This window comes from Miscanthus floridulus, chromosome 12 (genome assembly GCF_019320115.1).
Source record: "Miscanthus floridulus cultivar M001 chromosome 12, ASM1932011v1, whole genome shotgun sequence".
NCBI lineage: Eukaryota > Viridiplantae > Streptophyta > Magnoliopsida > Poales > Poaceae > Miscanthus > Miscanthus floridulus.
The window spans coordinates 68,168,933-68,239,849 of NC_089591.1; the positions used below are offsets into that span (position 1 = coordinate 68,168,933).

The following is a 70,917-nucleotide window of genomic DNA, read 5'->3' on the forward strand; positions in this document are numbered from 1 at the left end:
ATTCTTTAATCATCATATATCTCCGGATATTATCCATATACCTCCGTGGCTCTACTACAATTGCATCCCCGACTACTAAAGTCTTCCCTTAACGGTTGTTAATTTACCTGGGCCGCTGAGGCCTTAATCCGTGAAGCTTACTCGTCAGAAAGGTGCAAGAGGTATTTAAACGTAACAGGCTACCTACCTAGAGAAATTACATAGCCTAGTAAGAGCAAGACACGAAAAAATTTAATATGCATTTTATAATACCTTCTCTTAACGGTTGTTAATTTACCCGGGTTGCTGAGGCCTTAATCCGTGAAGCCTACTCGCCGGAAAGGTGCGAGAGGTGTTTAAACGTAACAGGCTACCTACCTAGAGAAATTACATAGCCTAGTAAGAGCAAGACACGAAAAAATTTAATATGCATTTTATAATACCTTCTCTTAACAGTTGTTAATTTACCCGGGTTGCTGAGGCCTTAATCCGTGAAGCCTACTCGCCGGAAAGGTGCGAGAGGTGTTTAAACGTAACAGGCTACCTACCTAGGGAAATTACATAGCCTAATAAGAGCAAGACGCGAAAAAATTTAATATGCATTTTATAATACTGGAACATACTTCCAACTTAATATCTTGTATATCAATTATTACATACTTTCGTATGATTACTTTGCAGGGAACCATTTTTCTGGACCACGTCATCAAATAAGGAGCTCGCCCACCGTTGGCTACCTTACTTGGCAAGATCCTACATATCCTCAGAAGAGGTTTTCAGTTCTTTGAACAACTCAGATTCAAGACCCTCCAACTTTTTGTTTCAAATAGCAAGAGGCTCGGAGGCTACACTCAGTGAGTGCACTATTTTTTTTTTCAAAAAAGCGCATATCACTCTCAAAAAAGCACATACCACCCGAAGATCCCAAGAAACGCTACATGGTTTCACTCAAGAAAGCACTCGGGCGACGCTTGTTCCTGCTCGGCAAGACTTGGAGGAACAAGACAAGGCTTCCGGAGTTCAACCATGAAGTGCTCGGAGGCTTGTCGATGTGGGACCCACGAGATACACCACAAGGAAGAGAGAAGATCTAGTTTGATTAGGATTCCTCCCATGTAATCCTAGTAGTAATACTACCCTGTAATCCTATTAGGACTCTACATTGTAAACCAACTAGGACTCTGGTCTCCTAACTATATAAAGGAGGACGGAGTTCCTAGACATAGAGGGCAGAAGAGAGTTAGATAACACAATACTTTACAATCAATCCAACGCAAAGGCTAACGCCGAACTCGACGTAGGGCTATTACTCGATCACGGTCGAGGGCCCGAACCAGGATAAATCCAACCGTGACGATGAGGCACGCTCTATGCACTGAACTGTGATGAAATAGAAACAAGATAAAGTAAGTAAGCTAAATTTAAGTCATAAGGTGAGATCGAGGAGGAGAATGTTAGGTGATCTCCATCAATTGTCCCAATTGGGCCCTTGGATCCGCGCCCTGATTGGGGACGCCCAACCCTACATGGTTGGTGGCCCCCGTCATACTGTGCTATAAAAGAAAGGTGAGGGCCGGCGGCTCAGATCACGAGGTTCACCTGAGCTACAATCGTCCCACCGACACAACCCTAATCCGATCTAAGAGAGGGTGCGCAGCCAGTGACGGAAAGTACCGCCACCGGCGAACGCCGCCATTGCACCGCCGCCCTTCGACACAGCGCCTTCACCTGGTCTTCATCGAGCGCCGCCATGGCCAGCCCGTCTTCCTCGAAGGCAGCCGATGGTTTGCACTTTTTCCACCCCTCTCACTCTCACTCTATCTATTGATCTTGTACCGGTAGATGTTCTAGGATTCACTGTTTATTCCAAAAGTAAGTAAACATGCTAGATCTATGGCCAATAATCCTGTGTTATGTCTATCAAAAACATCGGCAGTGAAGATGGAGATCTTGCAGTTGCAGCTCCGCCACCGTTCTTCTGAAACGCCGGAGGCTGGCTCTGTCAATGCGTGTATTGCTCTTGTCGGCCTCATTTAGGGTCTCTTTGGCACGGCTTATGCCGGCTTCGGCTTTATCTATTTTGCGCAAATCGAGGCATTGTAGCGTGAAGCCGTTTTTTAAGCCGGGGTTAAAATAAACTAGAAGCAGAAAAAAGTCAGTTTTTCTGGCTTCACCGGTGAAACCGTTTTGGATGAGCCGTGCCAAAAGAGGCTTTAGTATGAGGTTGAAGTCCCCTGTTACCGCCCAGGGCCCATGACAGGCGTCCCTGATGGCTTCCAACTCCTCCAAGAAGATGGCTTTCTCAAAGTCCTCTTTGCGGCCCATATACTGCTGTGAGCCACCAGCTTGCCTCGTCGTTGTTTGCTTGCAACTGATGGCGAACCCTCACGGTGACAGAGTAGCAGCCAACATGCACATCGCTGAGGGACACGTCTGGGTGTCGCCCCGCAATCAGAATGCCGCCACGTGTAGATGATGCAGGCAAATACGTGAAATCACAGAAGCTTACACCGATCATTGAGAAGACCAAGCTCTGGGGAATTACATCGAGTTTGGTTTCCTGTAAGGTGACGATCGCGGGCCTAATGTCGCTGACGAGCGTACGTACATTGTCCTGCCGCGCTCTCGCGTTCAGGCTACGAACATTCCACGATAGTATTGGGATGTTATCCATTGAAAATTATACGACCGGTCGTGGCGGCGATCATGGCCTAATTGGCCCTGACCGCAGGCCGGCGAGCTACTCGACCAGTCCTTGTTTTGGCTGCCGGGAATAGCTCGTCCGGGAATAGCGGCTACTTGTGAATCCGTGAGGTTCCCCGAGAAAATGGCATCGTATGCGCGCTGGGCCGGTGATGACACTGGCGCTGTGGCCTGCAAGAGCCCCATCCTCCTCATGAGCAGCGCTTCTCCCCGCTTGGAAGCCGGAATTTGTGCCAGCGGCTGCGCTGCGATCCTGCTGCTTCTCAGCGGCGTGGGCTTCTTTTTTGCCTGCGGCCGCTGCCCAGGTGGGGTTTTGATTAGCGGCGAGCGGGACTTTTGCTGGACCTCGCCCACGAAACATGCCAGCCGTCTAGCGGCTTCATTCGGGGTTGGGGTCCCCTGCGTTCGCGGCCATGACAGTGGGACTCGGGGTCCTGTTGTGGTCCGCCACCAGGGCAGCTTCATGGATGGGAGGTGCGTCTGCAGTGGGTGCTGGGGAGCCACCGTCCCTGCCGGCGTGCATCGGTGATGCCGCGACGGGTGATTCCGTGACGGTTGTATCTGCGATGTTGATGTTTGCCGCTGTGTCCTCGTGCATCCCCAGGGCGGAGTCGAAAGCCGGGGAAGTTCCACCCTCTGGCTCCGTGTTGCTGCTGTGCACGGTGATCGTGGCGCCTGGTGCATGCAGTTCGCGCGCCGCTTCTGTCTTCTGCGACCCCACCTGGCCGGGCGAAAGGACATCCTGGTTGGCGGCCATTTCAGGAAGATGCCCTCGGTGCCTGTGCCTGGGGTCGACTTTGCTTCTTGTCCTGTTGTGGCCATGGTTGTACGCGGCAGCCCCACCTCCAGGATCATAGGATCCGAGGCCGGCTGTCCTCCCGCGCCTCCTCCACGTAACGCATCACATTCGAAAACCAAATTGCAGGGGTCCCAATAATCAGAGGCCGATGGCGAGGTTGTCCTCTTCTCAGTACTGTCAATGGTTCCATCTGACGGCTCGGTGGGCTGGCCAACGATAGGCACCCACTTTTGCTTTTGCTTTTTGCAGGCCGGAATTTGCGCTGGCCGAATCAGCAGATGCTTGCTGACGACACCCCTCTGTTAGTGGCCATGGCTGGAGGATTGCCCCACCGCCGCGCCGGTGGCGCCGGTGGAGCCGGCGTCGCCGTCGACACGGCCGCGGACGCACCTGAATCCCTGCAGGCGTGGCCCGGATCCCCGATGGAAGTGGTGGCGATCTGGGTTGCCATCGTGGCCACTGTCTCCATCGTCAGAATCCGGCGGCGACTGAGGAGGCGACGCTACACGAGGGTCGAAGTCTGCCGTGCTCCTGATGTGGACGATGACACGGTAACGTAGAACTCCCTTACGCCTGAGGTACGGCGGCAGGTTCCCGAAGCGGAACGCAGCCCCATCAATGGCGCGCACTGGCTCGTTCTCGGCGACGAGAAGCCAGACAGTCTTGGGGTTGACGCTGGGGTTGGCAGTCCATGCCGTGAGTTTGAAGGCGGATAGGTCGGACTTCCCCGCGGTCGCCGGTTCAAAGGACTGGATCCAGCAGGAGGAAGCAAGGATCTTGGATGCGGTGTCCTCACTCCAAGCGTGCGCCGGGATACCCTCCAACTCGAGGGCCACATTGCACAGCAGCGCTGCCGAGTCCGCATGTGCCAACCGCGTCCATGGTGGCAGCACCAGGTTAGTCCCCGCCGCCGGCACCGGGGACGCGTCGAGGATCCTGTCCCGGGTAGATTGTGTCGCTAATTCCCGAGCCCGGCTAAGATTTAGCCAAGGCCCAACAAGTTAGATCGCTCCGGGCTGATTTATATGGGTTGTTTCGTTGCTCTCTGGTCTCTGCCCATTTGCTGCGGCCTTGTGGAACCATATTTGGGAGGGTAGTGACAGTGGCCCTGTTTGGATACTCTAGCACAGCTAGAGGTTAGAGTTAGTTTTTAGCTCAGGACTAGCCCTGAACTAACTCTAGTCTAAGAGATGTTTGGATACAAGGGTTAAAATGATAATAAATGTGCTTTCCAAATCATTGGTGCGGGTGAAAGTAGAGAGAAAACAGTGGACCCCACCTCAAATAGCCCCAACTAGCTCAAATAATCACCTCTTTGGGGGGATAGTTTTTTAGGGTGGGCTAGTTGCAAATAACCCACTCTAGCCCTCCTGTTTGGCTACTTTAAGGCTAGTTGAGCTCCAACTAGCCCAAACTAGCTCTAACCCATGGATCCAAACAGGGCCAGTGTCTGGACGTCCGAATGGACATCTGCTGCTACACTCAGTTTCGCGACCTTCACATGGGGTCCGCGCCGCTCCGAACGCCATGGACGTCACCAGTCCTGAACGTCACCTGCGCCTCTGGTTCAGATGCCTAGCCGGCACCGAGAGGAGAAGGAGACAGCGAGGCGAGGTAGCAGAAGGCGAGAAGAGAGATGCAACATTCAATCTACTTTTAAAACATCTAGATATAACACTTACAACATACGTCTGAAGACAGATGAAACACTTGCAGAAACACCTAAAAATACTTAAAACTATTGTAAAACATATGCAACATCCGGATAAAACATTTTGCAACATATGTGTGAAACATATGCAACATCCAAATAAACACACTTGCAATATACGTCTAAAAAACAGAAGAAACATTGGCAACATAAAGCTTGCAACATGTCTCTTAAACACTTGCAACATATGTAACATTCTAATCTATTTTTGCGATATCCATATGAAACACTTTGAAACATAAATATGAAACAACTGAAATACTTGTGTCGGTGTTTCGGACCAAGGGGTCCTCAACCAGCTAGTAAATTTGTACTGCGTGTTCTCAATCCCGGATGGTGATGCAAAGAGACACAAGGCTTATACTGGTTCAGGCGATCGGTGCCCTACATCCAGTCTGAGAGACTGATCTTGTATTCCTTACACCGAGGTGCTTGTAGTAGGGGGTTACAAGCTGGGTGAGAGAGGGAGCTAGTCCCAGGTCTCGGCACGGAGTAATAGGGGCTGCTTGAGACATTGCTCTCAGACAGCGGGTGAGTATGCGTGTTACAGGGTGTTGTATTTGTGTGTGCCCCTTTTAGAAACGGCCCAAGTCATTTCCTTTTATAGTTGAAGGGAGGACCAGGGTAGTACGTGCGCTAACTATACGGCGTCGTGCGAACGGAGGCGGCGTGTCCGAGCTCTGTAGCCTGTTCCTGTGGCGGTATGGTCGTCAGAGTGGTTCGTCCTTGAAGCGCTGGGGCGACGTGCTGGTCACATCCGATCCTGTGCGTCATGGAAGCTCCAGGGCTACCTCGAAGCGGGTGTGGCGGTCAGCGTACAGGTCGCTATGGGTTGACTGCGCGCGAGGCCGAGACTCGGTTGGTGCCGAGGCCGAACCATGGTGGGGATCTCGGCAGACGTGAATCTCGAGATGGCCGAGGCCCTGATGCAGGGTGTCGAGGCTCGGAGGGAGCGGTCGGTCTGGTACGCTGGTTCGGAGGCGATGATGACCCGGGCTGGACCTCCCATGCCGCGTTGTCCTCAGGGCGGGTGTTACAGGGCACAGCGTAGCGCCGGCATTGATCGTGGGCACAACGCCGGAACACAGTGGCCGGTAATCCCCGTCATGCCTTGTCTTAGCCGATATGGTGTTGATGCAACTCCTCGTCCCGTCGGCCACTCCGTGGTGTTGAGCCATCGTCCGGCTGAGATTGCGGTAGTGGTTGACGTATTAATAGGACGTGACATGCTGTTGGGAAGACTGGTCGAGGCGGGAGCGATGGGTTACTGCCAAGCTAGCCTCGGGCGATACATAGAATAGCTGTCTCATCCGAGGCTGTATGCACGGGGCCTCGGGCGAGATGGAAATTGGGCTCCTTGCCAAGGCCTTGTGTGGGAGGCCTCAGGCGAGGCGGAGATTTCGTCACGGTGTCGAGACCTCCCACGCGACGCCTCGGGTGAGGCGGAGAGCCGGTGGGCTCGGACGGGGCTGGTGGTGAACCCATGACTTACCTTCTGTCTTTGTTTGTTGATGAGATTTAAGTGACTCTTTTAGAGTACGCTCGGGGTACCCCGATTTATGGTACCCAACAGTAGCCCCCAAGCCTTAGGGGGAGTGCGTGCACTCTCCCTGAGGGTTTGTCGAGACTTAGCTTGCAGCCGCTCCTGTAGGGATTGCATTTTTTGTACTTCGAGGCCTCGGTGGGTGCGCGCAAGCGCACCCACCGGGTGTAGCCCCCGAGGCCCTGGGGGAGTGGATTCATTCCCTAGGGTCTTTTTTCTCACTTTGAGCGAGAGATTTTGCATTTGCCGAGCCCACAAGTGCGAGTTCGGGTCGCGGGGTTTAGGCAAGGTCGCAGGAAGGGCCCCCAAGCCTCTACATGGAGCGAGAGGGCGATCGGGAGCACCCCTAACTTTTTGTACGACCCTCGCGTTTTCTTTTCGCTCAGAAGGAGGGGTGGGATATGCCAAGCTACCCTCGGTGGGTGCGAGTGGTGACATTCCCGGTGAGTTGTTATCGGGTAGTCCGAGTGGAGGCTCGAGCCCCGTTCGCTAAGGGTCGGCTAGCGGTCCGGAGACGCACTCCAAGAGTACCAGAGGGTTTCTCTAGTGGGTGCCGGGGCCGTTCGCTGGGCCTCGATGGCTCATTGCCTCCCTATGGTGAGATCCCATTCAGAGACCTCCCTGCCGGTCTCGGACACAACTTGGGGCATCCCGAGCGATCGTTCGCTCGGGCCTTGGCCATACTTGGGCTTGCTCCCAGTCGTCCCTGACTCTATTGCCCTAGGGCGGCTATTGAAACCCTAGGGGGCCCAGTCTTCAAACCCCTAGACCGTAACGGGCTTGATGCCCTTTGTCGTGTTTTTAACGAAACTTCTAGCGCGACCCTTTGTCGTTTGTCTTTGTCTTGGGTGCAGGAGAAGCCCCCGAGCCTCCACGCGGAGCGAGAGGGCGATCAGGGGTCCTCCTGACTTTTTTGTTCGACCCTCACATATCCTTTTCGTTCGGACAGAGGGGTTGTTTGCCGAGCCCATTCGGATGCAAGCCTGGGTCGCTGGGTCTCGGCAAGGTTGCAGGAAGAACCCCCTAGCCTCCGCATAGAGCGAGAGGGCCATCAGGAGCTCCCCTAGCTTTTTGTACGCCCCTCGCGCATGAGGGTTTGTTTTGTCGAGGCCCCAGCCTGGGTCGCGGGGTCTCGCCATATCTGTAGGAAGAGCCCCCTAGCCTCTACATAGAGCGAGAGGGCCGTCAGGAGCTCCCCTATCTTTTTGCATGACCCTCACGCTTCCTTTTCGCTCAGAAGGAGGGTTTGTTTTGCTGAGCCCTCTCGAGTGCGAGCCAGGGTCGCTGGGTCTCGGCAAGGTTGCAGGAAGAGCCCCTTAGCATCTGCACAGAGCAAGAAGGTCGTTAGGGGTTCCCCTGGCTTTTTGTATGACTCTCATGCTTTCTTTTCGCTCGGAAGGAGGGGTGGAATGTGCCACGCTACCCTCGATGGGTACGAGCGGTGGCACTTCCGATGAGCTGTTATCGAGTAGTCCGAGTGGAGGCCCATACCCCGTTCGCTAAGGGTCGGCTAGCGGTCTAGAGACGCACTCCAAGAGTACCGGAGGGTTTCTCTAGTGGGTGCCAGGGCCATTCGCTGGGCCCTGGTGGCTCGGTGCCTCCCTACGGTGGGATCCCATTCAGAGACCTCCCTGCCGGTCTCGGACACGACTTTGGGCGTCCCAAGCGTTTCGCTTGCTTGGGTCTCGGCCCCATATGGGCTCGCCCGTGGTCGTCGCTGACTCTGTTGCCCTAGGGCGGCTGTCGAAACCCCTAGGGGCCCAGCCTTTGAACCCCTGGACCGTGATAGGCTCAGTGCCTGGTTCCTTCATCTGAAAGGAATAGGGCAGGGGGAATATCTTCCCCATCGGCTCGGCAACGGCTGGCGCACCTTTTGAGGCGGTTTTCTAGGGAGACAGAACGTCGCCTGCTGCCGCAGTGGTCGGGCGCGACGTGGTGTCAGCGGATGGGACGTAACTGTTCTCACAATTAATGAGAAAAAAGGTGGGCACGCGGGCGGTAAAATTGAATCAAGGTTAACCGCGCTGGATTCGGGGGAAACTTCCCCGATTTCATCGCCCGTCCATTTCGTCTTTACCCTGCATAAATACGCAATGAGCCTCACCCGTCCTCACCTTACCTTGCCTGTGTTAGTTCTGCCCCCATCGAGCCATCGCTAGAGCAGCGGACGCCGGGAAGAAGAAGGGAGGAAGGCGAGCCAGGGAGAGAGAGAGAGAGAGAGACAAACTCACCACCGCATTTGAACCCTCCACCGCACCCATGGCCGGCGACATCGTTGTCATCGAGGCGGACCCCTGGGATTCGTCTGACGTCACCGTGGAGACGCTTCAATCACTCATCGACAGCGGACTCCTTTGTCCGGTGACAGACCCCAACAGGCCGAAGTGGATCGCTCCATTGGGCGAGCCGGAGCCGAGGCCTCATGACGGCTACGTCGTGAGCTTCGTCTCCTTTCACGAGCGTGGCCTCGGTGTTCCGGCAGATCGGTTTATGCGAGCGCTCCCACATTATTATGGCGTGGAGCTCCACAACTTCAACCCCAACTCCATTGTGCAGGCAGCCATCTTCGTCGCTGTCTATGAGGGGTACATGGGGATTGCTCCCCATTGGGAGTTGTGGCTCCATCTCTTCCGGGTGGGGCACACCACTAAGCCGACGGGCATGTCGGGCACGAGGAAAGCGGTGAGGGCCGATGGCTGCACTCTCCAAGTGCGTCAGGATCACCAGCACCTCTACATCCTGGCCCAGCTCACGTCATCCAATCATCGATGGTACACGAGCTGGTTCTATCTTCGCAACGACGATGGAGGACTTCCCCCCTACACTGGGCGGATTGTGGGGAGCTGCCCGGAAAGGTGGAAGTACGACGTCCCAAGGGAGGATCAGCCCAAGTTGAAGCCGCTTCTAGAGGGGCTGGAGAGGCTATGGAGCCGTGGCCTTACTGCGGCCGTGGTCATGGCTGCCTTACACCGCCGAAGGGTGCTACCGCTGATGGCTCGGTGGCAGCGCCTGTTCGAGATGAGGCCGGGTGAGCCAAATGAGGGCATCCAGATGTCCTCCTTCGCCCTTTCCGACGAGGAAATTCTTCGCCGGGTGGGGGAGACAGTGGAGGTGAAGCTGAGAGGCGGCAACCTGACCCCCATCGCGATGCGCCCGTCGCGGGGGTTCCTCTCGCTGGTAAGCCGCGTGCTGCTGCAGCCCTTGAGCCCTCTCTATTTTCCACTATTTCTCGTTCCCTTATGCGCGATCACCATTCCTACAGGGGATGAGAGATGTGCGAGCCTCTCCACCGCCTATTCCCGAGGACGCGAGGCGGCAGGCAGTCAACCGGGCGCACGCCAAGGCGCAGAAGAAGAGGAAGGACGCCAAGGCGGTGAAGCGTACGAAGCAGATTCTCGTGCATGAGAAACTAGATGAGTGTTGCCGGCAGCAAAGAAAGGATGGCCTCCTGTTGGAGGAGTCCCCATCGCCGTCATTATCGACGGACACCTCGGACGAGGATGACGAGGGTGAGATGGGTCGAGGTCCCTTGGACCATCTCCCTGATGTAGGGGAGACGGTGCCCAGGACGTTGGCAAGCAGCCCGCGCGCTCCCAGGAGGAGGAGGAGGAGCTGCCCGGGGGTTGGCGGTTGCCCGCCTCGGGGCTGAGGCCGACATGCCCGAGGAGCGGGCATTGGGCAAATGTGCCGTCAGCCTGGTGGGCTCGGCGGCAGTGGTGGAGCAAGTGGCGGTGGGTGCAACGCCACCGCCCCTGCAGAGGATCGAGGGAGTGCCGGGGCCCATCGGGGACCGGCCGACACCGACGAATGCGGAGGCCACGCCCCTGCCGCCGCCACTGCCCTTATAGACGAGGGTTGCAGTGCCGAAGCGGCTGCAGCCTCGCTCGGGGTAAGCGTATTTTTGGGTAGAGCCGTTGTGTTTTCCGTTCGCTCTTTGGTCTCGTGCTGACCCTGTAAGTGATTTGTCCTTAGTCGAAAGCGACCTGCGGAGGTGCTTTCCTTGGCGCCCCTCAAGGCACTCAAGGTGAGCCCTGGCTCCTCCGACCACTGGGTGGCGGAGGCGCAGGCCGCCCTACAACGCAGCGCGGCGTCGATAAGGGCTGACCCGAAGGAGCCGGCCACCCAAGGAGGGGCTGCCGAGGTGACCCCGACATAGACGGGGGAGGGAGTGCTTCCGCCCCGCGAGGGCGAGGCTCATGAGTCGGATAGGGCTGGGGTGCCCTTAGTTGCCGAGGCCACCGAGGTCGAGGTCCCTAGGGTCTCTGAGGCTGAGGTGACGGAGGCCGGGCACCCAAGACCGCCGAGGCCACAGTGGCGGGGGTCGATGTTTCCACGACCACCGAGGCCACAATGGAGGAGGCCGGAGCCCCCGAGACCATCGAGGCCGATGTGACGGTGGTGAGGCCGTCTGCCCAGGAGGTGGAGATGAAGGCGGCAGAGGCCTTGGTGGCACCCTTGGTTCAGGGCCCGCCGTTGTTATGAGAGAGCGCCCGGGGGCGGAGGTCTATCTGATCTCCTCCAATGATACTTCCCGGGCGCGGGAGGTGGTCGACGCTGAGGAGACCGGTGCTGTGGAACAGCCGGTTCCAACCCTGGGTGAGGGAAGCTCGGCCCTTGTGCGGGTGCGACCCGAGCCTCACGGGTGGGATCACCCGCGTGTACTGTGGCGAAGCCAGGACGACCCTGAGGGGGAGCCTCTGTTCACCCTTGAGGGCGCAGCCGAGGGCGGGCGCTAGGACACCTTCGAGCAATACCGCCAGCTCGCGGAGCGATCACTACGGACGGCGCTGTCTGTGGTGGCCGCTGAACTGCCCGGAGTTGCCCAGGTTCACGCTTTCTTTTCTCGTGCAATGTCGTCTTTTTCTGAGTTTTATTGTAGTGGATGACCCCTGTTCTGCTTCCCCAGGAGCTCGAGACCCAGTCCCTTGGGAAGTCGGTCTTTCTCTAGCAGGAGAGGGACGTCTGGGATCAGCTCCAGTGGCAAAAGGGCCTGCTTGCGGGTGCCAACGAGCTTCTCGAGGCGCGGAGCGTGGAGGTGGAGGACCTTTGGCTTCGTTGTGCCGATGGGAAGGTCGAAGTGGTCACGATGTAGGAGCGGGTCGCCCCTTTGGCGGCGCGGGTCAAGGAGTTGGAGGAGGAGCTTACCCGCGTCGCCGGTGATCAGGATGCCCTTAGGTCCTGGTCTGAAGAAGCGACGGCCTCGGGCAAGGCCCTTGCTGGGCAACTAGGGGCAGAGCAGAGTGCGCACCAGCTGATGAAAGGTGCCTTGGATGAGGCCCTTACGGCGGCTGAGGCCTCCCGGACCGAGGCTGTGGTCTGGAGGGAAAAGGCCGAGGGTGAGCACTGTCCCCTTTGTTTTCTTCGTTTTTTTTGTGTTCGCCTCCTAACTCCCTAGTGTGATGCAGAGCTGGGGAGAGAGGCTTCTAGGGCTGCCGAGGCTTCTCAGGTCGAGGCCCAGCGCTTGAAGGAAAAGGCCGAGGCTTCCCGTGCCGAGGCCCAGTGCTAGGGAGAGAAAGCCTAGGCCTCTCGGGTCGAGGCCCGACGCTGAGAGCAGAAGGCCAAGGGTGAGTTCCACAAGCTTCCATCCCTTTTTTGGCTTGTTTTTCTTCGCGCTCAATCTTGCTCCATTTCCTTAGGCACAGAGTTGGAGGCGAAGGTCACCCGGGCGGCCAAGGCTTCTAGCGCAGTGCAAACGGTGCTCGAGACCGAGATCGGGGAGCACGAGGCGCTGAAAAGTGCCACCCTTTCTGCCTGCGAGGCCTTGGAGATCGAGGGGGTTCAGTCAGGCAGCTCCCTTGGGAGCCGTTTGATTGTGCTAAGCAGCCAGATGCGTGAGCGGCTCCGAGGAGCGCTGCACACGGGTGTCAAGCGCGCGTTGGCCGTCATCGCCTCTCACTACATCAGCGTTGACCTCCCGGCCATCAGTGATGGCTATGTCCTGCCTAATGATGACGAGGAGGCCGACGCGGTAGTCACAAAGCTGATGGAGGTGGCGGAAGGCCCTAGCACGACGCTGGCAACGCTGTTCGAAGAGGAGGTGGTCCCTTCCCTGCCATCTGCCGATGCTGGAGGCCCTGAGCCTTGACCTAGGCCCAAGGGGCCATGTAAAATAGAGTAGGAATTATCTTTGTATCGTAATGCTTGTGGCCGTCTAGGCCTTTCTTTTTGAAGTACTCATGTTTCTTACTTGTTTTTCTCATGTTTTTGAGCCTCTGCCCTCTGTTGCTTCTGATCAGATTTCTTTTGCAAAAAAACCTCTTTAGAGCTTAAGCCGTCCGTTGGGTGAGAGGTGGTGAGGGAGTGTCGTAGCCCGGAGGCGTAGGCCATCTCGTGACTCTACCGACCTCTTGCTTAGGAAACATACTTTTCGGTCCGTGGGTTTTTTTACAACCGATTCGTCAGAGTGTGCTAGGGAGACTTGGCGTAGGATTTTTTTTCTTCAAAAAATGACTGAAGAATGGTGCTTGAAGAATGGTGCGTGAGACTTAGGGGGAGTCCCCCATCTAGCCCCCGAGGGAGGCTTGGTTCTGCAGAGGTAGAGCCGAGTCTCCCTTACAGTGTTATCGTATTTCCGAGACCCACGATGGGCTCGGGGGGGGGGTTCTCAAAAAATTAGAACAACTAAGGAACGCTTCTTAATTGTATTCCGAGAAACAATATATACAATGCTTGGAAATTTAAGGGTAAAAGCGACATAGCTGTTCTATGTTCCAAGCGTTGGTGAAGATTTCGCCCTTCTCGTTGGCTAGCTTGTAGGTCCCGGGCTTTAGTACTTGGGCGACGATGTACTACCCTTCCCATGGTGGGGTTAGCTTGTGGCGGCCCTTGTTGCTCTGTGTTAGCCTCAACACCAGGTCGCCTACCTTTAAGTCTCAGCTTTGAATGCGCTGAGCCTAATAGCACCGTAGGGCTTGCTGGTACTTGGCCGAATGTAGCAGCGCAAGGTGTCGGGCTTCTTCCAGTTGGTCGAGGGCGTCTTCGCGGGCGGTGCGGTTGCTTTGCTCGTTGTAGGCCTGTAGCCGATGGGAGTTCGGCGAGCCATTTCTTGCCAAACTTCTTCAACTGGTTGTAAATTCTTGGCTTGAGGCCTTGTAGGATCATGCCGTTGGCATGTTCTACTTGGCCGTTTGTCCTTGGGTGTCCTACGGCCGACCAGGCCACACGGATGTGGTGGTCGTCGTAGAACGCCAAGAATTTTTTGCCGGTGAACTGTGTCCCATTCTCGGTGATGATGGTGTTTGGGACCCCGAACTTGTGGATAATGTCGGTGAAGAATAGCACTGCTTGCTCGGATTTGATTTGATTGATTGGATGAGCCTCGATCCACTTGGAAAATTTATCGATTGCTACCAAGAGATGGGTGTAGCCCCTGGGCGCCTTCTGCAGAGGCCCGACCATGTCGAGCCCCCATATGGCAAATGGCCAAGTGATGGGGATGGTTTGGAGGGCTTGGGCCAGGAGGTGCATCTGCCGTGCGTAGTACTGGCATCCTTCGTATGAGTGTACTAACTTGGTGGTGTCGGCAACCGCCATCGGCCAGTAGAACCCTTGGCAGAAGGCGTTTCCGATGAGCGTCCGAGACGCCGCGTGGTGCCCATAGGCCCCTACATGCAAGTCCCAAAGTAGGGCTTGCCCTGCCTCGGTGGTGATGCATCGTTGGAGGACGCCAGAGGGACTTCGTCTATACAATTCGTGATTGCAGAGGACATAAGTCTTGGCTTGTCGCGCAAGCCATCGGGCTTTGGTCCTATCGCGAGGAAGCTCTCCCTGAGCGAGCCAATCAAGGAATAGGATTCGCCAGTCCATGTTCTGGTCAGTCTGGGGAGGCCCCGTGTCCACTTCCATGACCTCGGGCTTGCCCGAAGGAGTCTTGGCAGTCGAGGAGGTGTCGAGCCCTGCGGTGGGTTCGGCCGGTGGGCCCCCTTTCGCTGCCGAGGCATAGTCAACGGAAGGCTTGTGGAGGTCCCTGGCAAAGATATTCGGGGGGACCAGAGCCCATGTCGAGGCCATCTTTGCCAGTTCGTCCGTGGCCTCGTTGTATTTTCGAGCGATGTGGTTGAGTTCGAGACCATCGAACTTGTCTTCTAGGCGACATACCATCTTGCAGTATGCCTCCATTTTGGGGTCGAGGTAGTTTGACTCCTTCATGACTTGGTCAATGACGAGTTACGAGTCGCCTCGGATGTCGAGACGCCATACTCCAAGCTCAATGGTGATCTGCAAGCCATTGACGAGGGCTTCATATTCGGCCACGTTGTTGGAGGCGGCGAAGTGGAGCCGAATCATGTAGTGCATGTGTATTCCGAGGGGCGAGACGAAGAGCAGACCCGCGCCTACCCCAGACTTCATCAGGGACCCGTCGAAGTACATGGTCTAGCACTCCATCTGAATCTGAGCAGGTGGCAGTTGGGTGTCGGTCCACTCAGCCACAAAATCGACCAAGACCTGAGACTTGACTGCCTTCCAAGACGCAAAGGCCAGGGCTTCCCCCATGAGTTCAACTGCCCATTTGGCTATCCTACCCAAGGCCTCCCGGTTATGGATTATCTCTCCCAGGGGGAAAGATGATATCACCGTTACTGGGTGGGACTCAAAGTAGTGGCGCAGCTTGCGTCGAGCCAAGACTATGGCGTAGATAAGCTTTTGGATGTGGGGGTAGCGTGCTTTGGTCTCGGAGAGCACTTCGCTAATGAAGTAGACAGGTCGTTGGATGGGTAGAGCATGCCCCTCTTCCTGCCTCTCTACTACTATGGCCGCGCTGACCACTTGGGTTGTTGCGGCGACGTATAGTAGGAGGGCCTCGTCCCTCGTCGATGGTACCAGGACAGGAGGATTGGTGAGCAGCGCTTTGAGCTTGGTGAGGGCCTCTTCGGCCTCGGGGGTCCAAGAGAAGCGTTCGGATTTTCTCAAGAGGCGGTACAGAGGCAAGCCTTTTTCGCCGAGGCGTGAGATGAAGCGGCTTAGGGCCACAAGGCATCCCATGACCCTCTGTACTCCCTTGAGGTCTCTGATTGGTCCCATGCTGGTTACGACCGAGACCTTCTCTGGGTTGGCTTCGATGCCGCGTTCTGATACTATGAATCCCAAGAGCATGCCTCGGGGGACCCCGAACACACACTTCTTAGAATTGAGCTTGATGCCCTTCTCTCTAAGGCATTTGAAGGCTATCTTCAAGTTGTCGATGAGATCCTCGGCCTTTCTAGACTTGACCACGATGTCATCCACATAGGCCTCAACGGTTCGCCCGATGTGGTCGCCAAAGACCTGGGTCATAGTCACGTAGCAGTACATGCCGAATGGGGTGATGAAAGAAGTCGCAGGCTGGTCGGACTCTCTCATCTTGATCTGATGGTAACCAGAATATGCATCAAGGAAAGACAAAGTCTCGCATCCCGCAGTGGAGTCAACGATTTGATCGATTCAAGGTAATGGGAAGGGGACTTTTGGATAGGCTTTATTCAAACCGGTGTAGTCTATGTACATCCTCCATTTCCCATTTTTCTTTTTGACCAACACAGGGTTAGCTAACCACTCTAGATGGGATACTTCCTTGATGAACCCGGCCACTAATAGTTTCTACACCTCCTCGCCTGAAAGCATCTAGGCCCCTAGTTGGATTTCGGTGATTAATGTCAATACAAAGATTACTATGACTAACGTGTGTTTTGCAGAGACAAGTAAGTTAGGTCATGGTAATGGAGATCGATTAGGCAATCGAGGTTGTCATGCCCCTACGATGGAAATCGTTTCGGTTTACAAAAGGATGGACGACAAGGTTAAGGATGACTAGTTCTAAGTGTCGATTGGAGTTGGAGAGACACTTAGAGTAGTTTAGGACTTTGTTTTTCCTTTGGCCGTACTATGAAGGGGGGTATGAACGGGTAGCTTGACCTAGTTGAGTCTAGTGAGTTAGGTGTGGTGCACACTTGTTAAAAACTAGCTCTAGGTAGCTCCTATGAATGCCTAAGATCCTTTGGAGCAAACTTCATTCACATATGTTCGGAAGTTGGAAGTGAATGGAGGGTCAAATACTGACCGGACGCTGGCTCCGGTGCGACCGGACGCTGGCCGCAGGGTCCGGTCAGTTCATTTGACCGAGAAGATCAAGTCTGGTGTGACCGGACGCTGGGAGGTCATGTGACCGGACGCTGAGGGCCAGCGTCCGGTCAACTCCAGTAAGGGTCCAGACTTGGAAAAGTGTGACCGGATGCGTCCGGTCAATGTGACCGGACCCTGAGTATCCAGCGTCCGGTCGTTTACAGTAAGCATCCAAGAGCGACCGGACGCGTCCGGTCGGTACTGACCGGACCCTGACAGCGTCCGGTCATCACTTGAATGCTGGTTCGCGGGTTGAACTGACCGGAGCGTCCGGTCATCACGACCGGAGCGTCCGGTCATCCCGCAGAAGCTCATAACGGTTAGTTTTTCAGGCTGGCTTATAAATAGAAGCTCCACTCGTGAATGGAGTATCCTTTGCTCATTCCAACAGCTGAGAAACACGTTTGTGAGTGCCAAGAAGAGCAAGATCCTAGTGAGGTGTTTGTGATTTGAGAATCCAAGAGAGTAGCCTCACTAGCAAATCAAGAGTAGCAAAGTGTGCATCCATCTTCTCATTAGGCTTCGCATGGTCAAGTGAGAGTTCGTGCTTGTTACTCTTGGTGATCGCCATCACCTAGACGGCTTGGTGGTGATTGGGAGTTTGGTGTTCACTCGGCGGAGCTTGTGGGTGACCCAACTCAAGTTGTGAGCGGCTTTGGGTGATTCGCCGCGACGGAGTGTCGAAGAATCAACCTGTAGAGAGCACTTGATCCTTGCGCGGATCAAGGGTGAGCTACACCCTTGCGCGGGTGCTCCAACGAGGACTAGTGGGGAGTGGCGACTCTCCGATACCTCGGCAAAACATCACCGCGTTCCTTTCTCTCTCTACTTACTTTGATCACTTACTTTGAGTATTTACTTTGAGCAATTCAATACTTGTTTTACATCCATAGAATTGCTTGCTAGAGTAAGTTTGGAACAAGGTAGATAGGTTGTTGTGCATTGTTTTGATTTAAACACTTTTCTAGGCACAAGGGGTTAATTGGACTATCCGTAGGATTTGATTATTGCAAGTGAATTTAGAATTAGCCCAATTCACCCCCCCTCTTGGGCATCTTGATCCTTTCAATTGGTATCAGAGCCTCGTGCTCACGTTTTTAAGCTTAATCGCTTAGAGCAAGATGTCTCACGGGGATGGACCTCCTCCTATCTTTGAAGGAGATGATTTTCCATATTGGAAAATCCGCATGGAGGCATACTTAGAAGCTCTAGATGTTGGAATTCTTAGAGCCGCCTCTCAAGGGTTCCCCGCACCTAGGAATGCCGCACAACTTCAAGGCGATGAAGTGAATTATGAGAAATGGAATGCAAAGGCTCGCAACACCATTTTTAGAGGCCTTTGCAAAGAGGTGTTCAATCGTGTAAGGAACCACAAAGACGCCCATGCTCTATGGTCGGACGTTTGTGCGCTCCATGAGGGAACCAAGAGTGAGCGTGAGGAACGCTATCATCTTGTGATTAAAAAGCTAAATTCTTTTGAGATGTTTCCCAAAGAAAGTGCTAATGAGATGTATTCTCGATTAAATGTTCTTGTAGAGGAAGCCAATGGGCTTGGACTTACTCAAATGTCACCATCCGATGTTGTGAGAAAAATCTTGAGTGTCCTCCCCATTGATAAATATGGGCACATTGTGACCGTGCTACATCAAGGTGATCTTTCCACCGCTACACCGACACAAATCTTGGGAAAGATCAATGCTCATGAGATGTACATGCACATCACACCACAAGATGGCTCATCCTCTACAAAGAAGAAAGAGAAGGACTTAGCATTCAAAGCTAGCCAAGACAAGGGCAAAACAAGACTTGAGTATGAGAGCTCAAGTGATGAAGATGATGAAGAAAGCCTTGCCCTCATGGTGAAGAAGACCACCAAGATGCTAAAAAGGCTAAACAAGAGTGGCATCAAGTTCGACGGCAAGAAGAAGAAGTTCTTCACAAGCTCAAGAAGAAAGCCAATCTCCGAGATGGATTGCTACAATTGTGGCGAACTTGGCCATCTAGCTCAACAATGCACAAAGCCCAAGAAAGACAAGTTCAAGAACAAGGGCAAGAAAGATGATTCAAGTGATGAAGATGAAAAGAAGAAGAACAAGCCATACAAGAAGAGAGATGGCAAAAAGAGGGACTTCTATAAGAAGAAGAAGAGTGGCAAGGCCTACATTGTCGGTGATTGGCTCACGGACATTGATTCATCAAGTGGATCATCCGATGATGAGAGTGATGATGAAAAGGTGGCCGCCATTGCTATTGATCTTGCATCTTCACCGCCACCATCGCCATCATCCTCTACACACCTATGCCTTATGGCCAAAGGTGAACGCAAGGTAACTAAGAGTGATGATAGTAGTGATGATGAACATGCTAGTGATGATGATAGTGATAGCGATGATGATGACTCACCTACATATGATGATCTTGTCAAAATACTAAGAAAATATACTAAGATCATTAGAAAGAGTAGAGCTACAAATGAAAAACTTGATGCTAAAAATGATTCACTCTTAGCTAAGTGTGATACATTAGAAAAGGCTAATGATGAGCTCAAAGAAACAAATGATTCTATATCATCCAAACTCAAGGAGCTCAAATCTTCTAAGAAAGAGCTTAAAGATAAAAATGATAAACTTGAGTGGGTGCACAATGAGCTTGTCACTAGTCACCATAAGCTAAAAGATGAATATACAACTCTAAAGATCAATTATGATACCCTTATTATTGCACAAGAATTCTTACCAAATGAGCCACATGATGCTACTAACCATGTTGTTAAGATTGATATAGCTACCTCATGTGATGATTTAATTGATGAAAGCATTGAGCATGGATCTAGTAGCAAGGGCAAGCAAGTGGTTGAGTGCAATGACTATGATGAGTTTGTCAAGCTCAAGAGTGACAATGAGAAGCTCATGAAAGATCTTGAAGAGATGAAAAGTCACAACACCATTGTGCTAGAAACTCTTGATCATGACAAAGAGGTGATCCTTGAGAATGAGAAGCTAAAAGAAGAAATCAAGAAACTCAAGGAGGAGAAGAACAATGATATTCTCAAGGAAGAGAATAAGAAGCTCAAGATGGAGAAAGAGCATCTCAAGGTGGGATTGAGCAAGTTTGCTAGAGGCAAGCATCTCCAAAGTGAGCTACTCATGAATACCGTCATGAAGATGGATAGAAGTGGCATTGGATATATGGCAAGTGTAGAGAAGAAGAAGGCCCAATCTCAACACCAACAATCAAAGCCAAAGCCAAAGCCAAAGAGATGTTTTGAGTGTGGACTAGAAGGCCACTTTGCTCATGAGTGTCAAACTCCACCACCACAACCCTTGCCCAAGCATGCTAGACCCTTTGCTTTCAATGCTCACTACATGCTTAGAAAAGATTCGAGTGGAAAGATGAAAGTCATGTTCTTAGGTCCCCCCAACAAGAGTAGGCCTAAGAAAGTTTGGGTGGCTAAGTCACTTGTTGAGAAGGTGAAGGGCCCTCAACAAGCTTGGATCCCTAAAGCTTGAATCTCTTGTGTGTAGGTGAACTACAAGACCGGTGGAAGTCATTGGGTTATTGATAGTGGTTGCACTCAACATATGACCGGTGATCCTTGTATGTTCACCTCACTAGATGAAGAGGTAGATGGACAAGAGAAAATAACATTTGGAGATAATTCAAAGGGCAAGGTTAAAGGATTGGGCAAAGTGGCAATATCAAATGATCATTCCATCTCCAATGTGCTCTATGTTGCTTCATTGAGCTTCAACTTGCTATCCGTTGGGCAATTGTGTGATCTTGGCTTTCAATGCTTATTCACCGAGAAGGAGGTGGTTGTATCCAAGGTAGATGACAATCAAGTGATATTCAATGGATTTAGATACAACAACTTATATCTTGTTGACTTCACCTCCGAAGATGCAAACTTGAAGACTTGCCTATTCACCAAAACAACACTTGGGTGGCTATGGCATAGAAGACTTGCTCATGTTGGGATGAGCTCACTCAAGAAGCTTATGAAGAATGATTTGGTGAGAGGGTTGAAGGATGTGAAGTTTGAAAAGGACAAGCTTTGTAGTGCATGTCAAGCCGGCAAGCAAGTTGCAAACACTCATCCAACCAAAGCTTTCATGTCAACCACAAGAGTGCTAGAACTCCTACACATGGATTTATTTGGACCAACAACATACAAGAGTTTGGGAGGAAATCTCTATTGTCTTGTAATTGTGGATGACTATTCAAGATATACATGGGTGTTCTTCCTTCATGACAAATCCGAAGTTGCATCTTGTTTCAAGAAGTTTGCCAAGAGAGCTCAAAATGAATTTGAAGTGAAGCTCAAGAAGATAAGAAGTGACAATGGCAAAGAGTTTGACAACACAAATATAGAAGCTTATTGTGATGAAGTTGGAATCAAACATGAAGTCTCCGCAACCTATACTCCTCAACAAAATGGTGTAGTTGAGAGGAAGAACCGGACTTTGATCACTCTTGCAAGGACAATGCTAGATGAGTACAACACCCCCGAAGCTCTATGGGCGGAAGCAATCAACACCGCATGTTATGCATCCAACCGCCTATTTCTTCAAAAGTTCCTTGTCAAGACTCCATATGAGTTGCTTAATGGGAAGAAGCCGGACGTCTCCGTCTTTAGGGTGTTAGGTTGCAAGTGCTACATCTACAAGAAGCGGCAACACCTAGGGAAGTTTCAAAGGTGTTGTGATATAGGTTTTCTTGTTGGTTACTCATTGAAGTCCAAAGCATATAGAGTATTTAATCATACCACCGGCTTGGTTGAAGAAACATATGATGTGGAATTTGATGAATCTAACGGCTCCCAAGGAGCACATGAGAATCTTGATGATGTAGGTGATGAACCATTGAGGGAGGCTATGAAGAATATTCCGGTGGGAGACATCAAGCCAAAAGATGATGAAGATGATGTACAAGTCATTAATCAACCCTCTTCATCAAATGTACCACAAGATGGTGAAAAAGTTGGGAGAGTAGAAAATGAAGATACTCATATCTCCCATGAGCAAATGGTGGTACAAGCACAAAATGTTGATGCTCCACAACCTCCTCCTCAAGTGGTCAATAGAAGAAATACACCTCTCCTACAAGATCATCCACAAGATCTCATCATAGGGAGTCCAACAAAGGGGGTGATGACTCAATCTCAAAAGCTTACTTCATTTATTGCTCATCACTCTTTTGTTTCTTGCTATGAGCCTACCAAGGTAGAAGATGCTCTTAAAGATCCGGATTGGATCAATGCCATGCATGAAGAGTTGAACAACTTCACTCGCAATGAAGTTTGGAATCTTGAAGAGCGACCAGAAGATGCAAGAGTCATTGGAACAAAGTGGGTGTTCCGCAACAAGCAAGATGATCAAGGTGTTGTTGTGAGGAACAAGGCAAGACTAGTGGCAAAGGGGTTCTCTCAAGTTGAAGGTTTAGATTTTGGAGAAACCTTTGCACCGGTTGCAAGATTAGAAGCCATTCGTTGTCCAAGGCACTATATGGGCTTAAGCAAGCCCCAAGAGCTTGGTATGAGCGCCTTCGGGACTTCCTTATTGAGAAGGGCTTCACCATTGGGAAGGTCGACACCACACTATTCACCAAGAAGCTTGATGGGCATATCTTCATTTGTCAAGTATATGTTGATGATATCATCTTTGGATCATCAAATGAAGACTCATGCAAAGAATTTGGTGAATTGATGTCTAAGGAGTTTGAGATGTCAATGATTGGTGAGCTTACATTCTTTCTTGGTTTTCAAGTCAAGCAAATGAAAGAAGGCATATTCATCTCTCAAGAGAAATACACAAAAGATCTTCTCAAGAGATTCAAGATGGATGAATGTAAGCCAATCAAGACCCCAATGCCTACCAATGGACATCTCGACCTAGATGAGGGAGGTAACTCGGTTGATCAAACTCTCTACCGTTCTATGATTGGTAGCTTGTTATATTTAACCGCATCTAGGCCCGACATCATGTTTAGTGTGTGTATGTGTGCTAGATTTCAAGCTAGTCCTAAGGAAACACATTTAATTGCCGTAAAAAGAATTCTTAGGTATCTTAAGCACACACCAAGCATTGGCCTTTGGTATCCCAAAGGAGCTTTATTTGAATTAATTGGCTATTCCGATTCGGATTACGCCGGATGCAAAGTTGATAGAAAGAGCACATCCGGAGGGTGCCATTTGCTTGGTAGATCACTTGTGTCTTGGTCCTCCAAGAAACAAAATAGTGTGGCTTTGTCCACCGCCGAAGCGGAATACATTGCCGCGGGTGCTTGTTGTGCACAAATATTATACATGAAACAAACTTTACTAGACTATGGAGTAGCTCTAGAGAAAGTACCTCTTTTGTGCGACAATGAAAGTGCGGTAAAACTTGCAAATAATCCGGTTCAACACTCTCGCACCAAGCATATAGATATCCGCCATCACTTTCTAAGAGATCATGTAGCTAAAAATGATATATCACTAGAAGGTGTAAGATCTGAAGATCAATTAGCGGATATCTTTACTAAACCGTTAGATGAAGCTACATTTTGTAGATTGCGGAATGAGCTCAATGTACTTGATTTTAGTAACTTCACTAAAAATTGAGCTTGTGTTGTCCCTTGCATTCATTGTAATATACAACATGTTTAATTTGTAGCAATGCATATAGGGCTTGTCTAACATGGTTAAGATAACCGCCGAAAAGCGTGTGAAGAAGCTTAACCTTGGATCAAACTTGACAAGCAACTAGATTTACTTACAAGCATTACATATGCATGAATGTTGTTTTGTCGTTTTGTTCCATTTGCCCTCTTGTTGCCTATTTTCTTAAAAAGAATTATAGCCTAAGGCAAAATATTTTGAAAAATATGAGGGTTTGAGAGAGGTCACTCACATCAGTCCCAATTGGTGTTTATTTGGATCTTATTCAAGTTGGGACTTGATTGGGAACAGGCAGTGCGAAGGAAGGATGAAGGATTGCTGGAAAAGGTGCACCGGACGCTGCACCGGACGCTGCTGTTCAGCGTCCGGTCAGTTCACAGGAGGTGAACTGCTGTTGAAGGAGTGACCGGACGCTGCGTCTGTGCGTCCGGTCAGAAAGGGCTCAGCGTCCGGTCGATCGGAGGATGACAAAGTTAAACTGACCGGACCCTGCCTGCGTCCGGTCATGGACCACCGGACGCGTCCGGTCGCGATTTCAGAGGATTCGGACCTCTCTGGAATCGACCGGACGCTGGGTGGTAGCGTCCGGTCGCTACCACCGGAGCGTCCGGTGAGTGGATCTCGCGCGTCAAGGACTCTTTTCCCCTTTCCTTTTCTGTCGCGTTTTGGGGGTTATTTATCCGAACCTTCATTCTTCTTCCTTGACCTAACCCGAGCCACCGTGAGCCCGCAGCCAAGCCGCCACCTCTTGCCTAGCCGCGCCGCCGCAGCCGCCAGCCCAAGCGCTGGGTCGCCGCCGTCCCTCGCGCCGACCGTCGCGCCACCTCGCCCGGCCCCCGTGCCAGCCTCGCGCCGCGCGTCTCCGTGCCCCTGCCCCGCACCACCGCCGGCCAGTCGCAGCCACACGTCGCCGTCTCGCAAGCCACCGCCTGCTCAGCTCCTCGCCGGCCTTCTCGCACCCAAGCTCGTTGTTCCATCGGTGCCAAGGCTAAAAATCCTCGCCAAGTGATCTTGCCCTATCTTCCCATTGTTTGGTAAGGCAAATCTTGTGGTTCAATCTTGATCTCCAACTGTGACCTAGATCAAATTCTAATTACATTGATTCCCCATTGCATTCAGGGCGTTTGACCTAACCCTAACCGGTTCCGAGATCCCCCACGTGACGTCTTATCTATTCTCGGTTCGTTGATCGTCAGGTAGAAAGCCATTCGATTCAATTTCGCATCTACATTGCTTTCTCTGCTAGGTCTTCGCATCTATTAGACATATGGTATTTATTTGTATATCCATCTATTCTATCGTGCAGCGAGTCGGTTCCGTTGTGGTTCAATTGACAGTTGGCAGTCAACTCGGAGCCAAGCTCGCGAGTAAGGATCGAGGCCAAGCCTCGAAAGCGACAGTTTGACAGTTGATCTTCATCAGCGTCAGTTCACCATCTTGTCAGCTCAGATGGCTCGTACCAAGAATGTTGGTGGTGGCCCAGGTGATGATGATCGGAGGCCACCGCCTCGTCAGCCAGCCGGATCAAAGGGAAAATCAACCAAGCAAGTAACATCCAAGAAGCGGAAGTACCCCGACGCAGAGACAGCCAGAGCAGCAGCTGTTGCAGAGGCCGCAGAGCGTGCCGAGAGAGGTGCCACCCACAGGGGAATTGTCATTGCAGATCAGCCAGTTTCACCCGCAGTCAGAGCTGCGATTGAGGAGGTTGAGCGTCGTCATGGTAGTCCAGCAGGGACTGCCACGTTTGCAGGACGACGGGTTGCCATTGAGGAGGGTCCGTCAGCACAGCAGCAGCCTCCACCAGCAGAGCCTCAGCTAGCCCAGGAGACTCAGGAGAGTCAGGAGACCGAGCCGGCACCTCAGCTATGCCGCTCGAGTCGTACCAGTGCTGCAGTTCCACCGAGGCCAGCTACATGGCGCAGGGGTTCACGCCCTCCGCCCAGACCACAGGGTCCGCCTCTAGTGGTTCACCTCGACTTGAGGGCCGCTACAGCCAGGTAGGTTCAGCAGCTGCGGTTTGTTGAGTTTGAGGTTTGGTTCCCTCCGAGGAGGGATGAGAGAGCAGCTGAGGGGTTCTACACGCCACTGCAGGAGGATTTCTACAATGCATATCTAAACAGTGGGGCAGTGTTCAGATCATAGAGGGTCTGTCCGATAGAGTCCATTGTGGCAGCAGCCGGAGAGGGCATTCGGCAATACTTGTCATATTTGCCAGGACTGTCAGATCTGATTGGACGGACAGGGATATATGTACCTTCTTGGGTTCGTCAGTTTTATGCCTCGCTCTACATCGATCCTCATCACAGATTCATTCACTTTGCCTTCAACGGCAAAGACTATAGAGTGACGAGTAGCAGGGCCAGAGAGATACTGAGACTACAGGAGCAGCCTGTAAGGATGCATGAGGTTTGCTATGGACATCAGGAGCCTCCCAAGCGTCCCCATGGAGGGTTGGTGCCCCCTACAGACTTAGTGCGCCATTGCTTCAAGGAGCCGTTTGGTGAGGGGTCGAGCAGGAACCCCAGTGACTTGACTCCTACAGCGAGGATACTAGAGGCCATCATCAGGAGGACATTGCTTCCCAGGTTGGGATACAGGGAGGGCCTGACTCGCTTACAGCTCTGGCTTCTCAATGCCATCATGCAGATGATAGTGTTTGACATCTGGGACCTCCTTCTTTCAGAGATGGAGGATACTATAGCTGAGGGATTCAAGGGTCGCAGGCAGCTTCCCTATGCTCACTGGATCACGTTCCTCATCTGCAGAGTTGTGATTGATAAGCCCCCTGGCATGATGGATGAGTATACAGGTGCCACTACAGAGTTCCCAGCTTACAACCTGTCACAGAGGATCAGACACGCCACTCCTCAGGCACCCAGTCAGCCTAGCCGTCGCCCCAATGTGCCAGAGTCTGCAGCTTAGCAGGACGAGATCATCAAAGGGATTGCAGCCACTGAGGAGGAGGAGCTAGAGGCACAGTAGGGAGCGAGTGAGTACAGTGACAGCTCTGACGACGACTACCAGCCTATACCTCAGATGCCTCCACGCAGACACGATGCAGAGGCCGGTAGCTCCAGTTCTGCTCCACCTACTCCACAGACAGACCCCGCTCTCATTGCTATTCTTGAGCGGATGCAGCAGGATCAGACACGACAGGCACAGGAGACAGCTACAAACTTCGCTCAGTTTCAGGCTCGTCAGGACGAGTTTCAGCGGCAGCAGCAGCTCCTTCAGCACCAGCAGTTACTTATGTAGCAGCAGCTCATGGGATTCATGCAGCATGTAGTGACAGCCATTGGGATTCCACTGCCACAGACTTCGCCCCAGCTTGCACAGCCTCCTACCACTTCGACGACTCCAGCAGTACAGCCCATCGGGCTTCAGAGTTAGGGACAGCCTCCAGCTCAGTTTACTTCACCTCCTGTACAGGTGTCCTAGTGGTTAGCTTCACCTGGTGTAGCCCCGCAGTTCACTCCTTATCACACGGGTTTCTCACCAGAGCAGACTTCCTCGCTATTCGTGCCTGAGTCGTCAGTCTCCAGGAGTCTTGGAGCATCATTCAGCGAGTTGACCGGCATGCCTACTCCGCCTCACATGCATACTGCCGGTCCGTCTACAGCAGCTCCAGCTATCATGACTACTCAGAGGCTCCCCTCGTCTGTCACCTCGTCAGATCCTACGACAGACATACTTGCAGCTTCACAGGCAGCACCAGCCCCAGCTCAGACCCAGACCGCTTCAGCGACACTTCCTGCTTCAGAGGGTCAGTCAGTTCAGAGCTCAGGGTCAGATGATGATGGCGCCTAGTTTCACCTTGCTCCACGTACTTCAGCGCCCGACTCGTCCGCTGCAGCCCCGCCGACCGACCCTTAGGTTTTGGTGTTTGACGCCAAAGGGGGAGAGGGTTTGAGTATGTAGACTTAGGGGAAGCGAGTTTTAGGGGGAGCTAGTTATCTAGTATCAGCTTATTATATACATTTGGAGTTTTATTTGTGTGATACACTATTACTTATGCATTCGTGTGTTCTCTTTCATGCATACTATTATATATACATGTGATAGTGCTATCTACATGATTGTGATATTTGACATGTGTGATTTCTACTTTGCTTTATTTATATGTCATATCACTTGTGGAATGTTCATTTGCTTTTGCTTCCGCGTTTTTACTTCGAAGCAAATGAGCTTTGTTATTTGTACTCATGCTTAATTCATATCCTTTGAGTACATTGTGTTGGCTTGGGTCATATAAGCTTGACTAACTCTTTTGTTCTTATTGACAAAAGCTTATATGAACCAAGCCCGTCAAAAACCTCACTCCATAACATACTCGAGGTGGTATTGTCATCAATCACCAAAAAGGGGGAGATTGAAAGCATCTAGGCCCCTAGTTGGATTTCGGTGATTAATGTCAATACAAAGATTACTATGACTAACATGTGTTTTGCAGAGACAAGTAAGTTAGGTCATGGTAATGGAGATCGATTGGGCAATCGAGGTTGTCATGCCCCTACGATGGAAATCGTTTCGGTTTACAAAAGGATGGACGACAAGGTTAAGGATGACTAGTTCTAAGTGTCGATTGGAGTTGGAGAGACACTTAGAGTAGTTTAGGACTTTGTTTTTCCTTTGGCCGTACTATGAAGGGGGGTATGAACGGGTAGCTTGACCTAGTTGAGTCTAGTGAGTTAGGTGTGGTGCACACTTGTTAAAAACTAGCTCTAGGTAGCTCCTACGAATGCCTAAGATCCTTTGGAGCAAACTTCATTCACATATGTTCGGAAGTTGGAAGTGAATGGAGGGTCAAATACTGATCGGACGCTGGCTCCGGTGCGACCGGACGCTGGCCGCAGGGTCCGGTCAGTTCATTTGACCGAGAAGATCAAGTCTGGTGTGACCGGACGCTGGGAGGTCATGTGACCGGACGCTGAGGGCCAGCGTCCGGTCAACTCCAGTAAGGGTCCAGACTTGGAAAAGTGTGACCGGACGCGTCCGGTCAATGTGACCGGACCCTGAGTATCCAGCGTCCGGTCGTTTACAGTAAGCATCCAAGAGCGACCGGACGCGTCCGGTCGGTACTGACCGGACCCTGACAGCGTCCGGTCATCACTTGAATGCTGGTTCGCGGGTTGAACTGACTGGAGCGTCTGGTCATCACGACCGGAGCGTCCGGTCATCCCGTAGAAGCTCATAACGGTTAGTTTTTCAGGCTGGCTTATAAATAGAAGCTCCACTCGTGAATGGAGTATCCTTTGCTCATTCCAACAGCTGAGAAACACGTTTGTGAGTGCCAAGAAGAGCAAGATCCTAGTGAGGTGTTTGTGATTTGAGAATCCAAGAGAGTAGCCTCACTAGCAAATCAAGAGTAGCAAAGTGTGCATCCATCTTCTCATTAGGCTTCGCGTGGTCAAGTGAGAGTTCGTGCTTGTTACTCTTGGTGATCGCCATCACCTAGATGGCTTGGTGGTGATTGGGAGTTTGGTGTTCACCCGGCGGAGCTTGTGGGTGACCCAACTCAAGTTGTGAGCGGCTTTGGGTGATTCGCCGCGACGGAGTGTCGAAGAATCAACCCGTAGAGAGCACTTGATCCTTGCGCGGATCAAGGGGGAGCTACACCCTTGCGCGGGTGCTCCAACGAGGACTAGTGGGGAGTGGCGACTCTCCGATACCTCGGCAAAACATCACCGCGTTCCTTTCTCTCTCTACTTACTTTGATCACTTACTTTGAGTATTTACTTTGAGCAATTCAATACTTGTTTTACATCCATAGAATTGCTTGCTAGAGTAAGTTTGGAACAAGGTAGATAGGTTGTTGTGCATTGTTTTGATTTAAACACTTTTCTAGGCACAAGGGGTTAATTGGGCTATCCGTAGGATTTGATTATTGCAAGTGAATTTAGAATTAGCCCAATTCACCCCCCCTCTTGGGCATCTTGATCCTTTCATCGCCGATGGTCCTACGCTTTTCCTCGTCGAATCGGCGCAGGCGCTGCTTCACCGGTCTGGAGCTGGCCCGAATGTCTAAGGCGTGCTTGGCAACCTCCCTTGGTATGCCCGGCATGTCCGAGGGACTCCACGTGAACATGTCGGTGTTTGCGCGGAGAAAGTCGACGAGCACGGCCTCCTATTTGATGTCGAGGGTGACGCTTATCCTCAGCACCCGGTCGTCGGGGCAGGCGGGGTTGACTAGGACGAGCTTGATGGCCTCCACGGGCTCGAATGTCCTGGCTCGAAGCTTGGGCTCGGGCAGCTGGCTGCCGAGTCGGTCGAGGTCGACGATGAGGGTCTCGGCTTCCACAAGAGCCTCGGCGTATTCGATGCACTCGACGTCGCAGTCGTATGCATGCTCGTACATGGACTTGATCGTGATGATGCCGTTGGGACCCGGCATCTTGAGCTTGAGGTAGGTGTAGTTGGGGACCGCCATGAACTTGGCGTAGCACGGCCGCCCCAGGATGGCGTGGTAGGTTCCCCTGAATCCAACCACCTTGAAGGTAAGTACCTCCTTGCGGTAGTTGGACGGGGTGCCGAAGTAGACGGGAAGGTCGATGCGCCCGAGGGGTCACGTGCGTTTCCCTGGCATGATGACATGGAAGGGCACGGCGTCACCCTGGAGCCACGAACGGTCGATCTCTAGGAGCTCCAGGGTGCTGGCGTAGAGGATGTTGAGGCCGCTGCCTCCGTCCATCAATACCTTGGTGAGCCGGGTGTTGCCGACGATTGGGTCGACAACAAGCGGGTACTGCCTAGGATTCGAGACATGGTCGGGGTGGTCATCTCAATCAAAGGTGATCGCTTCCCGAGACCAGTCGATGTGTCGGGGAGTGGCCACCTTGACTGAGAAGACCTCTTGGCGCTCCCTCTTCCGCTGGCGCACTGTGAGGCACGCCGAGGGTCCGCCAAAGATCATGAAGGCGTTGTGAACCTCGGGGAACCCATCGTCCTTGTCATCGTCCCGGTTGCCGGCCCCTTTCAGCTTGGTGTCATCGTCGGGGGCCCCGAGCTTGGTGTAGTAATGTCGGAGCATGGAGCAATCCTCGAGGGCGTGCTTTGCCAGGCCCTGATGGTACGGGCAAGGTTTCCTAAGCATGTCGTCGAAGGGCCTAGGGCCCTTGAGGCCTCGGGGATTCTTGCATTCTGCAGCCGTGACCAGATCGGCCTCTAGGACCTCCTGCTTTCCCAGGCGGCCCTTTTTCTTTCTCTTGGGGAGGTGGGAGGCTGAGGCCTCGGGGGCCTCGTCCCTCCGCTTCCCCTTGGCGTCGCTGTCAGGGAAGATGGCTCCAACAGCTTCTTCGCCCGAGGTGAAGTTGGTGGAGATGTCGAGGAGCACAGCAGCTGAGCGCGGCACATTCCGACCTAACTCTCGGACCAAGTCTCGGCAGGTGGCGCCGAAGAGGAAAGCCTAGACGATTTCCGAGTCGCCGACGCTGGGCAACTCGGTGCACTGTTTGGAGAAGCGCCGGATGAAGTCTCGGAGAGACTCATCTGGTTTCTGGCGACAACTCTTAAGATCCCAGGAGTTCCCAGGGCGCACGTATGTGCCCTGGAAGTTCCCGATGAAGATCCTAACCAAGTCGCGCCAGTCGTGGATTTGTGAGGGAGGAAGGTGCTCGAGCCAAGCTCGTGCCGAGTCTGACAAGAGCAAGGGGAGGTTGCGGATGATGAGTAGGTCATCGTCCGCGCCACCTAGCTGACAAGCCAGGCGGTAATCGGCAAGCCAGAGTTCGAGATTGGTCTCGCCGCTATACTTCGCGAGATTGGCTGGTTGCCAAAACCGGGCCGAGAAATGAGCAGCACGGATGGCTCTGTTGAAGACCCGAGGGCCTGATGGCTCAGGAGAAGGACTGCGGTCCTCCTCACTATCATAACGGCCACCTCGGTGTGGGTGGTAGCCCCGGGCGGGCCCCTCGTTGTCGTGGCGTCGTCGCCTGCTGACCACCTCATGGTCTCCCTGCACCTCACGTCGATTGCCAAGGCGGTCAAGAAGCAAGGGGACCCTATGGGCTATCGGTGCTCGATCGGGCTCGAGACGAACCGAGGCTTCCCTATCCTGCTGAGGCGGTGCCGCGGGTAGGTTCAAGGTGCCCCCGTGCCATCGGGAGGCAGAACTCTCGGCCTGCTGCACCGCGGCGGTCTCTAGGAGATCTCGGAGCTCGCCGCGGACCCGTCGCCCCTCTGTGGTAGAAGGCTTGGGCATCGCGCGGACCAGCATTGCTGCAGCCATGACGTTTTGGCTAGCGCGATTGAAGACTGGGGGTTGCTCACTCCCTTCGTCGTCGTGGATGCGGTGATGCACATCGCGAGCCCTCCATCGAGCTCCTCCATCGTCGCCGCGACCTCGCTGCTCCTATTCGAGAGAGTCTCGAAGCTGCTGTAGAAGGAGTGGTCTTGTTCGACCTTGGCCTGGAGCTCACGGAGCTGTTCCATGTCCGGGCATTGAGGTCGTGCAAGGGCGAGGTTCTCGTTCCGTGCTGTCGGTAGGACAACGCGCGGAGTTGTGGCGGCGCCTGTACCCGGGCGAAGTGGGGAATGGCTACCCGCCCCCTCGTCCTCCTCGTCCGCCCTCGGCATCCTAAGCCTGATGTGGAAACACTCGAGAGTGGGGTCGTGGGTGACCTCGTCATCGGAGTCGGAGTAGCCGAAGCAGTAGTCGCTTGCGACCAAGAAGCGGCGCATGGCCTCAGGGTCGTGGAGTCTAGAGAAATCCGCTCCGGGCCATGCCTCGTCCCCCTCCGTGGAGCCGGCGTGGGTGTCGAGGTTGAGAGCGAAGCGCTGGCGGCGTCCTAAGGGATCCTCGTGAGCGGAAGTGTAAGCATAAGCATAAGAGGCGGTGGCATTTCTCAACCCAAAGGGGTATGGGGATAGTGCCGTCGCCGGGCTCTGCTCCGCCGGAGTTGGCTCCTCAGGGAGCGGTGGAGCGGAGCTTGATGACTGGGTGTCGCCACGTGACACCGGCGTTTTTCCCTTGTCCAAGCTCAGGCTAGACAGGTCCCCAACCAGGGACCTTGCGCCAACAGCTGGTCGTCGAATATCGGCGGAGAGTGGCGTGTCGCCCTAGATTCACGTAGCGTCGGGGTGATCCTGCTCGCGTCGTGCCTGGCGAGCACGATGAGAGCGGCCGCCCGGGCGCCGCCTGCACCTGGGCTGTCGGTGCGTGACTTCGTCATCGGTTGGTGGGGCTCGGGGCGTGAGGAGTACCATGTCGTACTCATGCCCTAGAGACATGAACTCTAGGCTCCCAAACCAAATCACCGTGCCGAGACGCAACGGTCGTACGGGGTCTGCCATCCGGAACCTGTTGGGATGACGAAACTGACATGCAGAGGCCCCTACCTGGCGCGCCAACTATCGGTGTTTCGGACCAAGGGGTCCTCAACCACCTAGTAAATTTGTACTACGTGTTCGGAGGGAGCGGTCGGTCTGGTACGCTGGTTCGGAGGCGATGATGACCCGGGCCGGACCTCCCATGCCGCGTTGTCCTCAGGGCGGGTGTTACAGGGCACAGCGTAGCGCCGGCGTTGATCGTGGGCACAGCGCCGGAACACAGTGGCCGGTAATCCCCGTCATGCCTTGTCTTAGCCGATATGGTGTTGATGCAACTCCTCGTCCCGTTGGCCACTCCGTGGTGTCGAGCCATCGTCCGGCTGAGATTGCGGGAGTGGTTGACGCATTAATAGGACGTGACATGCTGTCTGGAAGACTGGTCGAGGCGGGAGCGATGGGTTACTGCCAAGCCAGCCTCGGGCGATACGGAGAATAGCTGTCTCATCCGAGGCTGTACGCACGGGGCCTCGGGCGAGACGGAAATTGGGCTCCTTGCCGAGGCCTTGCGTGGGAGGCCTCGGGCGAGGCGGGGATTTCGTCAGGGTGTCGAGACCTCCCGCGCGACGCCTCGGGTGAGGCGGAGAGCCGGTGGGCTCGGACGGGGCTGGTGGTGAACCCATGACTTACCTTCTGTCTTTGTTTGTTGATGAGATTTAAGTGACTCTTTTGGAGTACGCTCGGGGTACCCCGATTTATGGTACCCGACAACTTGAAACAAGCATTTGCAACATAGGGTGGAGGCCGGGGACAGTCAATTTTGGCCATCGGGGTGGGAGCCGGTGGCGAGCGAGCACCACAAGCACCGGGTGCGCTCGTGGTTGCCCTTGGCTTGGTCGGGGACGACCTGAGGCGCCCCGGCACGTGCGCCCAACGGCCATCAGCAGGGGCAGCGGTGGTGGCTCCATGACGGTGAGGCATCCCGGCGGCGCTGGGGTTGGAGAAGAGGCCCGGGAGGCGCGGCGCAAGCTGAGGGAGGAGGCGGCGCGGTCGACTTGGATGGAGGAAGGAGGCACCGATGGCGCGCTGTGATTTCTCGAAGACATGGAGGTGTGAGAGAGACGAGATGGAACGGGAGAAGATAGTTCTGAGTGGCTACTTGAGGGGGAGGGTATCGAATGTAGTGGATACAATACGTGGACAACGTGAGGCCACATAGCGTTTGGAGGTACTCTTGGCATCCGGACACTCTAATCATACCATTACCGATAATGAGCTCTAGGCTTCAACCTTGCCGCCAATTGTCACTGCGCCGACGTCCACCTTCCCGCTCCTGCTAGGAGCTCTCAAAGCACCCTAACAAGGTCATCTTTAGGACGTGTTTGGAACCACTGTGGCTCCGACTCCGGCTTTGGCATCAGCTTCTCCAAAAGAGCTGAAAGAGTCCTACCAAACGCTTTAGGTGGAGGAGTCGTTTTCTAATGAACGGTAGATGTAGAGGAACTAGAGCCGTTTTTAGGCCAGGAGCCGGAGCTAAAAAAGTGACTCCTCCTCAAATGTTCCGGCTCATCTGAAGGAGCACTTGAGGAGGAACCTTGCCAAACAAGCCCTTAAAAACTTGCAACCGGATCTGGCACCGGCTTAAAAGTGTAAACTGCTAGTCAGAGACATGTAATAACTGAGTGGTATAACGTGTTCCGAATATAACCTCTCCCCTGCCTCATTGTAACTCTATCTAGGCAGACTCATACATGTAGGGCGACAACCCTCCAATATCAAGATCACTCGGCATCTGTGGTTAATATATTAGATGGACATTGGACCATGTTTGGTTTCCATGGTCCCGTAAATGATTGCGCCATTTCAAGGTGATTTAATTTGGTGCTCCATCTGAGCCTACCACCACATGTGGGACCGAGCTAGCTCAAGGTTGACCCCGTGGAGCTAGATTTCGAGTGTACAATTATCTTGCTATAGACCGGCTAACATTTTGGCCGGGCATCTCAATTTCAATCAATTCTAATACACATGTATTGGGGTGAATTGAAATTAAAAATTAACTAGTTTTTCACTCCAATCTAACCTAAATACCTAATACACGTGGATTGGTGTGATTAACAAAGTCAGAGAGTAGACCGGCTAGAAGGTTAGCCGGACAACCAGTCGCTATCTTCAACTCTCCGACCGGTGCCCACTGGATCATTGGCGTCCGCGTCACATGGCTACTTGCATTGGATGGCAGCTGACCCGAGCTGCAAAGTCAAGAGGAGCCCAGGAACACGGAACGCCTCAACGCTCATGAAAAGCCATCTCACTCGATCTTATCATTACAAAACTAGAGTCTCCGATCCTTCATGCGCCACCATCCTTAGCGACTAGCGAGCTACCGTAGACCAAGCAAGCAACGCCAAGAGATCATGGAGAGCATGAGCGAGGACGGCTACACTTTGGCCCACATCAGCCACCTCCACGACCTCCACCTCGCCGACGTCCCCGCCGGCGCGCCGCCGCCGCTCTGCCACGCCTGCGGCCTCCACTGCACGCGGTCCGCCTACCAGTGCGCGCCGTGCAGGTACGCCCTGCACCCGACGTGCGCTCGCGTGCGCCGCACGGTGCGCCACCCGGCGCACCCCGAGCACCCGCTCTCCCTCCGGCTCGCGACGCCGTACCAGTCTGGCATCTACACCTGCGACGCGTGCCGCACCGGCGGCCACGAGTTCGTGCTCCACTGCCAGCACTGCCAGTTCGACCTGCACCTCCCGTGCGCGGCCCTGCCCGCAGAGGTGGTCGCGTCGCGCGCGCACCCGCACCGGCACCCGCTCAGGCTCGCGTACGACAACCCGCACAGGGGCAAGCCGCAGGGCGTGGTCGTCGTCTGCACCGTGTGCACGCAGGGCATCGTCCCGGAGCAGTGGCTCTACGGGTGCGAACGGTGCGACGGCTTCGCCGCCCACGTCGGCTGCGCCGTGCCGGACGCGCAGATAAAGCATGTGTACCCGAGGATCGACATGCAGAGGGTACGAGCGGAACAGGACGCGAGCCAGACGGCGGCGCTGCTGCAGCAGTACCAGCAGATGTCGGCGCTCATCAGCGCGCAGTCGAGCATGTTCGCGAGCAACGCCGCGTCCATGCTGGGCGTCACCATGGAGGGCCTGAAACTGGGCGCGCGTATGGCGGATGATAACTTGGCAATCAACTTCAACAAGTCAGGGACGTGGGACCAGATCAGGAAGAGGGAGGAATATTACAGGCAGGTAATGTAAATCATTTATGCAATAGTGAGAACTGATCTTGTCGGCTTAGTTCATCCCTTGCATCTTTACAGAGTACTACTCCATGTCTCCATCTTTGTCTCGAAATATAAGACATGAACATATTTTAAAATTTTGAACTTTATTATCTTTAGCCAACAATTAGATTAGTAATCATATGAAAAGCCATACTATAAAATTCATTATATCAAATTTTTATTTTTATATACTACTTTCTAAATATCAAATTCTTATTATCATAAATTATATGTTCCCACTATTTCAATTATAGGACGTTTTGACTTTTCTCTAGATACATTGGTTTTAAATATGTACTTAATATTCTAAGCACGTAGTAAAAACTATTATATGTAGAAAAGCTAACGGTTAAAGTGTGATGTTGCATCAAGTAAAATTGTGTTTTATATTTTAGAACAGACGGAGTATGTTTGTTTTCATTTATGATTATTAGGCATGGTCGCATCTTGCTCGTACGTACTAACAAGTCTGTTGTGGGCAAAAGGGTTAGTAACAAGCCTAGAAAAGATTTTGCAAAATACCTTTTATGTTTTGATCATGATCAAAGAATAAGTCCTTATCTTCTCATTCTATTCAGTGTTTGTTTAACATTCTTGTTTACATAAATGATTTCAATATTTTTTGTTCCTCTACAGAGAAAAAATTCATATCTTTAAACTCTGCTGCTCGGGCTCCCAGCTGAAGTGCAAAGAATTATCCCTGTCAAGTGTCAACGGCAAGCAATCAAATCACTGTAGCTATCAGAACAAAATTGGGCGGACTTGCATCATCAACTTTTTTTTTACCCGCTATGTCCCTTCTTATTTTACTAACCGAACATTGCACAATGCACACTATGATCTGTATTTTGTTTTGTTTGTCATCACTCCAGTAAGCAAATCTGAATGTATGTTTTGGAACACTGTGTGTTTGTCACGGCAATAAGCGCAGGTCTCGCAGTTCTGTTGTCGTGTCAAGCTCGTTTTCATCTCTCTTGAATTTGTGCCTCATCGTTTCATATTCAACTCTAATAACTGGCTGACAGCCGACTTCCCCACCGGCAACCGCTAATGTGCATTTTTAAAAAAACTATATTATTTTAATAGATAATCGCAAAAGTAGGTACTACTGTCATATGAAAATTGCAAAAATCACGTTATTTCGGCTTCCTCAAGGGCCGATCGGTATTCCTGGCCGATAGGTCATGCCATGTATACCATGTGTCGTCGCTTATGTATGAGTGGCTCTCACATAAGTCACACAGGACCAGGGATGAAAACGGTACGGATATTTTCCGACCGTATTCGAAACCGAATCCGTTTAGAGGGGTTGAGATCTGTCCGTATTCGAGTCCGGATATCCAACATCCGATACCGTATCCGTATCCGAATACTCAAATCGCATATTTATGATGTCGATATCCAATCGTATCATATCCGACATAGTTGACACTATCCGTATTCGAATCCGAATCAAGACAGAAATATGAAAACAAATGTAATATCGGTGATATCCGTCCGTATCCGATCCGTTTTCATCCCTACATAGGACTATGCCATCCACTTTTATTTTCGTGCTTCATTGAGAAGAAGTTAGAAGGTTTACACGTCCAACATCACATCACAGCGAGGTGCCATGAGCGATGGGGTTGAACACAAAGAAGAAGGCACCGCTAGACGGTGGGACACACACTGTTGTAACTAACTAAGAAATTAAATGTGCGAGCGAAGCGCTTGCGACGTTGAGGTAGCCCGTGCTCAAGACGTCTGCGTCGCCGCCCGCCTCCTGCGAGCATCAGCCATGGGGAAGAGTTCCCGCATTGCCGCACGCTTGGACGAAGCAGCGGCTCCTAGAACGTCTCGTGAAAACGAGTGGCGATGGAGGCGTCGGGTGTCACTGGCGACGACCGTGGAGCACTGGATGAGGGCCGCCACTTGTTCAGCATGACCCGCTTGGCTTGCTTCTCCGGCTGGCGGTCGCGGAAGACAGACTTCGCTGAAAGCTTGTCACTGCGACGTGGGACAAGGTTCTCCACCGGAACGCGCGAGACACGGAGGCGCGGCGACGACTGGATGAGGGGCGTGTCGAGCGGCAGCTTGAGGCCCTCGATGAAGTCCTGGACAGAGGTTGGGCATACTATAGCCAGACCTACCACGGGAGGCTGGGCTGTTGCGGGACAGCGGGAGAGGCCAGCGCCCATGGAGCGGCGAAGAGGGAGAGAGATGAGCCCGCGGCGTGAACGAGGGCCGCCTCCGCCACTACGGCTAGGGCTGGCAGTTTGGGGGAGTTCTCCTCGGAGCCATCGGAGTCCATGGAGGAAGGAGGCGGAAGGGAGGTGGTTGGTCGGCGGTACCGTAGTGGAGACCGGCGAGGAGGCTAGAAGGTCGTGTGCGCCTGTGCAGCGGTGCATCTGAGGGAGGCCGGAACTGTGGAGGTGCTGTGAGCTGCGTCGCTACAGGGAGAAGGGAGGGGAGGGGGGCCGCCAGCACCGAGTTGGATGCCAGCGGTGGCGGCGGCGAGGTGCAGGGTGCGGCCGCCAGAGACACCGTGTGTTTAGTTTCAAAAATACGACCACGAGATCCAACTCACTTGCGGAGACTTGGACTATGCCATCCACTAGGACTATTTGATGCGGACTCAAATACTCAATCCAAGAACCGATAAGTATACTGGTGCACAACACCTCATGTACATGTAGAATTTGTTGTTGATGTGCGCGTAGCGTTTGCCGCTGATTGCGTGGACCATAGATGGCCGTTTTTTTTTTTTTGAACCGACGATTCTCCATTTCCATCATAGAATAAAGAAAAAAAAAATCAGAGTTTTAGAGGCATCACATCAGAGGATGTTTACAGCAAGATAACGCATAAATGGCTAACTAAACGACTTCAAAAGGCTCAGGAAACTGCTGAAAGAAGCTGGGCCATATATTCTTAGGTTTGTACTAAAAAATAAAGGTATCGAAGGTTCAAAATTTATCTCATTATAAGGTATTCTGAAATGCTCAACCACATCCATGTGTGCCTGACTTTTAAATCCCATTAATGCCTTTGAAACACTAAAATGGCTTATAATTGATGGGCAAAATCAATAACATATATGCATGCCTTTCTAAAATTAGTTGGGTACCTTATATTTTAATGATGGACGGAGTATATTTAGTTTTATTAGGGAAAGTGAGGCTTAGCATAGTTTGGAAAATAGCAATGTATGGTTAGTAACATAGGTGAACATAATGTTAAATAGGTACATTTTGATACACTTTAACTTAATTTGTCACAGGATTGCAGTTTTTGCTATATATGTATAAAATGTTATTTATACATTGCCGGTCTCAACTTCCCTTCTTGCCATTTAAACCATGTCTATAGGGTCCTTCCAACCATTTAAATTGTTGGTGGGTGGGTGGGGGAGCTATTTTCGTGAACTATGTGGTATAATGTGAACAGGATTATACTCGTTCAATAATACCGCTTCCGTACAAAAACAATGCAATTCTCAAGTTCCGAGGAGTCAAACAAATTTAAACTTGACCAAATTTATACAAGATAGTACCAATATTTATGATGCCAAATAAGTATCATCAAATTAATTATAAATATTTTTTCATAGTAAAGTTGTTTAGAAATATAAATACTAATATTATTTTCTAAAAAAATTGGACAAACTTAGAAAAAATTGACTATTCTCAAATCTACAATTGCATTATCTTTGGGGTGAAAAGAATACGTTATTGGGCAAGTTCTCTGCAACACGGCCAAATCCAAGCCGTAGGAGAAAATTACTATTTCTTTTCTTAGTATTGACTGCTACTAACTACTCCCTCTGTTCCAAAGTATAAGATATTTTGGTTTTTCTAGATACATTGTTTTATTCTGTACCTAAACATAGTGTATATTTAAATAAATAGCAAAATATGTGTATCTAAAAAGCCAAAAGGTCTTATAATATGTAATGGAGGGACTATTATGTTGTCATGACTTTAAGGCCCTGTTTGGATGTAAAATATTTTTGAAGTATTGGAGAAATACTATGGTTTTACAAAATACTTTGGTTTTTAGAAGCTACTGGGTGTTTGGATGCAACAAATCTTGTAGTCTCTAAAATCATGGTTTTGTCAAAACTGTAGTCTTTTTAGAGTTTTAAAAACTCCACTCGTGACCTCTTTTTTCTAAACCACGGTTTTGTGTCTCCTTGGCTTATAAAACCACAGTTTTGTGATACTACAGTTTTTGAAAACCGCATTACCCAAACAGGCCCTAAGAACCCAATTCAATTGCTATATACACAAGTTGAATATAGACTTATGTGTACAATCCAATTAAACGGCTTACCGCAACACATTGCACAAAATGCCAAATTATGTGTCAATGAATCAGCTATATCGCCTTATACTAATTAAAGAAAAGAAGTCTACAGAGTTGCACATGCTCACATGCCTACTTGGTGACGGTTGACTTAACTCCGTTGAGTTAAATCTGAGCGATGTCACTTGCCTATCATATATGCTACTACAAGTTTAAGTGAAGCAAAGAAAAGAAAAGGAGTAAGCAAAACGAAAGGAATTGAGAGAACATACACTAGGAGAAATGGAGAGGCTGAGCAAACAAGTTTAGGAGTTTGCACATACTCACATGGCAACTTAGTAACAGTTGACTTGAATGAACTCTGAGCTTGCAACTTGCACAAGGTCGTACATATTATCTCCGAGCTTAGTTGAAGCTAGGAAAAGGAGCAATCAAACCAAATTAAAGGATGCAATTCTCGCTAGTTGCATGCCTCGCTAGTTAGTGGATAGTGGCTACATATATCTACTAGCATATATGCTAGTACTATTAGTTGTGAAGCGAACAAAAGAAGCAAAACCAAAGGAATCGAGAGAACACTAGGAGAAATGGAGAGGCTAAGCAAAGAAGCTTAATACGTATTCTTTCTGTCGACAAAAGAATGCAATTATCGCTTTTAGTGAAATCAAACGATTTAGAGTTTGATCAAAATTGTATAAAAGCATATTAACATTTATGATACAAAAAGTATCACTAAATTATTATGAAATATATTTTTATAATAAACTTAGTTAGAGACATAAATGTTAATATTATTTACTATAAACTCAATTAAAGTTAAACTAGTTTGACCTGCACGTAACTCATAGTTGCATTCTTTCGTGAACGGAGGGAGTAGTTTGTATATGCTCACATGGCAACTTGGTAATAGTTGACTTCACGTAGTTTGCATATGCTCACATATGGCAACTTGGTAACAGTTGACTTGACTCAACTCTGAGCTCGAAGCTTGCACAAGGTCGTGCATATTATCTCCAAGCTTTGTTGAAGCAAGGAAGCAAACCAAAGGAATCGTGAGAAGTTAGAACACTGGGAGAAATGGAGAAGCTAAATAAAGAGGATGATACCTTGATCCATATCAGCCACCGCCACCTTCTCCACCTCACCGACATCCCCAGCGGCGACACGGCGCCGCCGTACTGCCATGCTTGCCGCTTCCCGTGCACTAGCTCCATCTACCAGTGCGCGCCGTGCCGCTACGTCCTGCACCCGTCGTGCGCCCGGTTCGCCCGCACCATCCGCCACCCGTCGCACCCGGAGCACGACCTCAGCCTCCGGCTCACGCCGGCGGGAGATTACGGCTGCCACCTATGCCGAGCATGCCGTCACATCGGCTACTCCTGGTCCTTCCGCTGCGACCCGTGCGCGTTCGACCTGCACCTCCCCTGCGCGGCGCTGCCGGAAGCGGCCACCGCGCCCGCGCACCGGCACCGGCTCACGCTCACGTACGAGGACCCGAGGAGGGGCATGGGCTCGTTCGATTTCTGCGCGGTGTGCCGCAAGGGCTACAGCACGGCAAGGTGGTTCTACGCGTGCAGGGAGTGCGGCGTCGGCGGGCACGTCGGTTGCGTCGTGCCGGACACGCCGCTGAGGGACGAGTACGCCGCCCTCGACAAGGAGCAGGCCGCCGTGGCAAACGCGGCTACGTGGCCGGAGGCTCCGGTTCCGGAGTCCCAGCAGCTGGAGGAACTTCTCAACGAGCAGAGGATCGAGATCGCGAGGATGGAACTGGGTGCGGGCGGGCTTCTGCCGTTGTTCGCCAAGGCGTGCGAAGATTGACGTGCTAGCTGTGAGTCTGTATCCAAGCAGGGAAATCACGGACAGGGTTGTGTAAAATCGTCACTGGAGTGCAGCTCACTGCTATAAGTTACTTTAGTGTTCTATTGTTCTGAAAATACTCGTCATGTGCTCATGCTCAATAAAGTAAGAAACCTGCAGAACATGAACACAGATATGAAAATATTCCATTTACAGTGGCTCGTATTTAGTTAAAATTTAAAAATATGGTGAATTTCTGACCGACCGAGAATTGTTCCATTGGTTTAGAGTTCTTTTTTTTTTTTTGACAAATCCATTGGTTTAGAGTTTAGACAACAGCTCGCTAAACAAAGGGTTTAGAGCTGCTTAGCTAGGTTTGTGGCAAATGAGATCCCATATCTTGGTATGTATGCCCGTATCAACTGGCTACTAACACAGGAAGAAAATGAGCAAGTGCTTACCAAAGCAACCAGAAGGCGTCGCAACAACAAAAGTGCAGTAACCATCAACCAGCTGATGGGTGGTACAAGGAAGTCTGAAGACTAGACAGACATAAGGATTTATCCCAGTGACAAATTGACGGGCGAGCAAACAAACAGACATGCAAGTCGTGTTTTACGTCCCATATAAACTAGAAACTGTGGCGCGGACGTTGCCGCGCCAACCTAAGATGACCTGTGTATTTTGGTTGTTATGTGCTTTGATGATAGGATTAAATGGTATAGAAGCAGAATGATGGTGAACTGCTCCTCACAGCAATGGGCTGCTTCCCTAGTGTTTATGAAATAAACAGTTATTTCGACCTTACGCATATCTATGGATATTTTGCAACTGGAGCAGACGACTATCAATGTCGTCTGTTTCGTCCATGTCTTTGGTGTTCGAATTTTTGTCATTGAAATCTTATAGGTATGTATCACCTACAATTGGAAGTTGAAGCTTTGATGAATACACTGCCACGCCATCCTTGGAGTTCACCGGTGTAGTTTTTTTATACCATTATTATTGCAAAAGGTTGGGCTACGAGATTGCCCATCAGTAATATATGGAGTCATGGGTGATGTTTACAGCAATCGCACAATCAGGAGTTAAAATATTTCCTCAACTTGATCCAAGTGTGTCGTACCTAAATTTGCATGCATCAATTCAATATAAAAAATTTGAGGTGGTCATATAAATGTGCCAAGTAGCAAATCTATCTATGGGATACAATTCAATATAGCAATGCATCAATACTTTTAAGTGCTAATGTCCATATAAAAGTTCTGTAACTTCATAGTTTACAGGAGAACAATATTCTCTGAAACTAAGCATATCTCACAGATATTGTCATAAAAGCTGAGGCCATGCATAAGTATGCATCGCTAAGTTTGTTTCAGTGGCCCAGTACAAAAATATCTTGTATAACCTTTAATGAATGATGCGATCCATAGTATGGTGTAGCCTGGAAAGAGGGAAAACAAAAACAAAATGATACTATTTAAATGTACACTGATGAAAGGATAATTATGAATTGGAGAAAATATTTGTGCTCTGCCCAGGAATTTAATTTAAGTGGCTGAATAATGATTATAAATGCAATTTAGAAACCAAAATGATTAAAGAAATAGAGTAAGATCGTGTGTGCTCCTTCGCTTCAACACATTTCTGTTTTGCAAAGAGAACATGCTTTCTCCCCCATCTATCTGACAAAGGTGGCTCTGGAATTTTTATTTATCTTAATACTAGACATTTATTAAAGGAACATAGATACGGACAAAACTCTCCTCAAATATCAAACTCTAGTATCAATGGCAAGTCGTTACTATGAAAAAAATCTTTGATAAACACATTTATCATCAAAGATAATAAAGAGGAGTTTACTAAACACCATTAGTTAATCTTTCGCATTCATACATAACTACTCAGCTTGGGGAAAAGAACTGAATTTGACATATAAAAAAAGAACGATGCGCATTGTGATTGAAAAAACCACTGTCTTGTTCCAGCAGTATAAAGTCGTTACTATGAAAAAATATTTGATAAACACATTTATCATCAAAGATAATAAAAAGGAGTTTACTAAACACCATTAGTTAATCTTTCACATTCATACATAACTACTCAGCTTGGGGAAAAGAACTGAATTTGACATATAAAAAAAGAACCATGCGCATTGAGATTGAAACATCTACTGTCTTGTCGCAGCAGTATACCTGATTGTGAACGGCCGCCAATTCCTGTTGTAACTGAACCACTTGTACCAAATCGCTAAATTCTAAAAAGGACGTACCCACTTAAATAATTTCGTTGTAGATACCTGCAAGTCATCACACATCGGAAGAACAAAAGTAGCACTACTAATCTGTGATGTGTAAGAATCCTGAATGGAGTAGTTGGATGGTTTTGCTAAACATACTGAAATGCCATACTCTAATATCTGAAAAGTGCCATTCTATAGATTTTTTAATTAGGGCACGCGACAAAGACAAGACATTGCAGTTTTATGAAATGAAGTAAGCCACTGCACATCTTTAAACTTATACCAGTAATATGAATTTTAAATTGCCATATATGTACATGTATAGTTAGGACACATGGGATACAACTATTTCAGTAAATATTAGCACTTATCCATGCATTCTGATTATTATCTCGATCGATGCAATCCTAGAAAGACAACAGAATGTTCATGTTTAAGCTCATGGATTGCTGATCAAATACTATCAGAAACGCTGATTATTCAGTGGCTCAATGCACACCTATCTTGGAGGAATTTCCTCGAGCAGCAGCTGGGAATCATCCATGGACACCACTCTGGCCGCTGAGGAGTTGGACCCCACTCTGGCCGCTGAGGAGCTGACCGGTGCTAGCGGCGTAGGAGCTCACATATGGACACAACGGAGATGCAAAGCACTAAAACCACTTACATTGCACGCTGTGACGCGGACTCTTCCATGTGCAAGGCAACATCTGTGCAAAAAAGTGAAATTCTAAAAAAGGATGCAGGTACCAGAGCAAGATATCTAGAAAGCTCCCCTCCTCTAAACTCCCACTTCCCTTTCTAATTGGTGCTAAACAAGCCAAGAGAAAGGAACATAGAGAGGTCCTCACCGAGCATCGACTTTGAAATATCATAGCCAATCCAGTGGTGGCCATGCTCCATCAATGTCTCACCACTAAGCCCAGAACCACATCCAGGAAATTACAGCACACAAAGTCATCGTAGGTAAGCATAACTTCAAACATAGATGTCTTTCAATTGCCATAACCGATTGCAATAAAGAGCTCCCACAGCATGTATTTTTGCCCCCGTCAAAGAAGAATACTTTCTGTTGTTCTAGCCAACCCGATATGCCATGATTCATGAAGCAGAGCTGCAGAAGAGAGTAAGCTGACCTATGTCGAGAAGCAGCTTGGGGACGCCATCGTTGGGAAGAGCGAGCAGCTCCAGCGCCCTCTCGGAAATCCTAGACTGAAAGAAGGCATGTCACTTCGCGCCAGCGCCGCGAAATCGGCAAAGCTCAAATCAAACGGGGGGAGGCACTTCGCTTGCTCACCTGGATTTCGATGATACGGGAGGATGGTGGTGTACTTGGGGACCTCCGACTCGTTGTAGAACACATCCGGCGGCGCCTGGAACTCCGGCCGAGGCATCCTCACTCCCCTCCGAGTGTGCGGCGGCTTACCGGATTACCGGGACTGCAGCTCTCGAGCCCCACGCCCGCGCCGGGGTGGCCGCAGCCGCCGTGCCTGCGCCCGCCGCCCGCTCCGGGGTGGCCGCAACAGCCATGCCCGCACCGGCGGCCGCGACCGGGTCGCAAGGGCAGCTGGGGCCCCCGCCCGCGCCGGGATGGCGGGGACCCGAACGGCCAAGGCCGCCGCGCCCGCGCCACGCCTGCGTCGGGGTCGCCGGTGCTGCTGGGGCCCCCACCGGCGCCGGGATGGCCGGGAACCCCACGCTCGCAGAGCCCGCATCCCGCCCGCGCTGGGGCCGCTGGCCCCGCCCGCGCCGGGAGGAGGAGGGAGGGGCGGGGGCGGCGTACAGGTACAGTGGCCAGGTCGAGCGCAGTTGCGCCGCGCGGCCTCGGGCGGCTCTCTCCTCTACACGGCGGGCAACCCTCGGGAATATTCGCTCCTTTACGGGTCGACGCTCGAACCGACCGCAATCGGACGGACCAGATCACCTGATCGCTTGATCCAACGGCTAGAGGGTTAGCGGGTGACGTGGCACTATCGGGTGCCCGCTTTTGGTGCAGAAATCGTATTAAGAGAGTCATCTGCAAGTCCCAGCTCCAGCTGATCAGCATCTCACCAAATATTAGTTGGCAATATCCTATATATCTTTACCGATCTGAAACTTATTCTTCGGAGAGTAGGGGGAAAACGAGAAACAGCATAGCCAGACATTGCCGAAACGGATCGCGATTCCGATATGGCCAGATTTTAATAGAAGCAAAGTTGTAGTGCTATGTGCTATGCAGCAACAGAATAAGAAAACTACAGAAGGACAGTTTGATCTAATGTTACATAAAAATGACAGGTACTTAGACAACACAAGGTTACTGTATCAAGTAATGTCATTCAACCCTGAAAAGATGGAGCGCCCCCCTGCATCAACAAACCCACGAACTGAGAGTTCAGGAACAGAGGTTGAAGCAGAATCCTCCGACTGCAGTTCATGATCGACGAAGACAACAACAACTGTTATGTCGTCGTGGATGTAGCGCCGGACTCCTTTATCGAGCTTCTTAATATCGCCATACCTCATTTCTCTCTTCCTTGCAGCTTCTTTTAGAGCCGCTTGTACTAATCTCCTTGCAATACCCTACAAGAACAAGGAAAGCGCATTTCAGCATCACCACAAAAGGAGTACTATCATCAGCAAGAGCAATATGAAAAGAGTCGCCAGTTCAAGACAAAATGCAGCGAGAAAGAAGTAAGGCATACTTCTCGTGGATTATTGTGGACAATTTCAACAGCTTGCTGGTTTGAGAGGTGCTCCCATAATCCATCCGATGCAAAGATCAAAAAACGGTCTTGTGAACTAAGAACTCTTGAACATACAGATGGCTCTGACGTCAGAACAGGCCGGCGGAGAGGTTCCGAGAGGTGGAAACGAGCTGTGGATGGATCAGCGGCGAATTCTCGCTTCTTCAAGTATGCATCACCTATAGACCTTGAAACCTAAGTAGATCAGAAAGAAAGAAACATGTTCGAAGAAGTTTTCAGCATAGTGATCGAGTGTTAAATGGCATCATACAAGAGTACTATCGAACACAGTGCTATAATTCTGAAGATTGCCATTGCTTTTTTGTTGTCATATTTAGCAATTCTATTTACTGATTTTCTGTTACCAAAAGTGTGACATTAGCTCTTTCCAGCCACTACGATAACAAGGTTGCCATTTACTTCTGTTCCACTATTTTATCAAGCATACCACAAGCATCATAAATACAGCACTAGTCACCAGAAAAAAAATGCTGCCTACCTGTATGATGCCTTTGATGCGCCAAACACCATTCTTAAGAACAACGATTTGCGAATCATCAGGATGAAGAGTCCTAAGCTCCTGCCTAATCTCTTCCATGCTAGCATTGTGGTCTCTTGTTAACTGCTCAGCAACAATCCTGCTTGATCCATTCACAGAACCAACGACCGCCCTAGAATCACCAAGATTGGCCAGGTAGAGTGTCCCTCTCCATATGATACCAACCAGACAGCAAGATCCAATAGTAGCCATAGCAGGTTTTATCAAATGTGTCCTGCGCACAAGCGACAGGAAGCCTTCCTCTGTAGCAGAAAAGGCCTTTCGAACAACATCCTCAGACATTGTTCCATGTTCCTGTGCAAGACCTGTAAGAAAAAAAAATATACTACTTATTGACACTAATAAATTGACAGACAAGTATATGTTAACATCAGAACATTTTCTTTCAGCTAAAAACAGAACAAGTGGACTGTCCTAAATCGTAATAGCAATCGTAAGTGGGTTTATGTGACGTGGTGATCTCATCGATAAACAATTATTGACGCTAATAAATTCACAGACTTGACACATGGAACTGGAGACATGAACGACAACACTTCCTATACTGCGACCGAATCAATACTGTTCGCAGTCATGGTATCCCAAAAAGGAAAAAAGAATACTAAGAGCCCATTTCATTCCCTCAATTAGCAGCCTGTTCGTTTCGGCTTATTCGCTCGTATCTGGCTTATAATCCACGGCTTAAACAGTGTTTTTCTCTCACACCAAACCAGCCAGCGGTACTTTCAGCCATGGCTTATAAGCCAATTCAGCCGAAACGAACAGGCTATAGATGGGCAGAGCAAGTCACTAAAGACGTGGCCCGTGGACGAAATAGTCGTTCCACTATTTGATACCTACATCAAGATTCTTTTTTTGTTTTTGGTTTCTAAAAAAAATCAAGATTCTTAAAAAAAGCATACAGTTTATCCATGAGATTGCACATGCAGCTCTTAAAAAATAAGAGGAATAAAGGCATCAATCTAACCGACCCAAGCAATTCAACGCTAATACAGTACGATCGAATGAAACATGTTCGGTTGATTCAGTTTCAGCTGATTTCGGTTAATTTCAACTAATTCAATAGTATTTTGTCAGATAGAATAAGCTGAAACATCCTGAAAACGTATCAGCCGAACAGGCCAGCGAGCAGCATTTCACGAAGCCCAAGAGAGTAAAATTTGTTGGATTCATATGGAGAAGGGGGGCCACGTACGGACGATGTGCGCAGAAAGGTGGTTAGAGATGAAGCGGGACGCCTCGGCGCCCCCGTGGCCGTCGTAGACGCCGACGAAGGTGGCGGCGGCGGCCGTCTCCACCTGGCTGTGGTCCTCCAGCACGTCGTTGGCCTGCACGATGGCGAAGGAGAACTCGCCCGCCGCGTGCCGCGCGAGGTCCCGCGACCACAGCAGCTCGTCGACGGCGCCGTCGTCGCCGTCGCCGCCGTCGCCGTCGCCGTCGTCCTCACCCTTCCTCGTAAGCGCGTACCTCCGGACCCGGTCCCAGCACACGGACGCAATCCTCTCCAGCCACGGCCACATCCTTCATCTCCCTCCGGGGCTTGCTCCAGTGATTCGTCCTCTCCAAAATGGCCCGAGCCGTGCGCGAGCGCGAGGATGTGGTTGTCTTGCCTACTACTGCACACCAAGAATCACCCAATTCCCACCTGCAAAGCCGCCAAAGATATTTGACTTTTGTTTGCTTACATACAACAATGCGGAAAAAAACCGTACGGTAGACGCAACAAAATTGCCTCCTCTTGTCTTGTGAGTCTTGGCGCACCTAAACAAGCGCAATTTGCACGGGAGAAACGGGAGGGCAAGAACCACCAAAGCCCCCAGAGGCGCTGCCCCTGCTGGTAGCAGGAAGCACCGCTGGATTCTCCGGGCATACCAAACCCACCGGAGACGCCTTGAGGACTGGACTACCGGTGGTGGTCGGATCGCGCGATTCTCGAGGCAGCTGGAGGTGGGAAGGAACGGGCTGTTGTTGTTCCTGATGGAGCGGCGGTGGGGAGAGGCGGCGCTCGTACGCTCCGCAGAGTGTGACCATTAGTGGGGGGCCGTACCCATTTTATACAAGCGTTTGCAGGTATTTGCGTACGAGACAGGCTTGTGAAGCGAGTAGAAAAGCGCAAAAGGGGATAAAAAAAGCAAGTCAAGCGCGGGGCCGATCGTGATTGGCTCAGAGGAGGAGCCTTTGACCTCGCTCCACTTATATATGAAAATAGTAGTGTTGTTTTCTCTCTTTTTTTTCTTGGTTGTTGATTGATGAAACGGGCCTTTCAGTTTCAGGCGCTGTGAAATGCAACGCCAAAGGCCTTATCACGGACACGGGTCTCCGTCTCTTTGAATATAAAGGCATGCCTTGAATAAAAACCATGGGAGCTGGTCTCTTTATCCTTTGGAAAATCCTTTGACGAAAGGTCAGGTGATTCCACTCCTGTACAGCGATGTAAAGTAGTAAAAGCAATCGATTACATACAGCACCGAAAAAGCCCAGGGCCAGGAGAAAAGCTTGGGCCACTCTCTTGGATCAATCAAGCAGTTAAAAAAAAAGAAAAGGAAAAACGCTGCGAGGCATCAGCTGATCAGCTCCTAAATAAACAAGAGGATCGATTTGCAGACCAAGAACGCAGCGCCACCGCGGTGCTACGCGGATGCATCACGATAAGAGCGTCGGGCGACGGATAGCGTCTCCCGTTTTACAGATGAAAAAAGCAAAGCGCTGGGAGAGAAGAAAGAAGAAGAAAAAAAAAGGGCAGCGCGCGGGGCCCCTGAAAGATGAGTCAAACAGTTCGCGTCACTGGGAACCTGTGACACCACGCCGTGCGCCCGATCCATCGCTCCCAGTCCCGGGCTTTTTGTCGCCGATTGCAAGCCGGCCGGCGGCCCTCACCCATCCATCCATCGCCTTTGTCCTTTAATGCGCACGTGCCTTCCAGCGTCGCTGATGTTTACAGTCACCACGCCATTGCGACGATGGGTATGTATACCGAATACGTGGTGCAGACAGCAGAGGAGCAGCAGCACCTGACGAATGAACTTCTCAGTCGTCGCGCCAGTAGATGATGAGTGTGATCGAGGCGGCCGGCATCCATGCTCGATCATGAGCGCTTACGCCTGCTGCATGCCACTTGTATGCACAGCAGAGGCCTGGATTGGACGACGCCGAGGAGGACTCGCGCGCCGTGGCAACTGCCAACGCCACCACATGGAGCATGGATCTGATCAATTTGCCGCCCCCATTTGCTCACTCGTGCGATCGATGAGATTACACGTGTGTAGGTCAACACCACACCCTGTCAGCCAGCCACCCCAGCTTGATTCGTTCGTTCCGGTCCCCAGATGAGATGAGATCGGTGGATGGCCGCGTGCAGGCAAGCCGTGCCTGCGCCCTCTTTTTAGGTGAGGATGGCCGCCTTTTCCCTGTCGAGTGTCGACTGGCGACGGAGAGCTGCATGCACCCACTGCTGATGTGAATGACGATGCATCCTGATAGAGCTTTTCAAGTTGCAAAAGGGGAGGTGAGTTGAGTCAGACATCACCAGCCTCCCGTAGGCTTTTCACGTTGGAAGCACCTGTAACTGTGATACCAATCGGCAGAGGTTGATCTGTGGAGGAGGAAGATAATAAAGCGAGGATTTTATTTTTTATATAATATAATAAAAAGAATAAAAAAAGAAGGAAAATGGCTGAGCATCCGATCTTGGAACCTTGGAAGGGCCGCGCGTTGCCGGCTGGCTTAGGTGGGCCGGGGCAGACCTGTATTGGACTCCTAACCACAACCAAGCCCATCCACTGCGCCAGGTGCAAATCACCTGATTAGCAGTTGAATAGTGCCACATCGGCTAATCAAGCCTGAGGAACTTAGCGGGAGAAGCAATAAAGGTAGATGGAGCGGCGACCTTGAAACATACTTACCTGGACGGGGTCTATGGCTGATCATGAAGAGTCATGGCCTAGGCTGGTGGTCTCTATTGCACTTTGGAGGAGCACTAGCTTACCATCTCCCGAACTAGGAGAGTGGGCGTCGTAATTTGTGGCTGACGGGGTACGCGTTCGCGCGGCCCCTACCAAAGTAATATACAAAGATTTCTCTATTTATATTTACAAAATTAATTAATTAATTATATAGTTTTTATTTATGTTATTTATGCTTTTTGAACAATAATTTTTTTTGTAAAGTAAATCAAATTTTAAAATAATAAAAAAGTTTAACTAGAAACAAATTTTTATAGTCCCATCTATCCGACAGTATGGTTGTTAAGAGGGGAACAACTTGGTGGGATTATGAACCCAACTCAAGCAGCCCATTGAAACCTCCCACAAACCAAGTTTTCATAACATTCTCGCGGAAATCCATGGCCGGAGTTGGGCCTGCTCTGGTAAGATATGAATCAAGTTCCTAGCTGATAATTACAGAGAGAATTATTTTGGTCGGCAAAGGTTATTGGAGTAAAGGGATGCCAAATGACTTGAAGCTGATACGGTCATACCAACACGAAGAGACCGGTATGCGAATGAGTGGGCCGGTATAACAAGCTGCAAGGCCGGAACGTGGACTTCTTTCTGCAAGTGGGCCAATCAGGCCGTCTAGTCAAAAAGTCCTTGGCAGATCGGGCTTAATGCTGACCTAGCTCACAACCGACATGATGAGAGTATGAGAGGCCACGGGACCCACTCACCAGAAGCAAAGTTCCCTTTGAAATGCGGAATTTTTTTTCCTATTTCCAACATTTTTCTATAAACATAAAATGGTTTTTTAAAAAAATTCACACAATTTCTGTGAAATTTCTTTATTTCAAATAAGTCTTTAGTTGTGAGTCAAACAAATGTATCTGAACTATACCTCCGTTCAATTTTAGATGTCTACGGTCAAGATGCATCTGGCTGGCAGACAACGCCTAACACTAGCTTGCCTCTAGGAGATGCCCTGACCTGAGAAGGCCCCCTTAAAACTGCTATCAACAATGCTCCTGCTATGTTATCGACACATCCGGAACCATAGCCACTATGTCCGATGTGGTCTTTCGCCAATTGCAACCAAGTCTGGTCAGGCTTCTGGCCACCTGCAAGGAGCCCTAACATCACTGGAGCTATCTAAAAGTGCAATCAAGCCTTAATTGTGGGTTTTAATGATAATGATCACGTAATTAGAGAACTAATAAAATTTATCGAGATGACAAGCATGAAATTTATATTCGAGGATGCTACACGAAACGGAGAAGCCCCCAATTATAAATGTAGATGGCTTCAAACTCAAAGGAGGTTTAAATTCTTTTATATATTGAATTTGAGTATAGGAAAAGTTGTACTATAAAGGGGGCACAATGCTTAAAGCTAATCTGTGCTACCAAGTGCTCAAACAACCACATGCATCCTCAGATTCATAGCCAAGATAGTCTATAATTCACTATTACCCTTGTTATCTTGCACGGTGTGGCACTGCCGCACTTGAAGAGAGGCTCGCCCGACCCCTTGGTCGCGGGCTCTGGTTCACCCGACCCCTTGGTCGTGGGCTCCGTCTTGCCCGACCTCGAGGCCACGGGCTCCATCTTGCCCAACCTCGAGGCCATGTGCTTCGTCTAGCCCGACCCCTTAGGTGCAGGTGTCCGTTGAGGGCTGTGGGTATATATACATTTTTTTCCTCCCCAACGGCTATCTACGATTCAAGTGACCGTTGGGGGCTGGGGGGTATATATATACATTTCCCCTTCCTCCCCAACGGTAACTAGCCTCTTCTTTCTCACTTCAGCACGCTCAAAACAGAGCAGGAGCTCTCTCTCTCTCTCACTCCATTGTTGACCTCAAGCCCCAAAGCAAATCCATTGATCTCCCCAAAAATCGTTGAAGGAAAAGGGTCCAAAACTCTATTAGAGAGTAGCTCCATTGATTCCCAAACTCTAAAGAGCACTTGGTTCATGTTTTAGCCGACGATTGTGTTTGTTACTCTTGGAGCTTGGCTTCTAGCTGACTAGAGCGTCGCCCGGTGAGCTTGCCAAGTTTGTGGTAGTACCGGGAGGTTTGTAACCACCTCTTACAGCGAGTAAAATCACTCCTCATCTCAAGAGTTCACTCTCTTGACTTGAGAATGATGTAGGGTTGTAAATCCCTAAGCCTTAGTGGTATACCTCAACAACGTGGATATAGGCAAGCCTTGGTAACGAGCTGAACCACTGGGATAAATTATTGTGTCATCTTATGCTTGTGTTGCTACACTTGTGTTCTTGTTGTTGTTGAGGTGATTTCTAGAGTTTGAGGCTGATCTACTTGTGTGTGGTGTTCCCATCACTTTCAGCTAGTCAATCTATGATCTACTACCCTCTAGGAAGCTAAGAAATCTACCGATCTAAATTTCGTTGGGTATATTTTGAACTATGAACTAATCTCTCCTACAGGTGCGGCAGTGCCATGGGTGAATTTGACTTTAGTTTGAGTTGAATTTTTCTAGGCCTATTCACCCCCTCTAGATGTACTAGTGATCCTATAAGTGGTATCAGAGCAGGTTACCTCATGTGCACTTCATCGCATGAGGTATGGAGCCCGAGGGGACGATTCGGTGTTGTAAAGCCCATCAACGTTGATCATGAGGACTTTGGGTTGCATGACACCGATAGCAGTGAGCCTAGCACCTCTACAGCGAGCAACTCCACGCTCCCACAGCTAGAGGCAACCAATGCCAAAAAAGCTCAAAATGAAGAAGAAAGAAGAAGAATGGCAAGCTAGAAAAGAGAAAAGAGAAGCAAGAGAGAAGAAGAAGAAGGAGCAGCAATGGTTAGAAGAGAAGAAAGCAAGAAAAGAAGAAAGAAGACTCAAGAGACAAGCTGGAAGAAAAAGAAGAGAAGCAAGAAAGAAGAAGGAACAAGAAGCAAAAGCCTCCAATGCATCTTCAAGTGAGCTATCTAGTAGCTTCGAAGATGGTGATGATGATGAGTCCTACCAAGTGCATAGCAAGAAGGACAAGAAAGGAAAGGGCAAGAAGAATGACGACAACAAATATGCCGCCGTATCATTTAACTATTCTTCTATGTCTATGACTAACTATGATCGTAAGTCTTTCATCAATGTGCCCGCTGGACAAACTTATCTCATTTCGAAGGGACTAACTTTGCCAGGTGGAAGCACTTGATGAGAGCCTATCTTATAGGTCTTCATCCCAGCATTTGGGAGGTTGTTTGTAATGGATTTGAGCCACCTGTTGATCCTAAAAATCCAACCATGGAAGAAATGAGAATCATCCACCTCAACGGTCAAGCTACTAGTGTGCTACTTAGTGCCTTGGATGGTGATGAGTACAATAGAGTGATTTGTGTGGATGTTGCCAAGCAAATTTGGGATACTTTGCATCTTGCACATGAAGGGGTTGACAAAGTGAGAAAGGCAAGAATTGATTTGTTGATGTTCAAGCTCAACCGATTTGTTATCTTGGATGGAGAAGGGCCACAAGAGATGTTTGATAGGTTGATGACCATGGTGGGCAAGATTAGAGGCTATGGTTGTGATGAGCTAGATGATCATAAAGTTGTCAAGATTATATTGGAAGCTTATTCACCAAGAAATGAGACCAGTAGTAACTCTAATTAGAGACAAGAAGAAGTTTGAGTACTTCACACCAAATGATATACTTGGGAGGATCTTTACCTTTGACATGCAAAGAGAAGAAGCAAATGAGAGGAAGAAGCTTAGAGAATTACAAGCAAAGCTAGAAGGCATCAAGATCAACAAGGATGTAGCTCTCAAGGCCAATAAATCAAGCAAGCAAGGCTCTACTAGCAAGTCCAAGACCAACAAGCAAGCTTCAATTAGTAAGCCTAAAGCAATCAAGCAAGTTCAAGAAAGAGTGGAGACCACCTCATCCTCTAGTAAGAGTGAACATGATGATGACCAATATGAGAAAGTGGATAATGTTGCTCTCTTTATGAGGAAGTTTCACAAAGGGTTGAAGAAGCAAAGGTATAAGGTAGTAAAGAGGAAGTTTCCAAACAAGAAGAAGAGGAACATGCTATAATTATGGAAGCACCGATCATTTTATTGCCAAGTGCCCACATGAGATCAAGGAGAACAAGTATAAGAAAGAGAAGTAGGACAAGGCCGGTCAGAGAAAGAGCAAGAAAAAGATGGGAGAATCTCACATTGGGCATGTATGGGATTTATCTATTGAAAGCTCAAGTGAAGAAGATGAGAAAGTTGCAACCATTGCTATCCATGACCATCTTCTTCACCAAGACTCTTCACCAATATGTCTGATGATGATTACTACTCCCCTCACATTTGTCTTATGGCAAAGGGTGAGAAGGTAAAATCTAAATCCAAGGCCAAAGCTCCTCCACCTCCACCTCTTAGTGATATCTCTAGTAGTGATATTAGTTATAGCTCTAGTGATGATGAATCTAGTGATGAAAAAATTGATAAATTAACTAAGAACTTCGATGGAAAGACCAAACTATTCATCACTCAACTAATGGAGGACTTAGACAATGTCCAAGCCGAGCTATAATCTGGAGAGGAAACTCTTATCCAACAAGAGGATCTCTACATTGCTAGCAAGGAAGCTCTTGCATTAGAGAGAAGTGAGGTGGAATCCTTGTGCAAGGCCTTAGGCCAAAGAACAAGGGGGCCATGTTATCACAAAGAAAGAAAATATTGCTCTCAAGAAAAAGTATTGTGACTTAGATAAAAAGTACAAAGAACTTGAGCTACAATATAACATTCTTTGAGATAGTAACTCACATCCCTCTAAGGCAAAGGATGTCCTCTACTACTTCCTACTAGTCAAGGTTGTAGAAAATGTTATAATATCGATTTGAATGCTTATTCCACTAACCTTGCAAACATGGAGACAATGAGAAAAGAAATTGCTAAACTCAATGAGATCATTAGCAAGGGCTGTTTGAGTGGTAAGGCTCAAGTAAGTGATAAGAAGACAAATGATTCAAAAGTGCCTAAATTCAAGCAAGAGAGATACCCCTCAATCAAGCATGGGCTTGGACACACTGTAGGAGCCAAGACAATTGAAAGAAAGATCATAAATAGCTATGAGTGTGTCAAGTTTGAGAGGAAGAAAAGAGTTGGTACAGATTAGCCTGCACAGACAATGATAGTGCCGCAGTGAAGGCTGGCTGTGCCGCTCCCCAAAAAAATGGGAAGACTACCAATTCTGCTCCTAATCAAGCTAAGCCCAAGAAGAAGGTGTCCCAGCAGAAACAGGTTCAGTAGAAGCCAAAGGAATCAGTGTGGGGCACTATGAACAAATATGCCTACCTACCAAAGTTTCAACCACCTCGACAAAGCTTGACTTCGTGTTTTGTTTTAAGGAACAACAGCTATGGAAAATTGGTTGCCAAATATGTTGGAAAGGAAGCCAACATATATAGGAATACTTCTATTTGGGTTCCTAAATTTCTTATGACTAACATGCAAGGCCCCAAGTTAAATTGGGAACCTAAATCAAGCAACTAAATATATTTTGCAGGCATACTCCTCCGGTGGGTCAAGTTGGGTGCTTGATAGTGGATGTACAAATCATATGAACGGAGAAAGGAGTATGTTCTCATCATATACCTCAAAGATGGACTCAAATGAAATATTCTATTTGAAGATAACTCTAAGGGGGATGTGATTGGTCTTGGTAAAGTTGCTATAACCCTTGAGCATTCAATTACAAATATTTTACATGTTGATTCGTTAGGTTACAATTTATTGTCCGTCTCTCAATTATGCGAGATAGGCTTCAATTGTCTCTTTATGGATAAGAGTGTGGAAGTCTTTAGAAGGGAGGATTTCTCTATTGTCTTTACGAGTCATTTAAAGAACAATCTTTACTTAGTTGATTTTAACAAAAGTAAAAGCTAATCTTGAGACCTGTTTAGTGGCAAAATCTAGCATGGGGTGGCTTTAGGCATCACCGACTAGCCCATGTTGGGACGAGGAACTTGGCCAAACTTCAAAAGGATGAACACATCCTTGGGACTAACAAATGTTCACTTTGAGAAAGATAGATATGTAGCGCTTGTCAAGCTGGAAAGCAAGTTGGCGTATCTCACCCACCAAAGAGCATCATGACCACTGACACAACCATTGGAGCTCATACACATGGATCTCTTTGGACCAGTCGCCTACCTAAGTATCAGGGGTAACAAATATGGTCTTGTTATTGTTGATAATTATTCCCGTTTCACTTGGGTATTTTTCTTATTTGATAAGTGTCAAGTTAGAGACTAAAGTGAAGACTTTTGTTAGAAGAGCTCAAAATGAGTTCGGTCTCCCCATCAAGAAAATGAGAAGCGACAATGGGACCAAATTCAAGAACACCCAAGTTGAGGAGTTTCTTGATGAAGAAGGCATCAAGCATGAGTTCTCAACTCCATACACCCCTCAACAAAATGATGTAGTAGAGAGCAAGAATCGTGCACTAATTGACATGGCAAGGACAATGTTAGATGAGTACAAGACTGTCGGACCTCTTTTGGTGCGAAGCTGTCAATACCGCTTGCCATGCCATCAACCACCTCTACCTACACAAGAAGTTGAAGAAAATTTCATATGAGCTTCTAACCTGGTAACAAACCAAAGGTGTCATACTTCAGAGTGTTTGGGTGCAAGTGCTTCATACTTAATAAGAAACCCAAAACCTCTAAGTTTGCACCTAAAGTTGATGAAGGTTTTCTTCTTGGTTATGAATCAAATGAGCATGCCTATCGTGTTTTCAACAAAACATTCGGGAGAGTTGAAATAATGGTAGATGTGACATTTGATGAATCTAATGGCTCTCAAGTGGAGCAAGTTGATTCAAGTGTTGTAGGAAAGGAGGATCCACTATGTGAAGCAATCAAGCAATTAATTATTGGTGATATAAGACCACAAGAAGACAAAGTCACTAAAGTGGAGGTTCCTCAAGCTGCTGATGAACAAAGTTCTACTGATATACCTGATACTGAGGGGGAGCCAACTCCTGCTGCTGTAACACCTCTGGTGTTACGAGCTCGCTTAGCACTGAGATTATGGCCTAAGAGATAGATCTATAAATATAGTGAGTTAGTACGTAAATGCCTATATGTGTTAATGAAAAATCCTAACGCGAAGAGTAGAATAAGTAGTTCTAAACATTAGCACGGAAGCAATTTTTATAAACAGACTAAAACATAACTTGTATTTAGTACTTAAATAAAAATTGAAGTACAAGTTTAGTAGATGGAAAATGCAACATTAACTTTTGGAAAATAGATGTGGTTAATTAGTGTCGTGGGAGCTCAATGATCAAATAGGAAATTAAGATAAGCCTTTTCGTTAAGACGGCAAACTACTTGAATTTATGTTTAAAATACAATTTTTGGCGAATCATATTGAGCGAATTAGTTAAATGGTGCTTATATATTTTGCTCCTACGGGTTAGTATTAGGTATGGACTATGGCATGAATTATTTATTGATTGAGGTTAGCAAGATTTAGATCTATTAAAAATTGCGACAAAAGTGTTAATGGTTACTTAGTCCTAACTGAAAACCTTAACGTTTCTAAGTGAAGGGTGGTAGACAATGCTATTTTGGCATTTAATTTTTAACAAAAATATTTAAACACTAGTTGCATGTTTTTGTATTGTTGATTGCATCAAAGTGAGCGCTTTGTGATGGTATAGGTGTTGGTTTAGTCTTAACTGAGCTAGATTGGAAATTGGGCACGCTTTATGTCGGGTTCATAAACCTAGGGTCCCTCGCGGACCGACTTCCCCGCAAAGGCTCGGCCCAAGCAGACAGCATGCAACTCATAGGCCGAGCCTTGTGTCTAAAAACAATAGACCAGGAGAATGGTCCAGTCACCGATTGGAAGGTTAGGCCGAGGAGGAACAATGCTCCCCTTGTCAACTCTGGCCCACCTCTCCGACCGAAGCTGATCGCTTCGGTCTCTAGCACCTTCGGACGGTCTCTCCGACCGGAAGACCTGGCAAAGCATTACCTCCGACTCTGACCCCATGTCTCTGACCGGGGTATATAAAGACCCTACTCACTGCTCTTCTCCGATTGGCGCAACCAGAGCCGACTAGGACCAACCGACCGGGGACGTCCACCCGAAAGGGACCAGGGAGCGAACAAAGAAACCAAGGCAAGGAGCTCAAGTCAAACCAGGATACTAGGGACCATACCCTATCACCTATAGGAACGGTACTCTATAACCACCCTAACACAAATAATATTGTAGGCGCTGACATTTTCCTCTATAGTATTGTGGGCGCCGTTAACTCCCATACGATAAGGCCCCCCACGTGCTTCTAGGCATCGATAGTGTTGTGGGTGTCGGGATTTACCGTACCAAGTGAACATGGAGAAACTCCTCACATGCCTCTGGGCATCAATAGTATATGCAGGTGCTGACATATGCCATACCCGAAACAAGACGACATAACCTCCCACATACAACCAACATCCAACAATGTTCTAGGCGCCTACCATCCTCCTGTACCTGCCGGCTGTGGGCAACAAGACTTAGAAGCATATGAACTCTCTTCCTCTCACTTGTAAGGCCATCCCCTTCATCTATAAAAGGGGATGCACTCTCTCCCAAGAGACGAAGTGGATTCAAGTTCATACAAGTCATTCCAGATTCATTAGATCAACCAAGTTCTCTAGCTCACAACCACAGAACCGCCAGGTTTGGACCTTAAGCACACACTTGAACACTTAGCTCATAGAGGGGCTCCTGTCGCTCTTGGCCCTTCTGACCGGAGCCAACCGGACCTCTCATGCACCCCATCTTTCTCCTTCTCGTTTATAACCCCACTAGTAAATTTCGAGCACCTGGGCTTAGGAATAAAGTCACCAACCGACCCAAACTAGACGTAGGGCACCTTGCCTAAACTAGTATAAACCCTATGTCATTGAGTGCTAGGCCACCTCCGATCACAACGTATGGCAAAACTACAAATATTTACTTGTTGGTCACTTTCTGCACCTACACTTTAACATTCGTGCAGTGCACGATTTCGGCCATTTGGCCTGGTGTGCGTGGTCACCGCATGCTTTGGCGCTCGTGGGCTACCTTGCTCGTCTTGTTGTCGCGCTGTGCTAGCCGAACATAATGCTCAACTTGGCCGTGTGCCTGAGCAAGGCCATGTGCTTAAATTGCCTTGTCATTTTTTCTATTGAAAAATAAATAACAAGATACAATAGAAAATACACTTATATGTATCCTTTACCAGCAGGCCATCATGAGTCGTTCATTTCACCTACCATGGCCTGCTCTATCCTTGTGACCTTTCCAATGTGGCCGCACACGCCACGTCGCCCCTGCCCTACTCTGTCCTTGCGTCCACTATTGAGGGGAGCACATGGCTATACTCCTTGCTCGCGCCCTTGCCATGTTGCCTGTATACTACCTCATGCGCCTTTAAGCCATGACCGAGTAGCTATCCTCACCTCTGCTCTCTCTCACTCTCTCAGCCTCTCCCTCTACTTGCCTCTGCCAAACCGAGCGCATGCCATGGCTACCGTAGCGAGCTGCTACTCTTGTCTTTCTTGCTCTACTTCTCCCTCTGCAGCTCGCGAATGCCATGGATGACATCGAAGCTTTGCCGAGCCACTGCTTGCTCTCCCTCCCTCCCAGCTTGCTTTTGCCTGCTCTCTCTTCCGTGCCCCGCAGCACCTGCCATGGCCATGCCCGCCCATCGCTCAGCTCCATCGTAAGTGTGCGCGAGAGCGCGTGAGCCCCCATGGCCCCGCGCTGGTCCTACAGCCCCACAGCGCTGCCCTACGCGAGCTCCCGAGCGCCTTCTCCACCGCCACCGACCATCCTCTTCGGCTAGGTTCTGGCATGCCACCTCCCCTACCACAGCCGTGTGTGGCCGCCGTGTCATGGCCCGCGCGCCTCCTCGGCCTTCCAGTTACCGCCACACACCCCCACCACAGAGCCGCCCGATCCCGAGCGCCAACGCACATGGCTAGGGCTCCACGCTCTAGCTCTGGTTGGGCCATGTCCACCAGCGGGTGCCCTTGATCCCACCGTCACCACCTCCTCATCGCTAGTGGTTGGCCGAGCGGGTAGTGCTGGGCCAGGCCAAGCCCATGAAGCTTTTTCTTTCTGGTTTTGTGTTTTGTTCCAAAGCAGCGATCTTGTAAAATTGATAATAAAATGTAGAAAAATCACAAAAATGCCAAAGCAATTTTTTAAGTTTCTAAAATCATGGACCTATCTCATAGTGTATTTTGTTCACACAGGTTCTATATGTTTTTAGGGTTGCTCTAATTATTTTAACATACTTAATATTATTAAGACATGAACTTGTAGAAATTTCCTATGATGAATCGGTGATAGTGTTAGCTCTAAAAATTTTACAGTAGGATAGAAGTGTTATCAGGTGTTCTCTATAATTTTTGTAGCCCAATGGTAATTAGTTTACTAGAGTAGTTAATGTGCTCTAGTTTCGAGTATATTAAATCATTAATAAATCAAAAAGAGACTTGATTTGGTAAGAATTAGTACTTGTTGATGAAGATTATGCTTTGTTTAGTGAAGTTAATACTTAGCTAATATATTAGTCATAGGAGTTAGCTTGTTAGCTTGGTTTGTGCACTCGTATTTTAAGAATTGTTGTTGCCTTTTGATTGATTGAGCCATCCCTGCATTTGCATCAATACATATCATAATAGGAATGATGGTGGAGGATGGTATCAAACAAGAGTAGCTGAAAAGATGGTGCCAGGGATCAGGACATAAAGATGGAATACTAACTTTTGGTTACATGTTACTTAGACAAGCCCCGGTGCATAAACCCTACTTTTCTGCACTTTATATTATATTTGTGCATTAAGTTTTAAGGAGTTGAATGAAACCCACTTGCATATATATATCTTTATCCTATGAGTCTTACTAGTATGATAGGATCATGTAGATTGCTATACTATAGGACTCCGGTAGAAGTCGAGTGATTGCATGTCACTCGTGAGAGATAGGAAATATATTATTGTTGTTACTATATTATTATCACCTAGAATATATATATGAATGATAATTGGAGACCGGGTGGAATGGTACTTTGGATCTAGACTTGGTTTGGCATTCAAACGAGGCTCGGATTGCATTTATTCTGCCTGTGTCGGTTAAGGACCGGCCATTGCATTGGGTTCTAGGCAGGTCACAAACTTATTATCCTGAACACATACTTGTTTATGGGTGCGGGAAGGCTCATTGCTCCCTTGTCATGGATTTTGGCTCTTTTTGGACCGACTGATTAGAGGCGGGGATGGTGGAGGTCTAAGCACCGCACTGAGTCTGGGACTCAGGAGCGGGGCTTAGAGTCCAAGTTTGCACGGGGACCTAGATCCCATAATAGGAGCTTAGTGAGTTGGTCTTGCTTGTGCCTAGGGTACAAGCAGGGCATGTATTTCAGGGTACCTAGCTAGGATACATTGATTTGTGAATCGCTGGGTACCTGTACCTGATTGCCTAGTCTAGCACCGTAGTAAGAACTGAAAGATGAAAGATGGTAAAATGATTATGATTGCTTACCACCTGCTTGAAAGTAGTGCATGTGCTTACATAGAATGGTTAGTTAATGAACTAATGCTGACTGCTAATAAAATTTAATATAAAGACACATGTTTAGTAATGCTCATGTAGATGCAATAAATCCATAAGCCAGATAGCCTTGCATACCGTTGGAGTCTTTTATTTCCTCCTGACGGGTAAGTCTTGCGGAGTATAATTGAGTACTCAGGGTTTGTTCTACCCTGTTGTAGGTGACAGGAACATATGAAGCTAACACTTGTGTGTGGAAACCTCCTAGGTGGGCTCTACGAGGATATCCTTAACGATGCGAACATAGAGTTATTTGAAAATTACACCCAAAATGTTTTACAATGGAAAAACTTATAACCTGTTATGAGGTATATAACAGATTATCATGTTAAAGTTTAACTTGTCATTAAATGATTTTATTTCCGCTGAAACTCTGATAGCATGGTTATATTCCGCTTGTTATAAACAATAAATATTATACTCTGATGTTGCAGGGAAAGTGATGTAAGAACTGACTTAAGAATTGTGTAAGCTTTATTCTCTCATTTGTGATCCTGATGGAAAAATGTGGATTTTTGGGTTCTCCCTTGAGGTGTGCCTGACTGGAGCTATGTAATTTAGTGTCCTCCCTTGAGTACTTAGTGTTTAATGAAAGACAAGTACTCCTAGGAGGTATTAGATTAGGTGGTTCTACCACAACTGCAAATTAGTAGAGTGGCAGTGCCACACTCCCTCTGACAGTAGCAGCAAGTCCAACTCCGATTTAAGGACATAACCTACAACCCATATTCGAGCAAGAAGATAATAAAGATCTAGAAGATGGACAAGAGGCCATTGATCATCCAAGGCTAAGGCAAATAATACAACGAGATCATCGCATTGACAACATCCTTGGGAGTCTTCGAAAGGGGTGTCGGGTTCATAAACCTAGGGTCCCTCATAGACCGGCTTCCCCACAAAAGCCCAACCCAAGCAGACAGCGCGCAACTCATGGACTGGCCCAAATACCTGAGCGACAGGCCCGGGGAGTGATCCAATCTCTGACCAGAAGATTAGGATGAGGAGAAACAGCGCCCGTTTTCTGACTCAGACCCACCTCTCTGACTGGAGTGCTCACTTAAGTCGCTGACCCACCTCTGGACGGCCTCTTCGACCGAAAGGCCTGGCCAAAAGCACCGCTTCCAACTCTGACCCCACACTCTCCGACCGGGGATACACACAACCCCTACTCACCGCTCTTCTCTGACTAGCACGATCAGATCCAACTAGGCTCATCCGATCGGGGACGCCCGCTCGGTAGGGACCAGAAGACATGCGGAGAAAAGCAAGGCAAGGCACACAAGTCAAACCACAGCACCAGGGACCATACCCTGTATAGAACAGTACTCTACAACTGCCCTGACACAAATAATGTTGTAGGTGCCTACATTTCTCCTACAGTATTGTGGGCGCCATTAAACTCCCATACGGTAAGGTTCTCCCCACATGCCTCTGGGCATCAATAGTGTTGTGGGCATCCGAGATTTATCATACCAAGTGCACATGGTGAAATTCCTCACATGCCTCTAGGCATCAATAGTATACGTAGGTATCGACATTTGTCATACCCAAACAAGGACGATAGAACCTCCCATGTGCATTTGACATCCAACTAGTGTTGTGGACGCCTACCGTCATCCTATATCCGTCGGCGTGGGCAACAAGGCCTTAGAAGCATTCATACTCTCTCCCTCTCACTTGTAAGGCCATTCCCCTTCATCTATAAAAGGGGATGCGCTCTCTCCCAATAGACCCAGTTGATCCAGGCTGATCAAAGTCCCTTTAGATTCATTAGATCGATCAAGTTCACTAGCTCACAACCACTGAACCGCTAGCTTCAGACCTTAGGCACACTGCTTGAACACTTAGCCCATAGCAGAGCTCCTATCGCTCTTGGACCTTCTGACCAGAGCCGATCAGATCTCTTGTACACCCCATCTTTCCCCTTCTCATTTGTAACCCTACTATAGACTTTGAGCACCTAGGCTTAGGAATAAAGTCACCGACCGACTCAAACTAGACATAGAGCACGTTGCCTGAACCAGTATAAATCCTGTGTCATTGAGTGCTAAGCTACCTTCGATCACAACGTATGGCAAAACTACAAATATTTATGTATTGGTCACTTTCTATACCGACAGTTGGTGCCGACCGTGGGGAGGACGCCGTATGTTCAACACTTTTTGGTCATCGGATGGCCCACTTTTCTGCCACCCTCATTGTGGTGGGCTTAGGCGATACGATTTGCTTTAGCTCGCTTAAACTTCCTGCTCTCCCACTGGTTGGGATGTGGGTTCCACCCGTCTTCGAGCCATCCTAGGCCTTCCTCTTTGGAAACTTGGACTTTGTCACCGACCGGCTCGACGTACTACACCTATGTGAGAAGGCTCACGTCTCGGCACCCATCGGAGGGGTGCCCTCCATCGACTCCGGGATGCATGACTTCAATGACACGACATCTGTGCTTCATTCCGAGCAAACTCTCTGCTCAAACCCCGCTCTGAGTAATGTACATACTGTTATTCACTTACTATTCTCTATCTTCTACCGATTACCTGGAGGAACCCCATTGTCCCTAACGCAACTGCCATATGACCGATTCCCCTACGACCTCACATCTTCTGTGGATGCATACGCCTAGGGACTTTGTAGGATGCCAGCGCCTGCCCCCTCTCGCATCCGAATTTGTGGGAATGGCGAGCTATGCTCCAACCTATTTCTACAGACCTCATGGATGACGATGGCAAGCGTGATGGCTCTAGCATCAGTGACATGGCGCCTAGCCACCATTTGTCCTAGGAGTGCACTATGGTGGATGCTCTAGAACACCCATCGGAGGAAGCAGAGTCCTTACAGACTCACACCTCATGGGACTCTTGTGCGGAGACCCCCGAGCTCACACAGGAGCATGGCGAGGCACTACGACAACAGTGGTTGCATCAGCCACCGACTGCGCCAGCGCGCTCGGTGCACCACACTACACCCCGTGCGCATAGACCAATGAGCGGCGCCTGGGGTCGTGCCCCGTCAGTTCTAGCACAACAACATGGATAGGGGGACCGACCCCCCACAGTTCACTCGGGGCCAGTTATAACATCGCCGCCACGGCAATGCTTCTATGTGGCCTATCCAAGCCGAATGACCCCATGAGCAGGCGATCCACCAGAACCTCCGGGCACTAGTGGAGACCACCGCCATGCAACAAGCGGAGAGCTCCGTATCGCGATGCCAACTCGTGACCTCACTCCCCACCAGGGGAATGGGGACACAGCAGAGGGGTCGCTCCACTCGATCACCACAATGATCGCCGAGCGTGGCATAGGAGGCCGCATTGGCACCTCGCCTTGACTTGATGACCGCTCCATACCGACCACATGTCTACGTGTGGCTCGAGCTAAACTGACACGCACAACAGCGATCGGAGTCCCAGCCCTAGTGGCCCAGGACCCTGAACCTTTGTCCAAAACCTCCAGCGAGCATTGCTCCCACCACACTCCAACAAAGGCTAGGGCAAAGGTAAGGCCAAGTGCTAGGATCAGGACGAGGGCCCCTCCACATAGAGGGGGAAAAGATCAGAAAGGATCGCCGCTGACCAGCCAACTCTACGTTGGATCCCATGACTAATCACGTGGGCACGTAGACCCAGCAGGACCCTATGGCCCACTTCCATGGGCTCATGGAGAGCCCATGCACCAACCACGACTACCCCATCAAACACCTCTATAAGGATTGCCAGCTCCTCAAGCATCTTCTGCGGCAGGCTGGCTGGCCAAAAGAAGAAAAAGGCAAAGAAGCAGCGACTAAGAAAGGGGGCGTAGCGGGCAAGGATCCGGACGACTGAAGGTTGAGGTGATCCGACCAGATGCCTACCGACTGAAGGACAACAACGATGACACTCTCTCTGAATGCTTGGAATAGCTATGTCATTTTTCTTACCCTAAGTTTCAGTCTTATCATTATTTACTTAGTGTATGCTCCTACAAAAGCACCCCGACCCGAGCACTTTTTGGCCCGGGGCACTCGAGGCCTCCACTAGGGTACACCACTACCTCTCTATTTTGTTTACTATCATATGGTGAAATTCCTTCCTATCCAACCAAAAGGGTAGTTTATTCCTTTAATTTGCCTTACGTAGATTTGCTTTAAAACATTCCAACCAATCGCACCATGCCTTTCCCTACGATTACGAGCAGCCGAGCCTCATGGGCCACGCCTCAGGCTCCTAAGGTTGCAGCCTATGAGACAAACAGGCAGGCACAAGAAAGAAAGAATAAAACATAGAATTATGCTAAGAAAAAAACTAAGGAATAGAAGGGGAACAAGCTTCCCCAAACGGAGTGACTCCATCATAGAAACTGAAACCAATTATAGTCATTAAGCACACAAGAACGTTTACATGGGGGCTCCCCCATGAACTTAAACTTTTCACGTTCACTAAACTACTTATATTTTACAAGCTATTGGACCGGCTCGGCGGCATCTGCTATCAGTGTGACCGATGAAGGCGCGGGCTGCTCACTTCCTGGTGACATGACATTCGGCTCAATCGAAGTCGGGGCGATGTCGACCTCCGACCCAAGCTCCGTGCCATCCATAGGCTGGGCAACGTCCTCCCCACGTATGCTTCTGGCCATGTCTTCATGGCGGACATCCATCACCCACTAGGTAGAGACTTGCTCTACCACCGACCTTGCATGCAGCAGCAAGCCCTCCTTGATCGATTGGATCTCCTTCGTGCTCAAGCCTTTAGCATACCCACTGCAGATAGTGGCAAAATCTAGGTTCGGGTGGTGCGTCGCCATCGACATCAACACCCCCGATGCCCCATAGAACAGTCCACTCATGATAAGGTCCTGGACCGCATCTAGGACCTCCGCCAGCTGGACAGTGGGCACGCTAGTGCTTAGCGCCGACCCAAAGATCTCCGAGACGACCAGCTGGGCAATGTTGCAGATCTGGTCAAGTTCCCCCTCAAGCGCACATCGCTCCTCATGGGACTTGGCTAGCTCCTCTACATTCTAGCTGAATGTCGCCTTGACCATCTCTAGGTTCTGCTCTAGCAACCTCACCTTTCTGCCTAGCTCTAAAAGAAGGGCAACAAGCTCAGAAATAGGCTGAAGGAAGAAACCAACACAACAAAAAATAGAAAAGGTACATATCGACGTAGAAGTTCTCAAGGACGGAGAGTTCCCCCACCTATCGAGCCGCCTGCGTGCACAACCGGGTGTTCACCTCCTACGTCCCCATCACCCAGTCCTAGAGCATGAACACCTCTTGGTCCGCCTCCGACCAGGCCTTTTGCTCTGACTCTAGGGCCTTCTGCGCCAACTCTAGGGTGCTCTGCTCTGACTCAAGGGCCACCAAGGACTCTTAGAGCGCTGACTCAGTGTCTGCCAGGGATGTTTGCAACCCCACCTCGATCTCCGCCTAGCGGGCCTTCACTGCCTAGAGCCCTTGCTTAGCAGTAGTCGCTCGCTCTGCTGCACGCTGCCCCTCCACCTGCGCTGTGGTCACCTTGGCCACCCAGTCCTAGGACTCACAGCGAGTGCACTCTAACTGACGCTTAAGCTCAGCCATCCGGGCATGCTCCATTCGAAGGAAGCTAGACTTGCGGGACGACATCCCCTTCAGACTCTACAAAAAACAAGCATGCTAAGGCAACCAACAAAAGATCCATAGGTCAAGGACAAGTATGGCAAACTCACCTCCACGGCAAGCTATAGGTTGACCTCGACTAACTGCTGGGTGGACTTAACCCGCTTCTGGGTGTCTCCAAGCTTCGTGGATAGGTTGGCTAGTTTAGACACCGCGGTATGTCCTTGCTCCCCAAGGATGTCTCAGAGCTGACGCTCCAACAAATCCCAAAGGATGAACCACACCTTTGCTGGGTCCTTAGGGTAGGGCCACTCTAAGTCACCCTCCGATAGCCCATCGGAGGGCCTAGCCTCCGATCAAACCATCGACAGCTCCCGCGACGACACCGGCAGCTCCACTTCGACATTTGCCTCGTCATCAGATGGGATATCCACCACCTTGGGTGCGCGGGCCACTGTCGGGCGCTCTGAATCCATCTTGGCCATGTCTTCCCTCAGTGCCTTCGGCTCTAACCACGAGGGTGAGCCATGCAGCCCTCCATCCGGCGAGGCAGGGAGCTTGGTCTCCCTCTCCTCTTCCACCGCAGCTGGAGGAGGAGGGGCCGCAAGGGTTATGTTCGACACAACCCCCACCGTCAGCACCGGGATTGTCACCAATGCTGACGCCTCCATCACCGTACCAGCAACTGACCTAGGGGGCACCACCGCCAGAAGGGAAGGACTCATCACCACCACCCTGTTCCCCCCGTCGCTCGCCACGACACGCTGCATGGTGGGCCTCCAAGTCTTCCGCATGGGAGTTGGGGTGATGCTCAACCCAAACATCTCCCGGCCACTAACAAAAAGTGCGGGTAAGTCACACCCCAAAAAAGGCTTAATAGCAAAAGATCGAAAAGAAATAAAGGAAAACGTACCAGGAGGTGAGCGACACGACTCTGAAGGTGAGACCCAATGTCGATGGGCCAATAGGGCAAGGACCTCTCCTAGGCTACAACCCGCTCCCCTCACTTTAGCCAGGGGCGAAGTCATCCCAACTGGCTCCTGCCCGGCCTATGGTTCGCCACGACCCTCGGCTCGGGACTCCCTGACCGAAGCAACGGGCGAGGCATCCTCCAGCTACGAGTCTCACAACGCACGGGTGCCAGTCTGCTCCTCGGACCGCCTGGCTTGCTCGACTGTGGGGCCTCCCTCGGTTGTGAGTCACGCATCGGCACCAGTCCCGGCGACACACAAGTGCCAGTCCGCTCCTCGGACTGCTCGGCCATGTCCACCACAGGCGGCAACGGGACCGACAACACCACCAAGGGGCGTGGTGACCACGTCCGCTTTGCCTCCCGTTCATCGATGGCATCCACGCTCGCTGCCTGCTTCCTCGGCATAGGAACCACCGCGCGCCTCTCTACCTCCTGCTCCTCACTAGCAGACACCACCGCAGGATCATGGTGCTCCACCGAGATCACAATGACCTCCCAACTTTCCTCTTCCTTGGAGAAAACCATGTCATCCACATCTGTGGGATCCTTTGACTTGAGCTCGGACTCGACATCGTTGTTTCTCTCCCCGACCTTCACGCGTTGGGCAACCTCCTTCTCCTTCTTATACTTTCGATGAGCCACCTCGGCCTTCTTCTTCTTCCTAGCATCTGTCGCCTCCTTCTAAGCGGCCTACCGGGCCACACCCTCTGGACCCATAGGAAGGTGCGGTCGGGACTTATAAACTCTAAGCCCCTGTGGAACATGTGGCTCCAAATCAAAAAATAGGAAAAGCAGAGGAAGAAGTACAGACTAAAGAGAAGGGAGCATACCGGTCTGGACACAATCGTGGAGTTAAAAGGCATGGGCTTCCCTTTGACCCTCTCTTTGGGCTTTAGCTGCAGCACTCGGCCAAGGTGACTCTAGACCTCATCATCCACCAGATCCTCCGACAATGCATGGTCTGGGTCTGACAGGCCGCTGTACATCCACATCAGCCGCGTCCTCTCTGCTAATGGCGCAACCCGGTGGTGGTAGAGGGTGTGGAACACCTGCACCCCATCAAGACCACACTGCACAAGCTTCCAGATTCCTCTCCTTACGGGCGTAACCCCATGACCAACTTTCCTACTTCTCCAGCCTCTCGCCGGTGAACGTAGGGAACGATGC

General features: G+C 49.9%; 3 protein-coding genes and 1 non-coding gene across 5 annotated transcripts; 3 read left to right on the plus strand and 1 right to left on the minus strand.

The window, feature by feature from the left end:
• The first annotated feature begins 35,084 nt into the window (after positions 1-35,084).
• LOC136497153 (protein VACUOLELESS GAMETOPHYTES-like) lies at positions 35,085-36,861 on the plus strand. The gene is made up of 2 exons (XM_066492949.1): positions 35,085-36,006; positions 36,678-36,861. The coding sequence occupies exons 1-2, from the start codon at positions 35,170-35,172 to the stop codon at positions 36,696-36,698; spliced, it is 858 nt and encodes a 285-aa protein (XP_066349046.1). The 5' UTR covers positions 35,085-35,169; the 3' UTR covers positions 36,699-36,861.
• Positions 36,862-41,405: 4,544 nt separating this feature from the next.
• Positions 41,406-42,146, plus strand: LOC136496054 (protein VACUOLELESS GAMETOPHYTES-like). Its single transcript, XM_066491789.1, has one exon. It carries the CDS (start codon positions 41,406-41,408, stop codon positions 42,144-42,146), a length of 741 nt encoding a protein of 246 aa, XP_066347886.1.
• A 4,367-nt stretch (positions 42,147-46,513) lies between these two features.
• On the minus strand, positions 46,514-49,701 carry LOC136497149 (probable protein phosphatase 2C 43). Of its 2 annotated transcripts, none has more exons than XM_066492946.1 (5): positions 49,388-49,701; positions 48,851-49,300; positions 47,596-47,960; positions 47,055-47,291; positions 46,514-46,932 (listed from the first exon to the last, which is right to left on the minus strand). In XM_066492946.1, exons 2-5 carry the CDS (start codon positions 49,173-49,175, stop codon positions 46,675-46,677), a joined length of 1,185 nt encoding a protein of 394 aa, XP_066349043.1. In that variant the 5' UTR covers positions 49,176-49,300; positions 49,388-49,701; the 3' UTR covers positions 46,514-46,674. The 2 variants fall into 2 exon arrangements, with proteins under 2 accessions (XP_066349043.1, XP_066349042.1); XM_066492945.1 differs by having other exon boundaries at positions 49,417-49,700.
• Positions 49,702-51,549: 1,848 nt separating this feature from the next.
• LOC136498764 (U1 spliceosomal RNA) lies at positions 51,550-51,710 on the plus strand. The gene has a single exon (XR_010769765.1). It is a non-coding gene; the product is annotated as a U1 spliceosomal RNA (small nuclear RNA).
• Positions 51,711-70,917: the final 19,207 nt, after the last annotated feature.

Bases quoted from the DNA above. Each gene is read 5' to 3' on its own strand.
- LOC136496054 (XM_066491789.1), top strand. From the start codon at position 41,406: ATGGAGAAGCTAAATAAAGAGGATGATACCTTGATCCATATCAGCCAC.
- LOC136497153 (XM_066492949.1), top strand. From the start codon at position 35,170: ATGGAGAGCATGAGCGAGGACGGCTACACTTTGGCCCACATCAGCCAC. The intron at 36,007-36,677 runs GTAATGTAAATC...GTTCCTCTACAG, and splicing joins GGGAGGAATATTACAGGCAG to AGAAAAAATTCATATCTTTA.
- LOC136497149 (XM_066492946.1), bottom strand. From the start codon at position 49,175: ATGTGGCCGTGGCTGGAGAGGATTGCGTCCGTGTGCTGGGACCGGGTC. The intron at 47,961-48,850 runs GTACGTGGCCCC...TTTTTCTTACAG, and splicing joins CCTTTCTGCGCACATCGTCC to GTCTTGCACAGGAACATGGA. The intron at 47,292-47,595 runs GTAGGCAGCATT...TGATCTACTTAG, and splicing joins GCATCAAAGGCATCATACAG to GTTTCAAGGTCTATAGGTGA.